At 38.4% G+C, this 72,089-nt stretch overlaps 2 protein-coding genes across 3 annotated transcripts; one reads left to right on the top strand and one right to left on the bottom strand.

Moving 5' to 3' along the window:
- Positions 1-18,263: 18,263 nt before the first annotated feature.
- On the top strand, positions 18,264-33,318 carry LOC141611790 (crossover junction endonuclease MUS81). Its single transcript, XM_074430422.1, has 16 exons — positions 18,264-18,621; positions 19,734-19,816; positions 19,933-20,011; positions 20,199-20,285; positions 20,464-20,598; positions 22,663-22,888; positions 24,489-24,696; positions 24,987-25,081; positions 25,963-26,105; positions 26,691-26,748; positions 27,955-28,113; positions 30,378-30,457; positions 31,381-31,618; positions 31,694-31,780; positions 32,381-32,510; positions 33,020-33,318. Exons 1-15 carry the CDS (start codon positions 18,425-18,427, stop codon positions 32,483-32,485), a joined length of 1,980 nt encoding a protein of 659 aa, XP_074286523.1. The 5' UTR covers positions 18,264-18,424; the 3' UTR covers positions 32,486-32,510; positions 33,020-33,318.
- An 84-nt stretch (positions 33,319-33,402) lies between these two features.
- On the bottom strand, positions 33,403-39,913 carry LOC141611791 (nucleotide pyrophosphatase/phosphodiesterase-like). Of its 2 annotated transcripts, XM_074430423.1 has the most exons (13): positions 39,363-39,913; positions 39,182-39,269; positions 36,180-36,452; positions 35,969-36,077; positions 35,735-35,849; positions 35,459-35,591; positions 35,095-35,282; positions 34,626-34,812; positions 34,423-34,490; positions 34,231-34,324; positions 33,935-34,123; positions 33,769-33,849; positions 33,403-33,690 (listed from the first exon to the last, which is right to left on the bottom strand). In XM_074430423.1, the coding sequence occupies exons 1-13, from the start codon at positions 39,761-39,763 to the stop codon at positions 33,637-33,639; spliced, it is 1,980 nt and encodes a 659-aa protein (XP_074286524.1). In that variant the 5' UTR covers positions 39,764-39,913; the 3' UTR covers positions 33,403-33,636. The 2 variants fall into 2 exon arrangements, with proteins under 2 accessions (XP_074286524.1, XP_074286526.1); XM_074430425.1 differs by lacking the exon at positions 36,180-36,452 and having other exon boundaries at positions 39,363-39,844.
- Between the last annotated feature and the right edge of the window lie 32,176 nt (positions 39,914-72,089).

Genomic DNA, 72,089 nt, shown 5'->3' with positions numbered 1-72,089 from the left:
GTGGCCAGGAAGTCCTTCTTCGTCCTCTCGGCCTCCTTCTTAGCAGCGGCAAGCTCAAGCGTAAGCCGTTCGAGCGTAGGGGCAGTTTGAGCCACGAGCTTTTCTTGCTCGATAAGATGAGTGCCGGCTAGTTCAGCCCACTTCACCAGCCTTTTTGCCAACCTTATGTCGTCCGCCCTGAGCTGAACGGAGGAAACCTTCTCGGATGAGGAGTCGGCGGCGACATTTTTATCGCCCGTCTGCACAGGCTGCTTCTCCAATTGCCGTTCGGTGAGAACAACAGCTGGCGACGGCTGATCTATAAAAAACCCAAACAAAGCATCCATGTCAACATTCATCGACATATCAGAAAGCCTGTCATCAGGAATGCCTAAAGAACCTGCTAAATCCGAGCCATGGGTTAGATCCGTACAGTCTTAGCCTTCTTGGACAGAGAGGGCCTACGACCCCTTCTCTTTCCCTACCTCGGTAACAGCAGCAGCAGGCGTTGTTTCCTTCCTCTTATTTGAAGGAGGAGGACCCTCCAGAACGGTGATGTCCTCGTCAACATTGACGACCACCTTATCCTGTTGGACTGCGGGGATTGGAGATTGAGTTGGAGTTGACGTCGTAGCCGCCGTAGACGTTGTTTTTGGTCTCCGGCGCGGCACGTTACCGCCAATCTCCGCTTGAGTCGCCCCCACATCCATTGCCTTCAACGCCGCTCCATGAGTTCGTGCGGGGCCGATCGAGATCACGCGGCGCGGCCTTAGGGTGCAGCTCAACAACTCTCCCGTCCCGGTCAAGTCCCAACTTGTTTAGGATGGAGACAGAGAGATCCCGCCAAATCGATCCGCAAGAAACAAAGTCAACAGCTTAAGCAAAAGTAAACCAAGGCTCAAATACAAAAGCATAAAAGCAAAGGAGGGCCTCATACCGACCCCACTCACCCCCGGCCGAGGGCCGGTGAGGCCGACGTGGCAAAGCGGCTCGTCTTGAAGGACGATATGCATCGGAGGCATCCATCCCTTCGCGTGTCATCCCTCTCGGCCTCGAATGCACTCATTGCCCGCACTTCGTCGTCCTTAAGATAGACCTTCTTGGCGTCCATCTTAATCTTATTACGGAGACATATCTTTCATGCTCCCCCGACTCTCACACCGCAAATTGACGCGGCGCCGGAAGGACCGGGCAAGGGATAGTCCTCCGGAACCTCGACGTATACCCACCGCCCCTTCCAGTCTTTACAGGATGTCAGCTTGGAAACGGTAACATAACCCGGCTCGGTCCGCACGCTGTACCACCCCGTGCCGCCTAGGGTAGACTGCCGAAGATGGTGGAGCCGGTGGAAAAGGTTCACCGTTTGGGCCTCCCCTTTAAAAAGACAAAACCATACGAAGCCAATAATCGTCCTAATGGCCAACGGATGCAGTTGTGCCACGGCGACATTCATGGCTTTGATTATGGCCGCGACGTGTTCATTAAGAGGAAAACGGAGCCCATACTCCGTGATGCCTAATATACACGCCGATCACACCTTCGGGAGGGCAACAGATCGCTCGATCACCCTCGGGGACAATAATTCTATACCCCCTGCCGAAGGAGTAATGGTCTTCAAAAAGTTCAGGCCCGGAGACACTAGCGAACTTGTTCGTCCAAACACGATCGGGTTTTATCGAGCAGGCTTCGCCGTGCCACAAGAAATGCGGCCTCTCTGCATTAGAATGGGTCTTTTCCTCATCATCATCATCAAAATCCTCCAAAAATTTCTCATCAATTTCAGGAGAAGGCGACAAGCGACCCCCGAACCCTACCGGGGTGACAACCAGTGGCTCCTACTCATCAGGATGCGGCGGTTCGCCCCCCGGGTTTAAAGTACTAGCCGTAGCGTCGGCAGCAGACATGGTGGCAACAAATACTTAACAAAATAAAAGTTGGGGAAGAATTTGTTTGTTTACCTTGAAAGAAAGTGTTACGCCGAGTAACGCTTCGAAAACTAGAGAGAGAAATTTCTTCGAAAACTAGAGAGAAATTTCTTCGAAAACTAGAGAGAGGAAATTTTTTTGAAGAAAAAGAAGTTTGCAGGTCAAAATGAGGGGCATAATGCTCTATTTATAGAGCAAAGCCCATTCAGTGGACCAATCAGAGCAAAGCCCATGAAGCGTCCACCAATCAGCACCAGGCCACGTGTCAAGCATGCAGCCACGGAATGTCAATCGACACACAGTGACAAATCTTCTTCGACACGCTCCTTGGTATCTACTTGCTAACGGCCAGCTGATCAACCAAGCTCGGTAGCACCGGCCGGAGGCAATCAAAAGCACACGCCACTCCCAACCTTGGTCTCGGCCAGCGCCATTTTCTTTTCCACATTCGATGTCCATTACACAACAATGTGGAGGGGGGATATGGTACGGCCTGAACAGAACCAAGCCGAGGAAGAAGTTCGACATGCGCAGAATACGCTCAACACGTATCGAAGGTCCATACCACGACATAGACTACGCTGGGGGCAAATTGATGGGGCATATTCTGCACCCGCTGACCGAGTCAACATATTGAGCAAGGTCAAAGCCAAAAGACAACAAGTCAAAGGAAAACGGCCTAACCGACAAGGCCTGCCGGCCTGTTACTTGGATCTCGGCTCGGCAACTAGCCGGCCGAGAGGCATATCCGTGTACTCACATCCAGTCCCCTCGGCATGGAGTCAACCAGGCCTGCCGGCCTGTCATGGGTCTCTCGGCCGAGGGCAAGATAGTCTTTCCACCTGCTACGCCACTTGGCCACTACGTGACAAAAGGTGAAAGTCTATAAATACTCCACTTCTCTCATTGAGAAAAGGATTGGAAATCATCTGAAATATCTCTTAATCTGGTATAAAACTCCCTTATCTCTCTACAATATACTTTGCCAAGTTAACACACAACTCATCTCTTTAAGTTTACTGACTTGAGCGTCGGAGTGAGTATGTTCGGCCCCAAGCCGAGCCCTCAGTTTGTTCATCTTTACAGGAAAGAGTGAAAGGAAGAGACGTACAACGACATCATTCTACAAGCTCAAGTGGTCATAATGCTACTTCGGAATTACACCCGGAACAACAGTAATACAAACTCTTTTAAGAGCTCTATCTGAAAATACTCAAGAGAATCAAAAGATTTAGGGTTATGACTTCTATTTATAATCATAAGATCACCCTGACTTATGGTAATCTTCCGATGTGGGACAATTCTAATATTTATACATAGTATATTCAGCACATTTACATTACTTTTCAATGTAGGACAAATAACATACTACATACACCATTTTTTTCGCACTTACTTTGACATCAATCCGATTTAATAATGAGAAAATACAATACAATCTACACTCTAATGATAGCATTTTTTTGTCACAATCTAATTATATAATTTTCATACGATACTTTTTTGTCAAATGAAATATAAAGTTTTTATATAAAATTATAAACATCACTTTTATATAATATAGAAAATGTATATATATATATGGGACAATTCTATTAGTTATACATAATATATTCACCACACCCACATTATTTTTCAATGTGGGACTTATAACATACTAAAAATTACATATCTTTTATATCAAAAAAATTTGGGTTAATACCTAAGTTTCAAGGATGCCTTCTATTTATATTTATATAATCACCCTACCGTATACTATTCTTTCGATGTGAGATACATAATTTAATTATTTAGACGTAGTATGTTCATCATGCCTACATTATTTTTCAATGTGAAAGATAAGTACATGTCTCTTCTTAAAAAGAAAAACCACTATTGTATACATATTATTTTTCTTTGAAGGTAAAATCACTTAGCTCGATCATTAGATAGAGATCTCTACATTGTATATATTGTTGGAGCTTGTGTCCTCCAGTTAGTGCGGATAACGTCATTGCACATACACTTGTACGGACAAGTGGGAGCTTGTTGGGGTTGATGTCCTTAACAGTTAGTGCAAGGACTTATAAACCTCTAAAAGGATCAAAGGGCATACTTTGGTATTATTATCAGTTGATCCACGTTTATCAATAACGGTTGGCTTGCTAGATAAGTTTGACGTTATTGTCATACAGATGGCGGTGATCAACTGGTCCCTAAAAGTCACACCTATAGGATACGTTCGAGAGATGTGACGGCATGAAAATGCTGTCATGTAGATGCCAAAACTGACTAACCAGTTAGTCCGAGTTATTTGACTAGTAATTAGTCAAATATGTGATGTTGAGATATTATATTTAATACGGATTAAATATCATGGGCTAAGGCGAATTAACCAGTTAATTCGTAAAATTAAATATAAGCGATTTATATTTAATTAAATGTATATTGAATATAATTATACAATACTGTTTTGTCGGACACGTATTAATAATTCACTAACCCGTATTATTAGCGATGCCTTAATTTCCGATAACCGATAACAGCTTTATAATCGACCACGTCATATACACTTAGCGAGTTATGAACCGGACCGCGAGTTTAAGTGAAGAGAAAATGAAAAGCCCATATGGGCTCCTCTCACTCGGTTGGCCGAGAATCACAAAGACAAAAAGGGGAGTTCTCTCCTCTTGTCTAACCTAATTCACTTGCTAAAATTATTAGGGTTTCGAGAACAGTGCCTCTCGAAATTCGGATCTCTCATCCAAAGAAAAACTCACATCGCTTCTCCCAATATTGCAAGGCAATCGGAGAACACTGTTCTAGCACAAGGGCATATCTCGGACAAGTCTTGGGTGCAACGATTAGGAGGAAATCTGCTTTGATTTACTTTCTTTACGCCGCAATTTAAAGGACCCGAGGTTGATTTCTTGTTCCTTATCGTTTCTTTATGTTTTTCGTTTTATGACGATATTCACATGTAAATTTTACGTTATAGTCCTACAATTTAAGGGGTAGTATACGGATATTAACCCACAAGTGGTATCAGAGCGAGGCCACGTAAATTTTTTCTATGTGTTTTTCATAAAACGATCTTGAAACGACTTTGCTTTTGTCTCGAAAACCGTGCCTAGTTTACACGGCAGAAATTTTTGAAACCGTGTCATGTATTACACGGTAATTTCATCTTTTTCGATTTGTTTTTTATGCATATTGTTGTTTTATGCAGAGATTATAACAATATGTCATGTTTTGTCAATTGTCAAATTTGTTTTAATGCATTTTTGATCGAATTTGCAATTGTTTTTGTCTCGAAATATGTTTTCACGAGGGTTTTGAATTTTCCAGAGACTTTTGCACTCGATCGACCAAGTTTTTAATCGATCGAGTGGCTTTTCTGTATAATTTTTGCTCGATCGAGTCCCTGCTGTACTCGATCGACCCTGTTCAAAAACCTTTTGCTCGATCGAGTCCCCTGTTGTACTCGATCGACCCTTTCAAAACCCCTCTCCGCTCGATCGAGTTGTCCTCGTACTCGATCGAGTAGATTTGTGATATAAGTTCTCGATCGACCTCCCGGTTTAGTCGATCGAGTACTCCCGATTAGCATACCCCTCGATCGACTTGCGTTGATCGATCGAGCCCTTTAGTTCCTCGATCGAGCACTTGTGTCCCTGGATCGAGGGATTTCGTCTTTAACAGCTTTGAAAATTTGTTTCTTTTGATTTAAATTTTCTTTTGGCTTCAATATGTACTTTATACGGATATAGTACACTCGCTTAATAGTGAATCGGTTCACTCACGTACCATATAGTTGTTTTAAAGCGTCTTTAAAATGACGGATTGTAATGGATTAAAATTAAATGATAGAAGCGATTTATCACATGAATTTTAATCATTAAAAGGTGGTTTGGATAAATTTAACATAATTACGGAATTATGTCACGAATGAATTTGTTTTTAGTTGATGCATTTTTATTTATCGTTAATTTATGAATGCCGTGAATGCCTTTTATTACGTATTTAATTTTACAAACGGTTGTAACTTAGTGTGGCCTTAGTAGAACGTGTTACCGTAATGATGGAACACGGTCTTGGTTGTATTTTGAGATCTTGTATCTCCGTTTTGGTTTTTCCACTTGTAATTACAGTTTTAATTAGAATGTAAATAGGTTTATATTTTGTAATTTTAATTGTAATTTTTGAGAAGACCAAAGATGGAGACCAGATGCTCACTCCCGCTACTTGGATCAAGATGGAACATCAAGACAAGCTTTTCGGGTCCAACGGTGGATTCCAAAGTTGTATTATGTTCTTATACTAGGATAGGCCACACTAGGAATTTTTTTTTTTACGTTTTTGCATTCCTTATTTATTTTTCGCAACGATAATATGCATCATATTCCGCCTAAAAACCAAACCACCTATTTATTGCATGAAAACTGACACATATAGAGGTCACGAGTTAGTTTTCATTGACATTCTCATGTCACACGTTTTAAAGCCATCATCCAAATAAATTCATTCACGACAGACGCTAGTTATTCGTTCACTTAAAATGAATTATAATTTAGTTGATGGGATCTTCCTCGTATAAACCAAAATTGAGAACGGTCTTTATAGGTCAAACTCCAATAAGTCCCTTCTTCGTCGGTAGGCATACTATGACCCCTTCTACGTCGGGTAAGTTGGAACCGATTGACCTATTTTATCTCAACACTATGGTCACTCGTACGATCCTGTGATCATGGTGGACTATAGATAGGATTTACAGAAATCTATCGACCGAGAGTTCTTACGGAAGAATTAGCTAAACAGTTGGCTTATCAATTTACAGAAATTGAGTCTTTAGATCACTTGTATCATTCTTGAGGGAGATCAATTATGCAAGTGCAAGAGTCTACATGTTTAAAATGAATTTTTAAAATAGACTTAAATCACCTCGATGAGTTGCTTATTTCGTTTTGTTTTTCTTTCTTTTTCAGTGTAGATCACGATTTTAAACTGCTAAACATCAAATGGCTGGTTCAAGTGATAACCCAATGCCAAGTGCCACATTGGACCGTGAGTCCTGGCTTAGGATCTTCATGAATCAGATGAATCAGTCTACTCGACTGAAGAATGATGGATCCAACTTCGCGGACTGGGAGGCGGCATTACGGAATGCCGCCACCGCTGACGACGGAAGCTCAAATTTTTGTTAGAGCCCCTCCCGGCAAACCCAGTCCCACGGCTTAGAGCTACCGAAATCGCCAAGTTTAACGATTTCTGTATGGAAGCGGGTGCGATTAAAAACGTACTCATTTTTGCAATGGAATCCAATTTGCAGAAGCGCTTCATAGCCCATGGTGCAAACAAGATTTTCACCACGCTCACTAAGGAATTCTCGAAAGCACCGAGAATCGTGACCTATGAGCATACCACTCGCTTCTTTGATGCGAGACTCCGAAAGGGCAACCGGTTAGCCCACACATTCTCAAAGATGATTGAGAATGTCGAGAAACTGGAGACCTTTAACTGTAACATCAGCGAGAATATTGTTATCGACCGTATTCTTCACTCACTCCACGATGGTTATTCGCAATTCAGAGCGAATTACTATATGAATGATTTGAAGAAAACTCCGCATGAACTGCACTCCCTTCTCGTACATGCACCGAGAAGGACATGAAGTTCATGGGAGTTCAAACAGGATGTTCTCGTTGTGTCAAACAAAGGGAAAGGTAAGGGCAAAGCTCCGGCAAACCTAACAGAGGGTAAGGCGAAGTTCAAGAAGTCGGGTTCGGGTAAGAGTGGTCCTGGTGAGTCGAGCAACTCATCGGGCATGACAAAGAGCAAGAGTGAAAACATGGAATGCCATCATTGCCACAAGACCGGGCATTGGAGACGCACATGTCCTGTTTATCATGAGGACTTAAAGGCAGGTCGTGTTAAACCCGTTGGTATGTCTTCTCTCTCTTCTACTTTTATTCATATGATTGAGATTAACCACGCAAGTTACGGAACTTGGGTACTTGATACTGGTTGTGGTTCTCATCTGTGTAATCATGTGCGGGGGCTCCGAAACATCGAACCCCTCGTAAAGGGTGAGGTGGACCTGCGTGTTGGGAATGGAGCAAGAGTAGCCGCCATCTCCAAGGGGACATATGTGATCCAACTTCCTAGCGGATTTGAGTTATCATTATATGATTGCTATTATGTACCCAGTCTTTCCAAAAACATTATTTCAGTTTCTGCGCTTGATAAACTTGGTTTTTCATTTGTAATAGAAAATAATACTTGCATTTTCTCATTACACGATATGATTTATGACAAGGCAGTCTCCATGAACGGAATTTATGTTTTAGATCAGACCAACGAAATATTACACGTAATGAATAAAAAGTTAAAGGTTGGTGACAAAGATCAAACGTATCTATGGCACTGCCGTATGGGACACATTAATGAGAAACGCGTAAAACACTCATCAAACATGGAGCTATCTCGGCCTTTGATTTTCAATCATTTGGCACGTGTGAATCATGTCTCATCGGTAAGATGACTCGGATTTCCTTCAAAGGTGTTGGAATGCGCGCTGCCGACCTATTAGGGCTCATACACACGGATGTATGTGGTCCTATGTCAATCACCGCACGAGAAGGCTATAGGTATTTCATCACTTTCACGGACGATTTGAGTAGATATGGCTATGTCTACTTAATGAAGCACAAAAGTGAATCCTTTGAGAAATTCAAGGAATACCAAAATAGGGTACAGAACCTATTGGGTAGAAAGATAAAAACACTGCGTTCGGATCGTGGTGGCGAGTATCTTTCTCACGAGTTTGATCAACACCTAAAGGACTCGTGGGATTGCCCTACGCTTAACTCCACCGAACACCTCGGTTGAATGGTGTGTCCGAACGGAGAAATCGAACACTACTTGATATGGTTCGATCCATGATGAGTCACACGATATTACCCGATTCATTATGGGGTTATGCTCTTATGTCACCGCTCTAATACTCAACCGAAGTCCGTCTAAAGCTCATGACAAGACTCCATATGAACTATGGAAGGGAACGGTCCCTAACTTGTCCTTTATACGGGTTTGGGGCTGCGAGGCTTATGTCAAGTGGAGACACGAGGATAAGCTCGGCCCGCGATCGGTCAAGACATACTTTATAGGTTATCCTAAAGGAACACTTGGTCATTACTTCTATTCGCCAACCGAACAACGCGTTTTTGTTGCGGCTAGTGCGACATTCTTAGAGAAGGAATTTCTCGAGAATGCAAAGAGTGATAGAACCTTCGACCTGTCGGAGATTCCAGAACCAAATACCGAGCAACTATTGGAGGAACCTATTCCTTCAATCCCTATTTTGCGTTAACATTCCCGAGGAACCTAGGAGGTCGGGAAGAGTCTCTATTCCCCCGGACAGATACATCGGTATGGTCGAGGAACATGACATAGATGACGTTCTACTCTTAACGAGTAGTGAACCCGCAACCTATAAAGGTGCCATGACAAGTTCTCGACTCAAAGCTATGGCTTGAGGCCATGCAATCCGAGATGGACTCCATGTATGAGAACAACGTCGTCGGGATCTTGTTGACTTACCTGCTAAGGTTCGTCCCCTTCAATGCAAATGGCTTTACAAGATAAAGCATTCTGTGGAAGGTCAAAAAGATATCTACAAAGCACGACTAGTTGCAAAAGGTTTCACCCAAGTGCCAGGTTTGCACTACGATGAGATTTTTGCACCCGTAGTCATGTTGCGTTCCATTCGGATTATCTTAGCGATCGCCGCTTTTCATGACTATGAAATTTGGCAAATGGATGTGAAAACCGCCTTCTTAAACGGCTTTTTGGAGGAAGAGTTGTACATGGTACAACCCGAAGGTTTCATCGATCCTAAACACCCTAAGAAAGTGTGCAAGCTTAAGCGTTCCATTTATGGACTTAAGCAAGCATCAAGGAGTTGGAATCATCGCTTCGACCAAGTGATAAAAGACAATGGATTTACTCGATCGGTCGAGGAACCATGTCTATATATCAAGTCGAGTGGGAGCAAGATTGTCTTCCTAATATTGTATGTTGACGACATACTCCTGATTGGGAATGACATACCTCTCTTATCTTCGGTGAAAGTATGGTTGAAAAACCATTTCCGGATGAAAGATCCGGGAGAGGCACAGAGAGAATTCTAGGTATCCGTATCTATCGAGATAGATCACGACGGATGTTATCTCTCGGTCAGAGTCTTACATAGACAAAGTCCTAGAGAGATTCAAAGATGACTAACTCCAAGAAGGGGTTCCTTCCTATGGCTCCAGGGGTGCATTTGAGCAAGTCTCGTGGCACCGAGAGACACGGAAGAGAAAGAGCGCATGACACGGATTCCTTATGCTTCGGCTATAGGATCAATCATGTATGCCATGATATGCACACGTCCGGACGTGGCATATGCATTGAGTATGACAAGTCGATTCCAACAAAGAACCAGGTGAACCACATTGGTTGGTCAAAGAACATTCTTAAGTACCTCCGGAGGACTAAAGATTGGGCATTGACTTATGGAGGCTCTCAAAAGCTATGCGCAACCTAATTCTGCAGATGCTAGCTTCCAAACGGATCGAGATGACTCGAAATCTCGATCTGGATTCGTTTTTACTCTTAATGGCGCTATGATCACCGAAGAGTTCGAAACAAATCACATAAAGAGATTCTACGACCGAGTCCGAGTACTATGCCGCGTCTGAAGCAACAAAGGAAGCGATATGGATGCGTCAATTCTTACATGGGCTCTCTGTAGTGCCTAGTTCGAATGACCCGATCACCATCTATTGCGACAATAGTGGTGCCATCTTCCAAGCTAAGGAGCCAAAGTCTAGCAACAAGTCTAGACATGTACAACGGAAAGCTCATCTAATCCGAGATTACGTGGAGCAAAAGGAAGTAGTGATAGAAAAGATTGCTACTGATGATAACATAGCAGATCCTCTCACTAAAGCATTACGACAAGATAAGCATGAAGGGCACGTAAATTCCATGGGAATCAAACGTGTTCCTGAGTTGTAGTACTCTTTTATGGATTAGATTCATTCTCTTTTGTACTCTATACGACATCATCGTTTTGATATTTTATATATATATATATATATATATTTTGTTTTTCATGTGGAATTGTACGACGATTTTGAACACCACAAAGTGAACTGAACAAACATCATATCTTGTTAGTCCTTAATTGCCCACATGAGCTGATAACTCTGGCAATTATTTTGTGACGTTGGTTGATGGTGGGTTCAACGAGCCATAAGTCAACCGGTTGACTGACCAATCACAGAGGCGAGTTATACGGATATCTCGTAGGACACCATTGTGACATCGACGTGGAGTCCTAAATGTTTTATAACATTCGTTGCCCGGTCGTGGATAGGACTTCCATGGTGATCCTAAGAGTCGATTCTTTGACTATCGACTGTCTCTTGAGACTAAGGCATTTTGGGTGACTTTGGTTTCTTTCTCACGGTCATCCGTAACAGGGGGCCAAGTAGATTTTTTCTGGGTCATTTCATGTTGTGCTTAGATCGGAAGGAGTCGAGTTGAAGGAAATATTCACCTTTATCGTGTACTCGATATTTCTCGGGGCCACTCGAGGAGTCAGAATCGAAATGCATGGCCATGCTCGGATACGGATTCGTTTTATCACTTAAGTTACTCTCTAGTCGGGGAAACCACTCTAGATACAGATCGATTGTAAAATACGACCTTTGCGGATCCGGATCTGCAAATTGTTTTACATTGAGTGGGAGAAATTTTAAATGAATATGAGAATCGGTTATCGCACATACACTTGTTCGGACAAGTGGGAGTTTGTTGGAGCTTGTGTCCTCCGGTTAGTGCGGATAACGTCATTGCACATACACTTGTACGGACAAGTGGGAGCTTGTTGGGGTTGATGTCCTTAACAATTAGTGCAAGGACTTATAAACCTCTAAAAGGATCAAAGGGCATACTTTGGTATTATTATCCGTTGATCCACGTTTATCAATAACGGTTGGCTTGCTAGATAAGTTTGACGTTATTGTCATACGGATGGCGGTGATCAACTGGTCCCTAAAAGTCACACCTATAGGATACGTTCGAGAGATGTGACGGCATGAAAATGCTTTGTCATGTAGATGCCAAAACCGACTAACCGATTAGTCCGAGTTATTTGACTAGTAATTAGTCAAATATGTGATGTTGAGATATTATATTTAATACGGATTAAATATCATGGGCTAAGGCGAATTAACCAGTTAATTCGTAAAATTAAATATAAGCGATTTATATTTAATTAAATGTATATTGAATATAATTATACAATACTTTTGTTTTGTCGGACACGTATTAATAATTCACTAACCCGTATTATTAGTCGATGCCTTAATTTCCGATAACCGATAACATTTATAATCGTACCACGTCATATACACTTAGCGAGTTATGGACCGGACCGCGAGTTTAAGTGAAGAGAAAATGAAAAGCCCATATGGGCTCCTCTCACTCGGTTGGCCGAGAATCACAAAGACAAAAAGGGGAGTTCTCTCCTCTTGTCTAACCTAATTCACTTGCTAAAATTATTAGGGTTTCGAGAACAAAGTGCCTCTCGAAATTCGGATCTCTCATCCAAAGAAAAACTCACATCGCTCTCCCAATATTGCAAGGCAATCGGAGAACATTGTTCTAGCACAAGGGCATATCTCGGACAAGTCTTGGGTGCAACGATTAGGAGGAAATCTGCTTTGATTTACTTCTTTACGCCGCAATTTAAAGGACCCGAGGTTGATTTCTTGTTCCTTATCGTTTCTTTATGTTTTTCGTTTTATGACGATATTCACATGTAAATTTTACGTTATAGTCCTACAATTTAAGGGGTAGTATACGGATATTAACCCACATATATAACGACTCATTAACGCTCTATTACTGCATTAAGAAAACAACCATTAGTAAAATCTTTAGCTTTGTACTGTGTCAAGAGACTAACATTAATAAAACCTTTAGTTTTTTATTTTTTTATTTTTCTTGTTCATGTTCTTAACTCTTTCCCGGGTAGTTCCCAACGATTTTCACTTTATTTTTTTATATCATATCGTAGATAATGATAGAAAATCCTAAGAGCTCTTTAAAAAAATATTTATGAGACTCAAAAATTTTTGGGTGATACATAAGTTCCAAATATGCCTCCTATTTATAATCATAGGATCACATCACCTTATATTAATCTTTCGATGTGGGACAATTCTACTATTTATATGTAGTATATTCACCACACCTACGTTATTTTCCAATGTGGGACAAAACATACTAAGAATTACACAATTTTACATATTAAAATTTTTTAATATGTGCAAATAATACGAAATCTATACTCTAATGATAGCATTTTTTTACCACGAAGCTAATTATATTATTTTAATAATTTTTTTAACGATACTTTTTTTGTCAAGTGAAATGTAAAAGTTTGATATAAAAATTGGAAATATCACTTGAATATAATTTAGGAAAAATATATATTATATTAATTAAAATATTCTCCACTTTATTTTTTAAGTCAAAAATTATTATTTATAATACTTTCCTAAATTAATTTTTGATGAAGTGGACGCTCTCAGATTGCTCGAAAAAACTCTCTTTTTTATATATATACTAGATTTAATGCCCGTGCGATGCACGGGCCTACTTGTAGTATTCTATCCGGTATAAAACTGAAAATGTTAAAGAGGGAGTATATCTAAAATCATTATTTAAAAGTTGAATCTGACTTAAAAGATAGAGAAAAAAAGTATGGAGTAAGAGGTTGGATGAGACTGTTGCTTTAGTTTTTACGTAACATTAATAATATATATACATTAACTCAAAACACGATCCGTAAATTTAAAAAAATGTAAAACGATGTCATTATTGAGCATATAACTTTTTCAGTACAATAGGTTTTTTCGTTAAGAACTCAATGACTAATTGACTATCTTATACGAAGTACACTTAACCTTATACTGTGTTCTTGAAATAGACGACCATATTATACACTCAACTTTCGTTAAGAAGTCAACGACTATCTTATACGAAGTACACTTAAGTGACTTAACCTTATACTATGTTCTTGAAATAGACGACCCTATTATACACAATTAGTAGACTATACCATCAGTTGTATAGTGTAAAATCCGCGCTCTTTACTAAAGTTTTCGAATTTTATTTTAAAGAATTTGAACTTTACTATAAAGTATCTGAACTCACCCCTTAAACATAAAAGATTAAACTTTAAGAAGCTCAGAAAAATTACACATAAATTCGGATAAAAATATAGTGATTATACAATGCTTAGTATACAACTGGAAGTATAGTATTATTTACCTATTACACACTCATCTTCAACCTCATATTGTTCCCTATATTTCAAACCAATCAAGTTGCACTATTAGTGCGTTTGACAGACTGTATAGTTTAGATATGAGAATATGATAAGGCAGAAGCAATAATCGATCACATTAAGCAAAACAAATACTCCTAAATATATCTCATTCGAAAGAATGATATAGATTGGTCCTACTCTAAAGGATCAATCTAGTTTTCTTAACTTAAAAAAAAAATCAATATCACAAAAACGTTCATCCTATGCCAAAAAAAAAGTCTAAAGTAGTTTTACTTCTTTGTTAGTTGGATATAGCGACTTTTTTATACAATAATGCTAAAAATATGTTGAAGTCGTTGGGGCTGTATAAAACAAAAACAAAAACTTTTATTATTATTATTATTATTATTATTATTATTATTATTATTATTATTATTATTATTATTTGAAGTTATAAGGCATATAAATATAACTATGAGGAAATATTATTAATCAATATTTTTACTCGATAGGTGATAGATATGTCTAAAGTAAAATTCTACATCTTTAAAGTTCCTAACTTATTTCTTCTCTTATCCACTTTAAGTACCAATGTAAACTCTAAAGACTAAATAGGCAAGGATTAATAATCATTCTTGTGTTCACTCCAATACAAACACCATTAAATTTATGCTACTTCATCTTTGATACTGTCACGTATACAACTAAGCTTTTTGGGAATTATCAGTTGTTCTACGTTTGCAAGGGCAAAAAAATTACATTATTACTTTCACTAAAAACCGAGTCTGACAAATCAAATAGTCTGAACTTCATTATTTGAATTATACTTGCATTCTACTCTTAAATCTAGCTCATATCATGTAGAAATTATAGTAACTTCGCATCGTCTAGTTAATTTTAAATCTGGTGCAATCCAATTAGAAAAAAAAAATTAATAAAAAGAACTAATAACTTCAACGTATAACTTACTGGTTAAGAGTAGTTACAATGGCTAATAGGTTACGGGTTCGAATTCCCTCAATTTTCTGACCTTTGATATTGTACTGTTCTTGTAACTCGTTTGATACTAAAAATAAAAATAAAAATAAAGCTAATAATTTCTACATGTATATGGAAAGTAGTAACTATTATCCTCGAGTTTACAAACCATACAATGTCTTCATGTCAGTATGCTTTGAAAATACTCCGTACTTTGTAGTTCCTCATAGACTATAGATACATCCTTCAAAAACGATAAAACAAAAACAAAACAAACTAATTAGAAAATATAAATCAATGATAATCAAGAACGTAACAATGCTATAATAAATCATACAAAATAAAATAAATCAATCAATTTACATATAATATACAAAAGTTGGAACAAAGATTGGTTTGAATTTGGGTGTATGCGTGCAACAATGATCAATGAGTATTTATAATCGATAGAGTTAGCTCTTGGTAATCGATATCAATTAGAACTCATACACAATCTTCTACGTAAAATACTATTGAGAAACCTATCCATCCTATACTCTACCACCGCAAATCACATCACAAAGTATATATTATATTAATGTAATTTCCTAATTTAGGCCTAGGTAGTTCGTAAAAGTTGGACTCTCTGTAATCGCTCGAAAAAAACTTCCTTTATTAATATAGATAGATTCTTAATATATACTCAACTCGATCATATTAAACTATTCGTATAAACTTACTCTAAATCTGACTCGTTTTGGCTTCTAATGCATGTTAAGATCAACTTCTTCATTTGACTCAAAATTCAAAATCTATGCTTAAAAATTTGATGTTCCATCCGTTTAATCTATATTTTTTTCGAGCATAAGTTTTCTTAATTTAAAATTCTCATCTTCTCATATTCGTATTAAAAAAACGTGTACTTATCACTCAATACATATTGTTCGTTCTCGAGCACAAGTGATTTTAACAACTAATATACAACTTGGCGTTATTAATCAAATCAAATTTAAAACAATGTATACTCTGTAAACTAAAACAAACCAACATTGAAAAAAAGACAATATATAGCATAGGTAAAAATATGTGTGAAAGAAATATTTTTTGCAAGTCTTTATCACAATAGTGTAGAATTGATGTGGAGATAAGGTAAAGAAATATATATTTATATTATTTGTTAAAATTTAAGCTTATAAGTTTAGGTAGTTTATAATAAGTGGACTTTCTAATATCGCTTGAAATCTCAACTTTCAATAAGAGCACTCAAAGTAGCTCGTGACGGTTGGACTCCATATAATTGTCCGAAATAATCATCGTTTGTATATATAATAATAATGATTTTCTTGAATATTACCTCACATGTATTAATCTATGACCATTTATGAATATTTATTATCCTTCACAAATATTAAAGGATAGGGAGTATATAGTATTCTCATTATTCATTGGAGTGGAGTGTGATAAAAGTCCTGATCGTAGCTAATAATTCCGATGTAAGCTAGCTTATCTCTGTCTCAATTATTTTTTGGCCTTTAATTAAAACATCTCTCACAGAGAATATAAAGACAAATAAATAATTAGGGCAAATAAAATAATAAGATAGCTAGTAAGATCAATCGGTAATAATTCTTATCTTACTACAAAATTACATGCACTATAAAACGTTATCTTATAGATAAAGAAGTCTTATTTAATTTTAAGTGTACTGTTTTGTAAAAGTTAGATTTTTCTAATATCGTTCAAAACCCCAACTTTTAATGTAAAAATCTCAAGTTGGTTTATGCCGGACGGTAAAAGTCTCGCTTCTCCACACATGCAGATTTAATAGTAAAAAACTAAGTAGGATCATCACGAGTCTTCTAAACTTATACTCCGTAAAAAGGTTTTCAATGGAGACTCTCCCCACATGTACCACCAACACCAAGTAATAAAAAGTTTAAAATTGAAACATTATAGAATTCCAAATCCACCAACGGCAAGAAGCTAGTTACCCAACTTCATAACATATTTTGGAATTAATTATTACATATTTTGGAATTAATTACTATGAAAGAGACTTTTAAGGAAAAGAAAATGAAGTCCACAGTCTTATTAAGGCCACCACAAAATTAAGCCTGACAAAACAAATATGAGGTCGAATTTAAAAAATCATCAGTTAATTGATATTATTAACGCTATGTTTAAAAATACCAGTTTATACCACTAAACATAAATGAAATAACATAACAGGATCATCATGTTATTAGATGTTCAAGTGACAAAAATTGTCACGTAGTTCTCCCATATATCTATAAAAAACGCACCTCTGAGATCGTTCTCGCAACTAATAATCACCAACCTAGATATGATTATCTGAATTCGTTAGTTTTCAAGTCTACTATTGTATGCGAGTTTTCAAAGTAGAATCATGCATGAATTCACATAGTATTAGTCCTCTGTATCTACAAACAAAACCAGATGGTACTTAATTAGAGAACGAAAATATAATTAAGAAGAAAAAGAACCAAAAACATACAACTATTTATATGTTTTGATAAACGATGAGGCATGAAGATTTATATAGGCACATGGAGGTTGTGTTTGCTTACGGTTGTTAATCTCATGATAGAATTTTAGTTTGTAAACAACTCAAATACGTATTTGTAATCAATTTCATATGGAACGTATGATACTAATAATACATTAAGAAGATGATGTATTAAATTATATCTTAATTAAAATTTAAATAATTTTAGGTAGTTCGTAAGAGTTGGACTCTCTGTAATCGCTCGAAAAAAGCTTCCTTTATTAATATAGATAGATGGATATATATATATATAGATTTGTCTAGATTTATGAATAAGACGGGTATAAGCGGAGCAAGGACATACGAGGTGGGGCGGGGTGGGTATGGGGCGGGTCTCATGTGATACCCACACCCGTCCCCCGACCTACGACGAATGACACTTTAGAAACCCATCCCCACCCCATGACCCATCATATCATTACCCGCACTTGCCCTAAGTAGGGCGGGTGTAGGGCGAGACCCGCCAAAACCCGCCCCACTAACATCCCTAATCATCATCACCCACATTTTTAAGAGTGGGCTAGTGTAAGTTACAAAATTTTCCCAGTACATGAAAGAGACGCAGAAAATTTGAAAGACAGAGAAGGAGAGGGAGTGGCGCGTGTTTCAAGAAAACCCTAATAGTGAAAGTTAATGGCGAGCGAGCAGAGAGCAGTTTGTCCCGAAAATGATGCATTGGTGGAGTACATGAAGAAATGGTGGAAAGATTTATCGGAGAAAAATGGCCAAAAATGTTCGCCTAATTTGGAATCCAATGTCAAGAAAGCTTTTACCAATGTTTGCCGCCATAAATCTCCCATTGCTTCTCCTAAAGACTTTTTAGCCATCAAGTTAGTTACTCACTCCTTTTTCTTCTCTTTTTTTTGTTCAATTGTCTTCAATTCAACTGGCTAATAAAGCAAAAATGGCTATTTAAAGTCGATGTGTTTCTTTCCTGCGTACATACTAGTATACGACCCCCTTACCCCAATATTTGGGGGAACATACGAGTAGGAATATGAATTGGGGTTTCCATGTCGTTTCAATTGCAATAGCTATTTACTGTATGGTACATTCTGCGATGTGAGGACTGATTATTAGGAAATGTTATATAAGGGAGTATCTTTTATCATAAGTTTTGATTCCGTACTTGTTAAGTTGTTAGTTGCTGATTTGCATTCTAAGCCAATGCGGATTGCTGACATTTGGTGGTATTTTGAGTCTATCAATATTCCTTAATGCTCAGCTGCTCACTGTTTTTATACTTTTAAACCTCAACAATGTCTTCGGCAACTACTCCATATATAACTATAGTACCGCTAACAATACTTCTCCATAGCCATTGTTAGATACCATTGGGATTGCACAGTTTTTCCCTACTATCAAATTACCGTCAGATGGGTTATCAGGAGTTGACCCTTTAATCTTGATGTAAAATGCGTAGAGGTATGTGCCTCCACATATGACTAACGCAAATAATAGAAAATGTGTTGCTCCATTGGAAAACACAGTTTCTTCTTGTCTTTTGAATTTATATCAAACTTTGATACGCTTGATGCCATGGATGTGCACATCTATTACTTTCCATCAGGGAGAAGCTGTTGATATTTGATAGTATAGGAATAAGTCTTTGTTTGCCGTTCTTAGGACTCCAGTGATTATTGAATACTAGGAATGAAGAGGAATTTTTAACACATAATGTAATAAACAACTACATTGTGATTATTTATTTTTATGTTGTTGATTGTTAGACTTTTATTCTTCACAGTAGGGATTAACTAATTAATTCACTTTTCTATAATCTATATTATCGTCCATCGTAGAGTATTGGGCTTGATTTACAAAGTCTAAAGTTATAATGTGGATCTGACCTCAAACTTCACCAGTCTGCATGCAAAGTTGAACCACTGCTTCGTTTCTTTTTTATCCTAATGGGTACTGATATGATTCAAAAATTTGGCAGAGGTGTTGGAAGATGGATGTTAAAAGAGATGCAAGAATTTTTCAAGAAAGATACTTCTGAAATAGATAGTTCACCAGTAAAAGGTATTTTCGCATTGGTATATATGTTTTTTAAAAGTTGGTTAAGACTCATATAAGGACGGTGTTGCTCTGAAGTCAATATTGTACAGGTTTGTAATGGTAAGTTTGATTGATTTTAGGTAAAAAAACTCGAGGTAGCAGAGCCTATTTACCGCAGAAAAATTCTGCTGCTTATGCATTATTGATTGCCTTATACAGGTATTGTCAATTTTTTTTCACTTGTATAGAGGTTCGACTTATGTTTCTAGATAGCGCTTTTTTTGTTGATGCATATTTACTTTAGAATTTACGGAGTAATATATTATGTATATAGTTTACTTAAAAAAATCGTTTTGGTGATTTTATTCTGGGGAGGACTTACTACTGGTGTTTGTTCCTTCACAAGGGGAGAAAAAAATGGAATTGAACATATGCGTAAGCAGGAGCTGATAGATGAAGCCGAAGCAAGTGGGCTATCACGGGCCCCAATTGGGTATGCTGATCTGTTTAACCGTTTCTATGTTTACCTCTTCTGTAGCGTATATTGTCGTTGTCATCTGCTTTCAACTTCCTATACTAATGCATTCCTGTGTATGCAAAGTATGGAAGCTTGTGAAATGGCTCCATTCAAATGTTAGTGTGTTACTATTGTTTTTTTTTCTTCTGTTTAGGCCTGAAAGGGGCAAAGGTAAACCAGGGCCACCAGGGCACATAGGAAGTTCTGCTAAGGAGTGGTATAGTGGGTGGAGTGCCATGGGAAAGTTAGTTGATAAGGGCCTGGTGGATAAGTCAAGTTGTCCAGCTAAGTACGACTCTATTCTTCTTCTCCTGGCGTAGATTCATTTTCTACTTACAGTCTTGTACAGAGCCTTTCTTTATCTCAAGTATGTTACCAGTCCTTATAAAACCATGACTTTCTGATAGTTTGCTTATCCTTGTTTTTTTGGCGGATTCTCGTTGTTGTGTTTATAATCTTGTATTTTCTGATTGTTACATTACATAGAATAATGAGAACATCTCAAAACATTTTTTTTTGGGAATTGGATTGAAATTTACAAAAATAAATGGCTCCATCTGATAGCTCATAAAAGTGGCTAGCTTTGAGCCGTTGTTTGTTTATTTTATTGTGGCCGTGGATGAGCTTTCTAGGATAGTCCAAGGGTGTTAAGTGGTGTTTTTAGTTATTGAAGGATGCTATCGAGTTGAAAGTAAATTTAGTATGCAGGAGTACACCAACAAACATTTTGCCCCAAAATTGCTTGGTTCAGCTAACATGAAACAGTTTAGTACGGTCAATGTGAGGTAAAACAATGAAAAAAGTGGTAAAAAAAGGAAAAAAAAAAGGAAATCATGGTGATAGTAAGACTAAATGGTTATAATGTTATATATAGTGTCAATATAAAACAAGAGAAAGGGATGGAATGAGCAATAAATGAAATTATGAAAGTAGTGGTATATCTAATTGTGGAAGAATGATTGGATTTAAAACTAATTACTGAAGATCATTTGGTTGGTCTTTTTCAAGTATTAGGAATGCGAATGTTTATGGTATACTAAGAATCTCACATCTTCATTTGGTTGGTCGTGTTCTTGTGTTTACAAAAGAGGATTTGTACCTATTCTCGTCCCTTACTCTGCACCTAGTAATTTCAAGCTTTACTTTCAGTGTCATTTACTTGTCAAGTATGAACTACTGTGCTTGTCAGCTGTACATTGTGCAGTCAAAGAGCTATAAATGCAAGATTGCTAAGGCAATAGCAATGGTGCAAAAGTAGGGAGTTTCATTCATACACGGAACTCTGTACTCATTGATTTACAAAATAAGTAGTTTCTTATATGAAATCAGTTTCTAAAGTAGAGAACCAGTTTTATCCATAAGAAACTTTTACCATTGGGGAGAAATAAGTTCATGTGTGATGATGTGGCAGTAAAACAAAAAAAGGTGGTATGGAATTTCTACCATTGCTCTTGGCCTAATGGTGGTAATTGTAATCTGAAGATTCTGAACAGGGTTCACAGCATGGTACATACAAACAGAATTCTGCATTCATTTCCCATTTTCCCCCGTATAGAGCACTGAGTTACCATAATTCACTTCTGACTCTGTGGATCAATGGGTTGCCGCACCGGCCTCAGATCTCGACCCGGGTGAGAAACCACCATCCTGTAACCGGCGTAGACATTCTGGACTTCGACTATGCCATTTGATTAATTTGATTCAAGTTTGTGCAGGATCTTTTTATTTGATGAAGCTAGTCTAAACAGTCAAACATCTGGCTGAGATAAAGCGAGGAGAACCTTGTATAGGTTGGGCAGAGCTTCTTTTATTGGGGACTAGGGCTTGATAGACAATGAAATAACATAGTCAACAATGAAATGACTAGAGATGACAGATAAAGCGAGTGAGACTTTTTTTGAGGTCTCCAGTATGAGAGACCTACTTACATACTGATGGATATATGAATTTGTTATCATTTTTGCCTAAATAAATAAGGATCTCGAATCTGTAATCATATGATCAATTTTCAACAGTTGGCGATTAGTCCCACTACAAATTTCGAGAAGTAATAAAATGCTGTGCTGTTTGGCAGAACTATTGACAATATGTTTATGATATATGATTTTTTATTTATTTGTGAAGAGAGAGGAATGGGTGAAGGTTATTCTTTATTTGTATCTGCGTTAGCCATCATATTGAGCATTATGCATTTATCATTTATGTGTTAATTTGGAACCTGAACTCATTTTTCTCATAGAATTGTAGATATTCTTTTTTGTGCAAAATTGCAAAAGATCCTTGTATTGGTTATATACTACTCCAAATCCAAATCGTAGTTTGTTGATCACATTTATATTTCCAAATTGTGAAGGTACAAGCTTTCCGATGAAGGTCGTCGAGTAGCAGTTGAGTGTTTGTCCAGATCCGGCATGATTGATTCCGGACAAAGTTCAGTCAGCAAAAATGGATGTTCAGATTCAGAAAAAGAGCTTACTGAGAATCTAACAATTGTCTCAGCTAATTCTCCCCAGAGGTTGACATCGACCACTGTTGATCAGAACACAAAGAACTCTATATCTGCAGAGTATTTTGAAAAGGCATTTTTCTCTACTAATTCTAATTCTGTTTTTTTCCTTCACATCTGTAACTCATGCTTCTTTCTGTAATTATATTATTTTGCATACATGATGTATATTTGCAAGAAACTAAGTGGGCTGTAGAAAAAGCAAGATAAATAGCTCCTTGAGGCTATAAAGCTTTGGTACTCAATAAATGGAAATTGTAGGAATGGTTGGTACTGTCATTGGTAAGGACTAAGGAGTAATCGCTGATGTTATGGAATTGTAGGAAGAGCAGCAAGATCCTCAATATTAACTTGTGATAGGTATGAATCTGTTGCTCTTTTGAGGGCCTATGGGCCCATTGCACTAAGCACGCCATGGTTTAACATATCTATTACTCAAGATTCATGGGATGTGGAGGAGGTGGTGAGATGGGTTCCTAGTGGTCAGATATTAGCAATTGATATTGCTCTCAATGCACAAGTAGGCGACAGTTGAGAATCAAAATTGGTTTGAGAAAAATCTGGAGGGTTCGATTTTGGAGGGAGGAATGTACCCTTGTGGTGCTCAATTTTCAAGGTAGGTGGTGGTGTTAAAGGAAGAGCAGACCACGAATATATTCTTAAATCAGGTGGTTGAAGAGAGAAAAGTTTTGGCTGAGTTGGGGAATGGCGAAAATGGGTATTTGGCCCTGTAGCATGGGACTTGGATGCATTCAGTCTAAAATCATGACCACTAAAGTATGTTATTCGTGGTCACTCTTAAGGCTTTTAGGCACATGCTTCTTTTATCTGACTGAAGCTACATTTTAAAAGTGTTTGAAGCACTATCCCTCTGGCATCTTTTTTTTTTTTTTTTTTGGGTTCAACGAAGCGCGCACTTAGTCGCATTACAATAGGGGGAGGGGGAATTGAACCTGAGACCTATTGTCCAGGATACCTCCGTCTTAATCACTAGACTAAGACATCTTCGGTATCCCTCTGGCATCTTTGAGTAAATGGAAAAGAGTCTCTTGCAGAAAAAGATTGCCCTATTCATTATAAACTCAGTAACGAATATAAGGTTGATCATTGATGCATATGCTGCTTGCTTATGTAGTAAACTAATCAAACCATTGAAAAGGATACACTGACGGTATATTTTAGTAATTTTACTATTTTGGACGCTGCTTTGGCGGTTCTCATTTTCTGAGCCTGATGTTGGTAGGACATAAAATGAAGTGTCGCTGGCATCTTCTATCTAATATGAATTTGTTTCTATTGCTTAGTCATTATTTGTATCTGTATCATATGCAAGCACATGATCTTTAAGTCTTTATGTGCCTTGTTTTGGAATTTAAGTGCTATACTCTGTACCTTTGATTTTTAAGATTTATAGACCAAGGATCTGAATTGTTAGTTTCCACATTGAGTAAATCTTGCTTGGTTTTCAATACTCTTAGACCATCAGAACTGTTTTTATGATTTGGGTGAGGAGAAGGTGTGGTTTTCTCCATATAGACTCTGGTCAATTGTTTTCAATTCATTTACTCAAATCTTGGTTCTTTGTGACCGAATAGTCCCCCAAACATAAATTGCAATGTTTTGGTGCCAGTTAAAGAGTTCATGTCATCATTCTCCTGTAATGCTACTTGTAGTTCACCCGATTGGGGTATTCGAGAAAACAAGTTCTACATGCCTGGACTGAAGTTTCTGTGTCTTCACCAAACCAAGATATGTCTACGCTTTGGCTCACAGTTTTATGCCGGCTGCGAGAAGATGAAGTCTATGGTGTTCAGCCTGTGCCACGAGCAATGGTAGGAAGCAGTTCTGGTGATGCTTCACTTAATAATAGGTTTACTGAAGGTAACTTTATTGATCAGTTAAGTGATTATGGATCTAGGACTATAGAGTTTCTAAGCTGAAAAGTTCAGAAAACAGATTGTCATTTACAGAGTATCACTATGTTTTCCATACATCAAAAAATTGTTTCACATTTTTGAGCGGGGCATTTGACCAAGTTCAACTAATTATGATTCTGGGTTTTTGCAGTTGCGGTGAATACTGTTACGCTACCTTTTTCTTTAGTGAAAAAGCGGATACAATTTATATTTCCGCATAAATATTTGGTTTTGACCCAGCTTCTGTCCTGGCAGGTCAACAAAATGTTACTCATGAACTGGATAAAATTGGTGACTGTTGTACCAATTCCTTCACCAATTCAGAAGCGAGTGCTGTTTCCTTGAGAAGTGTAAGCAATCCATGCTTCCTGGTTCCTATTCGAAGATTTCAATATGATTTCAGTCGTCAGTGTTATTTTGGTCGTTGCCTCTTAAATGCATCTGATGCCGCCTAATAAGGCGCCGCAATAGTTTTAAAACCATTACAAAGTTTTTGTAGTGCAGGCTTCACAGCATCGAAGCTGTTCCTATCAGCTTTAGATGTCATCATGTATTTCTTTGAATATTTTCTAAAGCTAATAAATATATTAAAGTTTTTATCTTTAACGTAAAAGCAATAAAGTGCGGCCGAGGGTGCGCACAAGTTTAAGCTCACCGAGGCAGTAGTCCAAAATGCCTCGCTGTGTCTTGTAGATACGGTGTAGTTAGCGAGATCTATGTTTTCTTTCCACTTCTTTCATTATGCCCTTTTTTTTGCCACATTATCCCTTTTTACATGTTAGCCACGTTTTAAATTCTTAGAAGGTATTGTTGAACAAAACTTGATTTGAAACTACAAATTTATTTGCAAAAAATTGATTTTGAAAATACAAATTTATTTACAAAAACATGTTAGCCAAAACACTTCGCTTTACCTTTTTGATGCCTTTGTCTTGCACATTGCGTTTTGTTGCTACGGGCTCTAATTGCTTCGTTGAGGTAGACTAATTTCACCATGTGATTGGTCGCTTCTGGGTTAGTGTTCACTTGTACACTCATTGATTTGATTCGGTGATTAGACTTATTCTTTGTCTTGTACTCTTGTTATACTCTTTCATTTTTATCCGTTGTTGAGCTGTGTAGTTTAAAGACTGGTAGGCCATGTACGTAGTGTCTTGTGCTGATAAAAATTTACCATATTACGTCTAATTTTTTTAACTTCATGAGCTTATCTATTATGTGGATGTCACAGGAAAATCAGATGCGCAACACCTTTCAATCTGGTTTTGGAGCCAGTCAAAACATTTTAAAAATGCCGCCACTTAAAACTCTGGAAAAATTTGAGGAAGCATATAAAGTTATCTTGGTATTGGATGATCGTGAACACTTTGTCAGGTTAGCTACAATCTCAAAATTATAAATGTGATTTCATGTAACCCAGAACAGCAAAAGAAGCTCACTCCCACTCTGGTCAAGTATGATACATTGTGCATACTCATCAGTGTGGCATGTATAGCTCTCCTCTTTCATACACTTGTGTCAAACTGGATTTGTTTGTATCTATGTCACACACTCACACATTCTTTTAGGTTCCGTGCCTTTCAATGTGATAGTTTCTTCTATGGTTAACTAGTGAATGATGGGATACTTATTGCGAGCAGTCATTTGGCTTGCTCGATTCTTTATGCTAAAAGTATCAGTCTGTTATTTCAATGGGTTATGCTGTAGTATGATATTTCCTTTTCTTACACTCTGATTCTTGTAAAGCTTCCGATCTGATTCATTCACTCTTCCTTCAAGCTGAAATAGGAGAGAGTTACCCAAATTTTACTTATCGTGTGTCCAAAATTTTATACAGGAAGTTTTTGGAGAATCAGAGTACTCCGTAGTTATTATATATCTGTTGTTTAATCTTTAGTACGTGAGTACTCTTACTTTTTTTTTTATTTCCCTTTCATCGATAATCCTTTTGTGTTTCAGGCCGAACTCGAGAAACATCATACAGAAGATTGGCAGAGAATTTAAAATTGAAATACAGGTCACTTAATGCATCCTGCTATTGCTCACTATTGGTACCCTACCATTCCTTGTTCATCTCCCTTATTCTGGCTATAAAAATTGACACAAAATGAAGTCAAATTGAGTATGAAACGACACTTTCTTATTCTTACTTTTTAAATGTTAAATGTGCTCTGGTTGGATATAGTGGAGCTAACCCCCCCCCCCCCCCCCCTCATTTCGTCTTCTTATGAAGGATAATCCAGGATGTATACATGGCTAGTGTTTCTTTTCCTTTCTGAACTAAGAATCAATTAAATCAATATTGATAAATAGAAAGGTTAGCCCGAAAGGATAGAGCCAGTGGCTAGAACTTCGGTGAAAATCCTAAGGGGTCTCATGTTTGAACCCCTCTAAGAGAAATATTGTGGCGGTTATTTATGGCCCGAGACTTGGGCGGGTTACGGTTGGGTCGGGTGGGTTAGGGTTCGATCAGTTCGGTTTCGGGTAAAATACGGGTCGCGTGTATTCCGGGTTTGGAAAATACGGGTTTGTACGGGTCGGGTTTATACGAGGTTTGGGTCGGATTAGGGTCAAAATACAGTCAGCTAAATGCCTTCTTACAAATCTTTATTTTCTTTTAATCTTTGTTGTAAATATATAATGATTCTTAATCTTTATTTTAGTTTTAGGTCACACATGCTTTGTTTTAAAGCATAGTTTTACCTTATTACTCAATGTTGACCTTATAAATCTAGTCACTTATTGTCATGTATGAGCAATTGATCAATATTTTGCATAGGAACGCGATATTGAATATATTAAATATTAAGCGCGTATTCTTACTAATCATCTTGGTAAACGACTAAACGTGTTACATGACTAAATCCTCTGTGGCCACTTATGCCAATCAGCCACCGAATAATGCTTAATTCCTTACTCACAAAGCCATATTCCATTGTGAAATGACTTTGCAAATATATCCTGGGCTTTGCATATTTTCATCCAGTACCAACAAACACCTTTCAGGCGATAATAGTCCTGCCACTCTTTTCTGTTTGTGCAATTGAAAAATAAATGGGAGTGTCTAGTTGGATTGCGGAACAATCTTTATGTGAATTTGTTGTGTGCCGTCATCGTAGTTGCTCTTTAGTTTGTTAACTGTTACAAAAATGTGCAATATGCCAACATATGAAGATGTTGTAGTGCATTTGAGGGGCTTTCATGACTTAAGACTTGTCACCAGGTGAGACGCTTACCAGTTGGAGATGGAATATGGATTGCACGTCACAAACAGCTTCATACTGAATACGTCCTTGATTTCATTGTCGAGAGAAAAAATGTGGATGACCTGCGTAGTTCAATAAGAGATAACCGCTACAGGGATCAGAAATTGAGGCTCCTGGTATTGTTCCTTTGTGCTTTAAACAAGTTTTAACTAGATTTCATGACTACGTAATTGCCATGACGTGCTTTCATACCTTCTTTAACATCATGAAGAGCAGACATAGTTTTTATGGACTTACTCCGTACTTTTTTCTGGGATCATGATGTTTCTCCATCCAATTTTTCCCTTCGCGAATTTGAAAGTTGCATTCTGTTAATTACTCTTTGGGTCTTTGGGATTGTTTCAATGGAGGGAGTTAGAGGAAGGGATACAATTTCTGTGGTTTGGTTAGCAAATAGCCTTTGAGGGAAATGGAGGTATGCATTTTCCCCTCGAAGACCAATCAAAATTCGTTTAACATATGATAAATTGAAAACTCTTTTTGCTCAATTTTCTTCCCCTTCTTTCCATCCCCTATTCCCCTCCCTTTTATTTCCCTTCTCAAATGCTATCCAAACACACCCTTTGTATACCGTGTCTTTTGCTGGGTTATTGGGGAAAACATGAGCATGCTTTACATTGTCGTCATTGAATATGGTTGTGAAGAAGGATTATTACCACTTTGGTGACCTTAGGGTTTGGGCTAATTTCACTTTGTTGCCTTAAGTTTTCACTAATTTCACTCTCAAGCCCTATGTTTTGAGCGATTTCCCACTTTGGTAACCTACATAATAGTTTCAACCATATGTTGTCTTAATAATAAATATTTTTGTTTTTTAGTTTCATTTTCTGGGCTTTTTCCCGCTTCTTGTAACCAAAAAAAATAATAATAAATATTTTTAAGCAAGATATATTAACTTCTGTACAAGCTTTACATGAAATTTAACATTACTACTTACTGTAATGATTAGGTTTGCATTTTATTTTGCTGAAAATCTGAGCATTAATTAAGACAAAATTAACCATAGTTTGTAACCCATTGATTGATGGCATAATCTAATTAGGTACATTAACAACATTAGTCTATTTAGATATTTTTGTGTGGCCAATTAGGCTTTATTAAATCATCAGCTTATTACAAATATTTATATAGGGGGTTAAGTTTCGGTAAGAACACTACATTCGGTAAGAACAATTTTAGAATGTACCTTTCATTGATTTGAAATGTTCATAACAATAGTTTTGAAATGTCCCTTTTTTTTTGTTTTTGTTTTTGTTTTTGTAGGACTCTCTCTCGTTCAACAAGTTCTTTACGTTTTTATTCTCTTGTGAGGAGTATTTCAATGAAACGTTAATAATTTTGTTGAATGGGATTGAGTAATTGTGACTGTTCCAAAGTGTACGTAAGATTCTTTTCCCTAGGTTCATTACAAAACCTTTTAAGGGGTGTTTGGTTCAAACACAAAAGGTACGAGGTATTGGTTTGGAATGAGCCAAACCCATACCAAGTGTTTGTTTGGCAAATTTGGGAGTTTCATACCCATACCTCAAACCCATGAGGTATGGGTTTCTCATACCCAAGGAGGGGAGTGGGTATGAGATTTGATATAATCATACTCCCTCCTATTCATTTTAACCTTCCCCTTTCAAAAGGGCACGCAAATTAAGGGTAGGATTATTTTATTGTAAAGTATTGTGGTGGTGTAAGGTAATTGGAGAGAGGGAAGGTATTATTGTGGGGTAAGATGATTAAAATAAGTATTGTTGTGGGGTAAGGTGATTAAAATAAGATAAAGTATGAGTATTGTGGGGTATTGTTGTGGGGTAAGGTGATTAAAATAAGTATAAAACTTTACTAAATAAGGAAAGGGGGAGAGTTATATGAATAGATGAAAAAGGAAAGGGGGAAGGTTAAAATGAATAGGAGGGAGTATAATACAGTAATTGATTTCTACCAAAACGTGGTGATCACCCAACTTTTAAGAGTTTTTGAACTATTGTTCAGTGATCCATTTTTTTTTTTGCTGTAACCTTTGTAAACTGTTGAGAATTTATATGTGCATTCCGTTCCATGGTATGAAAACGACTTTAGAGCTAAGTCAGTGAAGTTTTTATTGTTATCACAATCATAAGATCTCTTAAGGAATCTTTTGATAGCGTCTAGTTCTATTCCAAGATTGTTGATTTTCATTTTGCAGTCAAATAAACTTGCAAATTCATTTGAAGTAAATAGATCCTTGTTATTGAACTCAAATGCCATGTAAACCTCATTAGTGCTTTCTCAAATACGAACTGCTACCTTTGGTTTGAGCGCTGTTCATGGTCAGCTGCTCTTTTGTTTATGTAACTAGCTAACTGGCTTATGGTGTCTTAGTCTGATTAGACTGCAATGATCCTTTCAGAGAACTGGAATTAAAAAGATCATTTATGTGGTAGAAGGTGATGCAAATGCTTGTGAAGGAGCTGACAGCATAAAAACCGCGTAAGAATTTTCACTTTGAAATGTTTTTCATACCCTATAACATATTTATATATCATTCTTCCTAAGTGTCTTTCTTCCCTCAAAGCTTCCTATTTGTGAGTCATGGTACAAAATAACTGGCGCATCAGACGTTGCGGTTCATCACAACTTGTTTTCTGTCTCTCATATAAGTTGTATCGGCTATAATTATCGTTTAAATGTTGGCCACGTCGGCCAAATATTTGCTGCTTTTTTGGAACCCTTTATATATCGGAAAATATTGTTGTGGAAAGTTGAAAAGTCCTTTTCGTAACTGCTGATATTTAATATCGTGCTGTGGATGACACCTTGTAGTGTCTCGCCTTCCTCCGAATGCTCAGTTACAAGCTCATGTTTACACTATCTTAATTTGTATTTACTTAGTTATATTACAATACAAATCTCCATCAAAATGGTTATTTCCTTAGAGTTGTCCTCAATCTAGTGCGGTGAGGATAGGCTGGACGTAGTCTAAGCTGGATGAGCTGATGCTTGGAGATATATTATGTTGGAGGGGAAACTCCTCCATCTTAGTCACCGAGTAGCATATTGTCCAGGAAGACATTTGATTACTCCATGTCTTAGTTAGAAGAGGGGAATGCTATGAACTTGTGATTAAAGAAAAAAATAGGCAACTGATCTAACGATTCTGATAGAATTTTTAAAGACCAACTTGTTTGATTACACCATTGACCGGTGCCATTTGGTGGGAGTAATTCTTCATTTTACCATCAAAGGGTGATTTTGATTTTACCTAAAAATATTACTTCCTCCACACACCTATTTCACCCCATTTTAATAAAATACTCCTCACATATATTAGAGAAATGGGGTGAAAACTTATGTGCGGAGGGAGTAGGATTCTGAACTTGTCTAATACTTTTCTTTTCCTTCTGGCATTTCAGCTGTTTTACTACGGAGATCTTGGATGGGTTTGACGTACAAAGAACAAGTGGCTTAAGTGACACTCTTCATCGTTATGGTTTTCTCACACTGGCAATCGCTGACCAATATCAGCTGGATTCATCTTTAGCTAATTGTCATGCCGCTGTTCATTGCCTCGAGTACAACCAATTCATAAAGAAGTGTAATGAAGTTGATAAGATGACTGTTAGTGATCTCTTTGCCACCCAACTCATGCAGGTAGTCTGCCAGATTAATAATCATAACATGTCTCGGATTTCATTCCAGTAAATTAATTTATTTGGTTCAATACAGGTTCCTCAAGTTACTGAGGAAGTTGCTGTTGCTGTCTTGGATTGTTATCCGACGATTTACTCTCTGGCTTTAGCATATGCATCTTTGGTAAATCTCTAGATATGATCCTTATTGCCCTGGTTATATTTATGAACCTGTTTCTTCGATATCAAACAGATAGCATGTTATTCTATCATGATGACCGAGAATTTGTGCAATAATACCATCTACATTAGAAGTTTAGACTTTTGAGTAGTTGACATGGAATCGGCAGCTGGAGATTATTAGGACAACTAAAGCTGAATTTGAGCAAATGGAGCATGATGTTTCTTTCCTCCCATTTCCAATGGGCCAACGACTCATTATTTTTCAGCTTTAGAATTGGATGGAACAATAACTACTAGCTAAACCATACTTGTATTGTGAAGTAGCAAAGTGTGTATTTACAGCCGGATTTTTCGTAAGGGTCATCTGAAAACATCTTTTCAGCATTTTGACACAAGTAAGATCGCGTACATTTGGCCCTCCTATCCTCCAGTTGCAGGAGCCATTGAGGCATTGGGGGTAAAGGCACACATGATATATTAGCGAAGGCATGTTTGTTGTGTAATTGAAGTAGAGTAGACTTCAGGATGATGGTTGTGTTCGTAGTTTAATTGAGTAGAGTGAGTAGAGGTTAGCTCACTACCTTAACTGTGTTTTTGGAAGGATGATGATGTTCATGCTCAGGAAGAGTTGCTAATTAAGGAAAGTAATGGAGCAATCAATGCTGCTGCCAGCAGACATATCTTCCGCTTCATTTGGGCTACTTGACTCTTCCTTTTGGTGCTCAAGAGAGGTATATAAATTTTAAATTTTGTTGTACTGCAGTGTCTCAAAATAATTGCCGATATTGACCTATTTTTGCATCTTACAAATAGATGGTTCGACATTTTTTTTTATTAAGGAATGCTCCACAATATCTGGGCACGGTTGAGCAATGAGGTTGTGATGATGTCGCTAATTACTTGTATATGATTATTCTTGAAAATAATACGGAGTATAAAGTAATGTGGGATGGAACTGGAGGGCTGGAGGCTGAGGGAGGAGTGTTGTAAACTTGTAATAGTCTTGATGTGCCTCTGGTTTTACTCTACTACTTCTAACAAAGATGGTTTTGTACAACTTGCCTGCACTGTAATTCTACTAGCATAGTTTAATACTCCTAATGTGTGCTGATTTTTGAGCTCAAAGTGCTGTAGAGACCGAGTGTAGAGACCGCACCTTACAAAAGTCAGGATACTACTTTTTTTTTCGCTAGGAACAAGGATAAAGTTATTTATATCTCTCTGTACCCGCAAAATTCAGGTGCTTTTAGCAATGGGGCTAATAATGATATTGACGGGATGAGTAACCTTGAAGATAACCAAATGAAGGACAAGATCCGGAGGCAGTGAGAAGTCAGAAATCATATATTGAGACTAAAACTGCAATGTTGAAGACTGAAAATGTCCGCTAGCGTAATTATATGGTGTTTTTTGCAAGAAATACGATCTGATTTTACTGTTAATTTTATGAAGAAAAAATGTCTATTACAACTTGCCTACATCGTAATTCAATTAGAATAGTACTCTGTATAATACATTATCTAATAGAACTTTTTTCGACGGAACATGTTGAAAAACAATAATCTTGACACCGACACGCTGCTCATACTACATGTAAGTTGTCACAAGCACATTCACATCATTGCGTAAAAATAACATTTTCACATACATAACTCTTGCTAATCAGTATCTCTTTGATGAAGTATATGTACAATCAATCTTTGTGCTACATTAACATTTTTTTTTGTATAATTAAAATTCCCCCTTACCTCCCTGTAAAAATGCTTTAATCCTAATGACTATATATACTTGGCAATCTAGGTAGGTATCCAGCCAAAATGCTGCTGAAATTGGCTAATCTTCCATCCTTTTTCACCTCTACTTCATCAAACGAAACGAATCTTCAACTTGTCTTGTATTTGAGTTCACAAACTGCATATGAAAAACCAACATTAACTTTAAGCTACTCTCGCGAAGATGTATATGTTGCTGTAAGATTGCAAAACTAACCTCTAACTTTAGTTCTTTCTTTGTTGCTTGTATTCTTGTGTATCCAAACTTTGAGATCCTTGATAGACTCCAGTCATGTACCTGCCCAATGTAGAAGAAGATCAGTTACTTGCCCTTATGTTGTAGACGATGATCATAATCTCATTTCCAATACATGTGTGCTTACATTGTCTGAGAATGGATCCAATGTAAACCCTGCCATTCCTATAACAGCTTGAACTGGAGCAGTATAGTTTGAGTTATTGTAAGTATCGATACCATTCTGATCTTTAATTGGCATGGCCTTGCATTTCCCTTTATATATCGCACAAGTTCTCTCGTAGTTGTGAACATGCCCAAACAAGGCTAAATCAACCTAAAATTGGCAGTCACAACCAACAGGACGAGTTATAGCAAGTATAAGGATGATATACATATATATTAATACTAAAGAAGAGGACATTAGTAATAACTAACAAGTACCTTGTTTTGAAGTAGCAATGGCTCTACATAATTCACGAATAACGGATCAATATTCAACAAAGCCGCTTTGAGAGAGGTGTACATTGGCCTATGCCTGCAATAACCCAAGAGATAATTGCATTAGAAGTAACTCTATTGCTCTGAAATATTCCGTCAATATATGTTGGGTACTAATCTAAAATATTGACCTACCCCGTAAAAATGAGCCAAGGAGTTGTTGCCCTATTTACCGAAGCCATGTCTGATTTCATCCACTTATACTGCACAAAAGCAAACGTATGAACTAGGCTATCTCCGTATTTACCGAGTATGTTTGTTTTCCTTGGTAAGACAAACACAAGAGCAAAAAAGATGAAGTAGGCAATAGACAAGGGTTATGTATCCATACGCCATACCTGTTCTGAATTAGGGTTCCAGTCATGCTCAGTAGAAATAACAGTGAAGTGTACAGGGCCTTGCTCTATGGAGTACCAAGGCTTATCCTTGGCTGACGTAGGCATTTGGAAATAGGTCTCATAAGGAACGCCACATTCTCCACCAGAGTCCGGTGTTATATATACTGATCCTGAATCAATGTAGTCCCTATTCATCATCACCGTGAACAAATATTCAATATGCTGTAAATCAAGAAACGAAAAAAAATGCATTGTCCCTTAATTTCACATTCATCTTCTCATGCATCCATTGTCCCTTAATTTTCTAAACTTGTGCAAGATTTTATAATAGTAATAATGTTAATGTTAATGTTTATACTTGTATATTTATTTCATGGTCTATGTTTCTCGGAATGTGAAATGTGAAGATTAATGTTAAACCAAATCATTATTGTTTTGGTCTAAAAGTAGGCGTTAAGATAAGAAAAACCTTTCATGGTTGCCAATGGCTGTCATATAAGAGAGTCGAGAAGCAAAAGGAGTGATTTGATGAAGAAAATAGTCCCATTCAACTAGGAAACCAGTAGCATAGCTTATATCACCAATGTGAAAAACGGAGTCCACGTTCCCTGATGCTACTTCCTCTGTTAATGCGGCTGCTACAGAGATTGATCCTGGCTAATCAATGCCATCACAATTTTAATTTAATTATGAACTGAATGTTTAACCAAAATTTCCACTTTGTATTAGTGCATTGCTCTAAAAACAAGTGTACCTAAGATATTAGAATGAAAAGCATGCATGACACCAAGAAAGTGACTTAGAAGTGCATTCATAGTGTTGGTAATAATCACCTGAATATAATGCTCAACTGTACCATCCTGGGGAGCTTTACCCATGTCACCAAATGCTAAAAACCTTAACTCGTCTGATCCACTGGATGGCGGTGTCCGGAATTGGATGTTATCACTCCACCCAACTGAATCACTGCACAATGAAAGCATAAACAACATTATTGTCTCAGTAAGGCTCCTCCTATAAATGTCGAAAATTGCATGTCTGGATTGATATTTGACAACCATTAGATGTCGAATGAATCATTTTGTTATTTGGATGAAAGATAAAATTACCTTCCTAGTTTGTATGAAAAAATGGTTGAAGGAGTAAGGCCAGTCATAACAGCTGAATGGATAAAACCTGGATTGTGCCATCCAAAATCCTGCGCAGGGCTTTTTACCTCATTACCTATATATATATATATGTGTACATGCACCCAAACATGACATTATTATCTGTATCCAAAATTAGAGAATAGATGAATAATTCTAAGTTTCATAATACATTGTGTAAAATTCAAGTCCTACCACACATATGAGCTTGTGTGAAAGTTGTGACAGATGAAGTCTTGGATTTGCTGTTACCATACTGTACTTGTTGAGGTTCAATACTTCCACTCACCCATGTTACTCTCATCTGCACATTTAGAAAATACGATATTCTTATATATATTTGGCAATTAGCAGCAGTACTCAATTTAGTACGTATAGTCGTATAGTAATAGTAATGTATATGTACCGCAGTAGCAGTGGAGTCGACACTTGATAAATGTGGATAAAGAGGGTTATTAGGAGTTGCAAATGGAAGTGGGTGATCAGTCCTCTTCAAAATGCAAGGAGTGTCAAAACCGTTGGCAAAAAGCACAAATTCGATGTCTGTGCGAATGTTGATCACATGAAATGTCAATGACGCACTGCAAGTATTAATTAAGCAACCTCCGTTGTCTGCCTTCTCTTTGCATTCACTGTTTTTGCATGCTAAATAATCTCCATCACTTTTTAAATATGCAGCCTACGATTGGGAGGACAAGTATAACAGTTAGAAATTCATTATATATATAGTAAATTCATCACTTGATTTTTTACTGCACAAATTCTAGAATACAACGGTCTTTTGCTTTTCTAGAAAAAACCATTCATTTATTGTTGTCAACATAACAATGATTTTATATAAAGAATAAGAATTACTTATCTTATGCTTCACGGCCTCACCTAAATAGGAATAGGCTGCAGCTGCATTGCCTTATTATTTTAAGTTGGTGGTGGTTAGATAATTGATAATGATTGAGCGATTTTTTAGGAGTTGCATGTACTTGGAATGTGACAGACAGACAGACAACGTTGTTGGCAATCTGTGGATGAAGAATAAATATGCCAGACTATAAACATCGTGGGAACGAACCAAGAATATAGACTTTAATTGTTCGCTGCAAATTCAAGTGGGGAAGACTTCAGCTTTTTAAAGGGAGTAACACTGTTACTGTGACTACTCCACACAGCTTTTGTTTCTAAGGTTAGGTCAGAGCAGTGACGGATTTAGGGAAACTAGTAGGGGCGCTGGAGATACTTCTTTCGTACCATTATTTAACTTATAATTAAACTATAGATTATTCTAATGTATGCCCCAAGAAAAATGTCTTAATATGGAAATCAAAATATGTTCTTATATCATCTTACACTAATCTAAATGTGAAAAAATGTGTTTTTTTTGTCCTCATACATAAAGTTGACTTTTAAAATCAATCTTAGTCAAACAAGAACACTTGTTAAGAGTTTAGAAGGCACAAGTGATTGCTAAGAATATAATGATTGAAGTATTGAACATCTGAACCATTAGTCCCTTATCTATAAAACATAGGACGATTGAGTGGAAGCTAAGCAATCCTAGATAACATCAAACAATGCATACAGTTTAGTTTTTCTTTTACATCACGCAACTATTTCGACGACCACCCTTTTATTAGCAACACCCACGTACACACATTTTTGTAATAAAAAATCAAAAACAAATAACTACGTACTCATCATCTCTTGAAAGCAATTCATCTCTAACGGTTCTACTCCTCTGACCTCTCTTGATTCAATTACGTCCATCTCCCATTTTTAATTTCTTTTCATGGCCACACATTACTACATTCAAAGAGATATTATCGAAAAAGAAATGGCTTGAATTACTATACTAATATCATCAAAATTAATGTAAGAAATATTGGACAAACGTAGTTTCTTTACAAGTTAAAAATATGAAAAATCGTTATCTTCTTATTTTTTTTTTTTTTTTTTTTGACAAAGATTATTGCTGAGTAGTGCTCCAAAATTAACGTGTTTAGTGAGTAGTTAGCGGATAATAAACAAGTTAGTACGGAGTATATATATATATATATATATATATATATATATATATATATATATATATATATATATATATATATATAACTGGGTTGAAATGCTGTGGATGCGCCACGTGTCAACCCAGCCTTAAATACACGTATTAATTACAACTGAATTAAATACAAACATAATAAATATTGTATAAATCTCAGCAAAGTATTAATTATTGTTTAATAAATTTTATTATAAAATTATATTAAATAATTTAGGTGATTTGATTCTAAATTTACAAAAAAATTATTTTGATAAAAAATCTAAAATGTAAATAATTACGTTCATTGTGAAAAATGCTTTCAATTGAGTATAATTTTCATTTTATTTATTGAAATATTTATTTTGATATGCAGAGATGATTAAAGTGATTGTCTCACAACGTTTTACATTTACATAAAAAAACATTTTGAGAAAGTTATAAAACTTAGACTATTAAACCCATTAAGAAAAAAATATTTGGAAGAGTCATTGTATATATTAAAAACACAACTTTAAAAAAAACTACTAAGAGATAAGTTTTTATAGTCTGAGAAAGGAAAAAATTATATTGGACAAATTGAATAACATGAGATTTTGATAGGTTTCAATAGTGTGATAACGAGTACATGTACGAGTGTGTATGTACATAGTGATCGCAAGTGCATTTGAATAATCAAAACAAAATTAATGATTATTAAGTAATATAGTATTATAAATGACATGAAAAATTAGAAAACGCGTTACTTTTATTTTAATATCTTTAATTAAATATGTATAAGTCAAATATAAAATATTGATTATGACTAACCAAATACTCCGTATTACTTTTTTTTAAATATTTTATATGTTATCTTTTAAATACTTTGAAGTTAAAACATTAAAAAATAATATTTGAGAAAGTTCAACCTATTATATTTACAGGTAATAAACTCTTAAACATCATTATATATAATTGTTTAAAAAACAAAAGGTGTAAATTTTTCATAGATATGTTCGACACATATCACATGCAAGACACAATCAAAACATTTGAATAAATTGAGTTTGAACTCTATATGTTTGATAGATAAATATCACATGTTATACTCAACCCCCCGGGCCCATGCATTCCCGCACCACCACATGGACCACGTAATTAAGCCACCCCCTTCAGGGGCTGCAGTGGCCAAGTGATCATCGCCCCAACTGGTAGAACCTGAGACCTCTCAACTCCTGCATTTCTGCAAGCTTCAAGTCTTAACCCAGCTACCACTAGACTAACACCACTTGATTTCTTAGCACTACTTGGGTAAACAGTTTTTTATACAAGAATATTTGGTAGAGAAAAGGGTTAGAATTATATAGTTCAATGAAAAATAGAAAATGTAGGTAAGTTACCTTAACCGGGTAATGGCAAAGGAGAGGCAAACTGCTAAAATCTCCCGTCTCTTTGTAAAGGAGAGTGTTGAGAAGACAGTTCTTCACACTGAATCATACATGAGTACAAATATTAATCTACTAGTCTGAGTACTAGAAGGAAGAGATATACTAAATAGAGAAGGTACTTAATTAGTAATACCTTGAATGAGAAGGAGAGATCATGGCAACCCAATGCTTCTCGGACGGTTGCAATACACCCGAGACGGTGACGATCACATTCTGGTCATCAAGGAGGGAAGAACCCACATTGGTAGTAATCTTAAGATAAGGATTAACATTTAAAGGACATTCAATCAACTTCCTTCTATTTAGCATCCTAAAATGAGGAATTTCATGCCCATTTTCATGTAAATCTTGAGCTCTAAAATGCACATTTCTAAGAGATGCTGCTGTTGTTGGTACTGCATATGACAAGTTTGATGAGGAAATAAAAGAGATTAATACGACAAGAAGAATAATGGGTATCATCTTGGATCCTTGTTGTTCCAACTTACTCGGAGTTTTTGACTTGGATATTTGTTTATGCATCATAGTAACCATTTTCTTGTTATTTGGTTTACAAGGTTTTGCAAATAGTTGGTCCAAATATGGATATTTTATATAGACATGTAACTCTCCACACCTTGCTTGCAAGGTTTATGTAGTAGGGTCCCGATACAAGAGTTTACTTTTAATTTGAATTTTGCAGGCATGTGATTTGCAAAAGGTCGGCCAATTAAATACGGAGTATATTCCTAGCTTCTTTATACACCAAATTATTGTATAATTCTTCCAATAATGGACTACCTTCATCAATTGCAAATTTGCAATTATGTTATATAACTACTTGATTTTTTAACAATAATGATTTAAACTATTTTAAGAGAGTAATTATTCTCGAGCTAATTTGATCAAAATACTAAATCCTACTAATTTTATACTCCCTCCAATCCAATCCAAACTACGAGAAAAAGGAACATACATCGGATGTAAACCTCAGATTTTACTTGTTTTTGAGCATGTGTATTTTTTTTGAGCTTATTATCTCAAACTTGATTTGTTTTTGAGCATATATGTATTTTTTCTGAGCTTATTAAAGTTTATAAGTTAGATTTTAATTTTTTTTTTTCCGTCAAAACTCACATTTAACTAAGTTTGTATGTAATGTTTTTGAGTTTTATTGTAAATTTTGAGCTTAATGTTTTAGTGAATAAACTCAGAAATTTTATAGTAAAACTCATAATTTTTAAAACAAAACTCAAAAACTTTATTATAATGCTCAGAAACTATAAAACTGGTGGTAGTACATCGGATGTATAATCCATTTACTGTCCAAACTACCCATTCACTTTTTAAAGTCAACTTTGTTAAATATTGACCTCAATTATACAAAGCCAAATTTTAAATTTTTTTACCTAAAATTTACATATTTACGTTTGTTACAAAAAGAGGTTTCGGAAAATTATAATTTCGACCAAAAAACATAATATATAAATGAAGAAAAACGTAGTCAAAGTGTCGTCTCGTAGACCGTAAAAAGTCAAATGGGTAGTTTGGATTGGATAAGAGGTAGTACTATTTTCTACCTCGTATTTACACGGTTTCCTATAAGTGTTGGATTTAAGAAATTGGGTATTGCTTTTTCACATACGCCTTTTCCTCTTTCACTTACATAGTTTACAATGTTACCCTTCTCATTTCTTTCTTACTTTACCCAATCAATTTTTTTTTCTCCCTTTCATAATCCCCCCTTCACCATTAAATCACCACTATCCATCTCCATTAACCACCACACACCTCCATTAACCACCACCTCGCCGGAAACCCATTACTCCAGCCGACCCCACACCTGCCGGACCTCGGCCAGCCACCCCATGTGACTGTCGGCACTTCCCTCCCCCTCCCCCGCAGTTCCCCTCCCCTGTAGTCCCCTTCTCTGCTCCGACCACCTATCCCAGCTCCGACCACTCCCCCTCCCCGCACTACCCCTCCCCCGCAGTCCACCGGAAACCCATTATTATTATTATTATTATTATTATTATTATTATTATTATTATATTATTATTATTATTGTAAATAGTGTTGTAAGTAAATGCTTGCATTATTAGTGTTTTAAATAAATGTCGTGATACTATTGATTTGCAGTTGTAGTATAATATCAAGTGTTGTTGTGAGAATTTAATTTACAGTTTGAGCTTGCCATTAAATTCGTTCACAGAGTACTTTGTTTCACTTAAATGACTCATGCTACACTTAATGTCGTCTAAGCGACATTGTTGGGTTCCTTTGATTGATGATAACATGCCCATTTGATGTGTGCTCTCTTAGTTTACCTTTTCAGGATTTATGGTTAAATCAAGCTTGGATTAAGAAGTGTTGAGTTGTTGATCATCCAATTGTATTGAGTCTTAGGCGTCATCTAATGTACAAGTTAGAAAGTAAAGTATTTTAGAGTAATAGAAACAGTCAAGACCATCACACTTTCACAAGTAACAACGACACAGACGGTTGCCTCAATTCGTAACACTTGAACACTTTCTTATCTTTCAAAAGCCATTTACGTGTCTTATATTTTGAAAGATAACTTTCAGATTTTTACAAGGATTTGGCTCTCTAGAAAAAATGGTTTGAATAATTATCATTTCAAAATATTTCCTCTTTGTGCAAATTTGACCCTTTGGTCTTTCATAAAACAAGAAATGCTTTTTGCCATTTTTGTGAAAACTTGTCATCATGTGACTTGTTTTCCCTTATTTGTTTTCTGAATTGCATGATCTCTTTTGGATAATTTCAAACACTCTTTCTCTCTTTTGCCTTTTGAATAAGAACCTTCTTTGGTGCAAGTTTGGGAAGTTGTTGAGACTCATCACATGTGATGGTCTTTGACCCTCAAAACCCTAACAACTCCCTTGCTCATCCTCTCTATAAAAGGCGTGCCTCTTCCTCTCATTTCTTTAAGACATTTATGAGATTTAATCTAAGTTTGCAAATTGTTTTTCAAAGCTTAAAAAACCGAGTCATAACTTTGCAAAGCTTTTAAAAGTCTTCAAGTGTTACAGTCATGACTACTGTTACTTTAATATACTAGACTCTCTCACTTATGAATTGTCGATCTTGTAAAGTTGTCCACCTCAATTCTTTTTAAGAATAAGTTAGTGGTAGCTTGATCCTTATAACATTATTAGTGTGTGTGTAGAGTTTAGGACGGAGTAGTCTTCAACTCTTTGGCAACCGGAGTAGGTTGCGAGTTGGCTTGTTCTAGAACGGAGTAGTTCTTGAACTTGTGTCACAACCGGAGTAGGTTGTTGTCTTTTTATTGTACGGGTTTTTAGTAGTCGGAGTAGATCACTCAAATAAATCAATAAAAAGTAGATTGGACGTAGGTACTTGAGTTCTTGCCGAACCAATTCAAAAATCTCGTGTTTGATCTTCTTTGTTTTATTCCGCTGCTCTTTATTTTGTTTGCTTTGCTTTGCTTAACTTTCGAAGTAACAGTTCCTCATACTGTCACATTTGGTCTGCAGTTTTTACTCCATAAACTGAGACAAATAGCTACAGTCAGAACAGTTGTTACTTTCATACTTCAGCAAACACTCATTTTAATACTCGTCTAATCTTGCAATATTATTCGAAGTATTCTCTCATCTCTCTCGTTCTTACAACTCACTTTAAATTAATAAAGTTGAAGTTATAATTTTTTAAATAGTACCTAATTCACCCCCTCCCCCTCTTAGGTACTTGAATCCATAAACTCAACAATTGGTATCAGAGCCTCGTGCTCTTGATCGAGGCTAATCGCCTTAGAGTTTGATTCGTGGGTAATGGATTCCGAGAAACACTCCAAGATCCCGGTCTTTATCGGTTCGAATTTTGGATGGTGGAAACTCAAAATGGAACATTACATCAAAAGCATAGACTATCAATGTTGGAACATCATCCAAAATGGACCTCTTGTTATTGAGGAAACCAATATCTTAAACGGTTTCACCAAAACAAAAGAGGAAAGAAATTACAATGAAAATGACTTCAAACTTGCCGAAAAGAATTCCAAAGCAATGTCGATTCTTCAACGTTGTGTTGGTGAGGGGGAAGTTAGTCGAATCTCTAGATGTCCTAGGGAAAAATTTATTTGGGATTCCCTTGTACTTGCCTATGAAGGGACGTCCCAAGTAAGAAAACACCGTGTTGACCTTCTCATGCAACAATATGAGATGTTTAGGATGTCAAAGGACGAGTCAATAAATAGTTTCTCTTCACATTTTTCTTGTATTATTAATGAGCTTAAAAGTCTAGGAAGGAATTTCGAGTCCGAGGACATCATTCGAAAAATCCTTCGTAGTCTAACCTCTAAGTGGCAACCCAAGGTCACCGCCATAGAGGAAGCTAAAGACTTGTCAACCCTATCTCTTCATGAACTAATGGGATCACTAATGGCTCACGAGTTTAATCTCGACAAGCATTCTAGTGAGTCCTCAAAGGGAAAGAGTCTCGCCCTCACATCCTCTCCAAGTGATGGAGAAGATGAGGAGGAAGACGAGTTTGCTATGTTCACAAGGAATCTAGCCGGGTTAGTCAATGGTCATGGAAACAAAAGGTTCACTAATAATTACTCAAAAAAACGCTTTCCTAAGAAACGACCTAACTCCACCGTGGGATGCTTTAAATGTGGTGATAAAACTCACCAAATTAAAGAATGTCCCAAGTGGGATGATATCAAATCAAAAGAAAGAAGAGAAAATGTTAAAAAGGACTATAAACATATAGTCATGAGTGCTATTTGGGGAATGTCCGACTCCGAGGAAGATGAGGAACACATCGAGGAGGAACTAGAGGCTAAAATGTGTCTTGCAAATCATATTAAAGAAAAAGTCTCAAAAACCTCAAAAATCGAACACTTAAGATGCCTCATGGCTAATCCCGATGATTCCGAATCCGATTCCGACAATGAGGTAAATCATCTAAAGGCCAAGGCTAGAACTTACTCCAAAGAGAAAGTATGTAAGCTTCTTGACCAACTTTTTGATAAGTGTCGGTTTCAAAATGATAAGCTTGAGGTAATACAAAATGAGATTGAGGAAATTGCTCAAGAGAACTTAATCTTAAAAATGAACTAAAAGCAACAGACAGCGTCAGTGTCACCTCTGAGGCTTATGATGAAGTTAAAAGAGTCAACAAGTTAAACAAACATTTGACTAAAGAACTAAAGCGTCTTAGGATGATCCCCACGGACGTCTCTGACCTTGAAAATGTCAACACTACCTTGGTGATGCAAGTTTCCTCACTAACCAAGGAACGTGATGATCTTTTGAAAGACAAAGATGCTCTCGAAAATGAAGTCTATGACCTTGTGGTTGAGATTGTAGACCTAAGAGAAACAGTCTCTTGGACTGTTGCTTCTGACAAACACTTAGACAAGTCCAAAGAAAAAATTGAATGCTTGGTCAATGAAAACAAATGTCTAAAAGATGAGGTAGCGTGTCTTAAGAAAGAAATAAAGGTTCTTCATGAAAGGCTTACCTTTCTTCAAAAGGGTATGCCCGAATGTAGCACTTCTAGATCTACTCCTCATCATAGATCCGATGAATTCGTTGATTTAAGCAAACGTCTTGATGAGATGACACTCAAGTATGAAGAGTCCAAAGAAAAGGTCGGATATCTCGTGTCTAAACTCAACAACCACACCCATGACTTCATAGTTGAGAAAAGGTTGTCTTTAGAAAGTGTAAACAATGATGAACTCAAGAGGGAAAAAGAAAAGAATTTGCATCTCCTCTCAAGAGTCAATGACTTGACCAATGAACTTGTAAAAACCAAAAACATCACTGAAAAATGGGAAGGAAGTCAAACCGTGTTAAACTTTCTCACAAGTCAAACCGAGAGATGTAACAAAGTTGCTGGTTTGGGCTTCAAATGGAACAGTCAGACTGACTGTTGCATCTAGAGGCCTAAAACTGATTTTAGAAGAAGGAAATACGTGGGTCTTCCCGAGTACATTATTTGCAACTATTGTGGTAAGAACGGTCATGTTTTCAATGGTTGTAGAAAAAGATTTGAGGACATTAACAAGAACATCAAAGTAATAAATCAAATATGAATTAGGAAAGACACCGTAAGATATGTTGATCACAAAAGGGGACCCAAGTTTGTTTGGGTTCCTAAACTCAAAATCTAATCTTGTGTAGGACTTGGCGAGGGGTGGCCGCCATTGGTACTTGGATAGTGGATGCTCTCGTCACATGACGGGTGATAGAAGCCAATTTCTCTCACTTAAAGCATACAATGGTGGCACGGTAAGGTTTGGTGACAACAAGAAAGGTGAAGTAATTGGCATTGGAAAGGTTGGTAAGTCACCATTACTTTGTGTCGACAACGTGCGGCTTGTCAAAGGTTTGAAGAATAATCTCCTTAGTATTTCTCAACTTTGTGATAAGGGTAATATTGTAGAATTTAGTGCTAATATGTGTCGAATAATTGATGCAACTACTAATGAACTAATACTCGAAGGAAGACGTGTCAAAGACGTGTACTTAACTAATTTGAACACTCTATCCGGTCACACCATGTCTTGCATGAGTGTAATGAACAATGATCCTTGGTTATGGCATAAAAGGTTTGGTCATGTTAGTACTAAAACTCTTAATACCCTTAAAAGACTCGACTTAGTTGAAGGTATTCCTAACATGAAGTTTGATTTTGATAAAGTATGTGATGAATGTGCTAGAGGCAAGCATGTTAGAAGTTCCTTTAAATCCAAAAGAATTGTGAGTACATCTCAACCTTTACAACTTCTACATATCGACTTGTGTGGACCAATGAGAACTAGAAGTAGAGGTGGTAGTCGTTATGTGTGTGTCATTGTTGATGATTACTCTAGGTTTGTTTGGGCACTCTTCTTAAGCTCTAAGGATGAGGCATTTGATGAGTTTCTAATTTGGTTAAGAAAGATTCAAAACAAACTTGATTTAAAACTTATTTCAATAAGAACCGATTACGGAACCGAATTCGAAAACTCATCATTTGGTGCTTATTGTGATGACAATGGTGTAGACCATAACTTCTCGGCTCCTAGAACCCCACAACAAAATGGTGTGGTTGAAAGGATGAATAGGACCCTTGAAGGTATGGCTAGAACAATGTTATTATGTAGTAAGTTGCCTAAGAACTTTTGGGCCGAAGCGGTAAATACCGCTTGCTACATTCATAATCGTGTCATGATAAGGAGTATATTGAATAAAACTCCCTATGAATTGCTACGTGGAAGAAAACCCAATATTTCATATTTTAGATGTTTTGGAAGCAAATGTTTTGTTCATAACAATGGTAAAAACAACTTGGGTAAGTTCGATCCACGTAGTGATGAAGGAGTATTTATTGGCTACTCCGATCATAGCAAGGCCTATAAAGTTTACAATAAACGAACCATGTTGATTGAAGAAAGCATCCATGTCATTTTTGATGAATCTAGTGTGCTTGGACAGGTACAAAACGTGGAAGATGATGATGATGATGACGATGAGTTTGAGATTGGTCTTGTTCGAAAGGACTTCGTGTTCGAGGATGAAGAAGCTCCCAACGCTGACTCGCAACAGACACATGGACTGTCACCTTCAAAGGAAATCAGCAGCTCAGGGGGAACACGTAGCACACCTGCTACTGTTTCCTCTCTGGAAGCAACAGAACCAACGACTGTTGCCTCCACCTCCAGAACTGAATCAATCCAAAACAGTGATGATGAAGATCACTCCAAGCAAAAAGAAACAGTCACTGTGACTGATGCTGCTGAGGGGGAACAAGAAACCGTTGTTCCAAAGAAGTGGAAACATCAAAGCTCTCATCCACTCTCTAATCTCACAAGTGATCTCAACTCGGGAATTCGAACAAGATCCTCCCTCAACAATCTCGCTCATCTCAACGAATATTGTGCCCACAATGCCTTTCTTTCTCAAATTTAACCCTCAAATGTAACAGTCGCTCTGACTGATGTAGACTGGTTGCTTGCCATGCAAGAAGAACTCAACCAATTCAAGAGAAACGAGGTATGGCACTTAGTCCCTAGACCGCCTAATCGTACCGTCATTGGTACTAGATGGGTCTTTCGCAATAAGCTTGATGACTCGGGAGAAATTGTAAGGAACAAGGCTAGGCTAGTGGTGCAAGGTTATAACCAACAAGAGGGTATTGACTACGATGAAACCTATGCATCGGTAGCTAGACTTGAGGCCATACGATTACTTATAGCTTTTGCGGCTCACAAAGGCATTAAACTCTTCCAAATGGATGTTAAAACTGCTTTCTTAAATGGATATTTGGAAGAAGATGTCTTTGTAGAGCAACCACCGGGTTTTGAGAACAATGATTTGCCTAACCATGTTTTCACATTAGACAAAGCTCTTTATGGTTTAAAACAAGAACCTTGGTGTTGGTATGATAGATTGTCTAAATTTCTTATTGAAAATGGTTTTAAAAGAGGCTCCGTTGACAAAACATTGTTCTTAAAGTCACAGTCAGACGAACTGTTGGTTGTACAAGTATATGTTGATGACATTATATTTGGTGCAACAAATGAACTCCTTTACTTATATTTTTTGGAACTAATGAAATCGGAGTTTGAAATGAGCATGATGGGTGAGCTAGGATTTTTCCTTGGGCTCTAAATTAAACAATCAAAGGATGGAATCATGATTCATCAACAAAAGTACATTAAGGAAATGCTTAAGAAATTTGGGATGACAAATGGTAGGTCACACGATACACCTATGGTAGCCGGGTCCAAATTGGACAAAGATGAACTCGGTAAGAATGTTAGTGAAAAGGTGTATAGAGGTATGATAGGCTCACTTCTCTACTTGACTGCAAGTCGTCCCGACATTCTCTTTAGCGTTTGTTTATGTGCTAGGTTCCAAGCAAATCCGAAAGAATCACATTTTAAAGCCGTCAAACGAATTCTTCGGTATTTGATTGGAACACAAAATCTCTACTTATGGTATCCCTTACATTGTCCTTTTGATCTCATAGGCTTTTCGGATGCGGACTATGCGGGTTGCACGGTCGATAGAAAGAGCACCTCCGGAATTGCAACATTCTTGGGTCCTTGCTTGATTTCTTGGGGCTCAAAGAAACAAAACACGATTGCTCTTTCAACGGCCGAAAGTGAGTACGTTAGTGCCGCACATTGTTGTTCTCAATTACTTTGGGTAAGACAACAACTCTTGGATTTTGGTAAAATTTCTGACTCCGTTCCCATAATGTGTGATAATACGAGTGCAATAAATATTTTCAAAAATCCCATTCAACACTATAAAACCAAACATATTGATATTCGTCATCATTTCATTCGTGATCATGTGGAGAAAGGACATGTTAGACTTATCTTTTGCAAAACCGAAAATCAAATTGCCGACATTTTCACTAAGCCACTTGCAAGAGAACATTTTGAGAAATTTAGACTAGAAATTGGGTTAATTAATTGCTTGTGATTTTTGGTGTGAGTTTTGCTAATTTCCTTAATTGATTAAACTAAATTGGACATATGTTCTTAAGTGTTCTAAGTGAATTCATATCATTTTTAGACCAAAAATTGACACCATATTTGTGAGTCGATAATCACTCAACCTCATATCTAAATTTACGTTTATATTATGCTACCTTGCGTTTTATTTCGAGTGATCAAATTAATTATTTGGGCCAACTACCCCACTCACCTCATTTATTGTTTGGGCCACCTATCTCCCTTAATCCCGTCCAAATCCCTACAACCCACAAACCTTTCACCTCCCAAACTCTCTCCATCTCACCTACCCCTTTAACTCTCCTTTTACCCACCATGGTCAAAACGTCCTTCAATACCACAATACCCATCAAAACCGTGAAAATGACTACCCCATCCGTCACATCTGACCCACCACCTACCTCTTAAACCATGCTATCTCAAAAAGATTCCTATGCCTTTCCTCGACAACAGAACCTATCCACAACTCCATCACCTACACCTAACCCAGAACCACCAAACCCTCACCCAACACCTCTTGTCACTATTCCACCAACCACGGTCCCATATGACGACGTTCCAATCTCCACCATGGTTGGGCGTCGAACCCGAGGAGGTCGCAAAAAGAATACAGCGGTCCCCAGCTCCTCCGTCGAAACTGTGAATGTGGATATTGATGAAAGTGAAGAAACTCCGGTTAGTACAACTGAGAATCCGTCTATGTCTGCCGATCCCACTCCGACTCCGTCAAAGAAAATAAATAAAAGAAAGGATAAAGCTTCTTCATCGCAATTACCCCTATTTCCGAAAGTGTCGAACAAAGTGACATTGAAACCCCCACAATCAATCATCCTGTTGAACCGTCTCTTGAACCCCCTTCCAAAAAATCAAAACCTTCAAAGAAAAAATTGGTATACCTCTCTCCTTCTAATTCCGTATCCCTGATTTCCAAATGGGATATGGCTAGTGTTTGGCAACAACTCGAAAACCTGGATCTCCCTACTTCTATCTACAAAAATTGTGAAAAATTGATGAACCCCAAAGCCATTCACTCCCCTCGAGTTTATCATCAGTCTTGGTACGAATCTCCTGCTTTTCATCCCGTCCGAGATATGATTGCTGCTCAAGGTTGGGAAAACCTTCTGGAAATTCGTGAACTCGTGTTTGTAAGTGAAGTGGTTCAGTTTTTCGCGATTGTGCATGTGAACAAGTCCGGTGATTTCCTCACGGCTAAGGTAAATGGTAAACCCCTTAAACTCCTTCAATCTGATTTTGCCAATGCTCTAAAAATTCCACCCAGAGGTTATGACAATCTCCCAGCCGAGTCTTGGGTTCCCTTACCATATGCATCTCCTTTATCAGTCGCAAAAGTCGTGTTTTCCAAAGCTGTAACTTGTGAACCCGTAAGTAACACCACTATACCCCCTTCTCTTCGCCTTATTTTCAACATTATGTGTCGCTCCATTTACCCTTCGAGTGATCGGGGCAAATTATCCATAGCTCAACAATGCCTCATTTATCACATAGCCACTCAAAAAAAGGTCAACCTAATTGGGCTAATGTTCAAACGCTTTGCCCTCATCTCGGCTAAACTCCGAAAACCCTCAAAAAGTGTCCTTCATCTTCCCTATGGTATGTGGTTGTCGGTGGTGCTTAAGGCACAAGGAGTCCTTATTAGCTCGAGTGTGGGATATTTGGATATGTGTGACACGATGAGTGATGGGCAAATGGGAAAAATGTTGATTAAGGTTGAAAATGAAGAACTTATTTCGGTGAAAATCAAAACGGATCCGGAGGGTGGGTCCACTAGTCATGTTGGTACGGGTAGTTTGAGTGAAGTGTTTCAAGCTATTGCGGATTTGAGTGCTTGGGTGAAGCAAGATGCGCTTCAAAAATATGCGGCTATCTCGGCTCTTGCCTCCACCGTGGACTTAATTCGTGGAGAAGTGGATATCATTTCCACTCTTGTCTCAACCAAGGAGCACGGTGACGATGGTGTAGCTGACCTGTTGGACGAGGATCCCTTGGGTGAAGAGTCGGATGGTGACCAAGCCTCCTCCCCGTAATCAAACTCCCCTTCCTATATTATCCTTGCTTTTGTCCCACCTTGTTGCGCCCTTTTCAAAACTGTTTTTCACTCTTAATATTTTGCTTGGTGGTGTATGTTAAACTACTTTTAGCCATGGTGAACTATGGTTAGACTTTGTTAAACCGTATGTTTGTGTTGACCTTGTTATCTTGTCACGTTTATAAGTGTCTTTTTGTGTTTTCTTATGTGTGTTTAATCTTGAATGCTTTTGACATCCATGCCCTTTTTGATGATGTCAAGAGGGGGAAAAGGTAAACTCATGCTCTTAATCTCTTTGCACATTGGTTAACTCATAACTAGGCCTAACCTTCACAACTTTTACTCTTGTTTTGGGGCAATGTAAACTTGTCATGGTAAGTATGATCTAAGTTCTTGCTCCTTAAGGTAATATAGTCCCTTCTCTCATATGATCTTGCTTGATTAAAATCTTTAAATAAGGTGTTTACATTGCTTACATTCGTTTTAGGGCTTGTCATCATCAAAGGGGGGATTTGTTGGGTTCCTTTGATTGATGATAACATGCCCATTTGATGTATGCTCTCTTAGTTTACCTTTTCAGGATTTATGGTTAAATCAAGCTTGGATTAAGAAGTGTTGAGTTGTTGATCATCCAATTGTATTGAGTCCTAGGCGTCATCTAATGTACAAGTTAGAAAGTAAAGTATTTTAGAGTAATAGAAACAGTCAAGACCACGGTTACTTTCACAAGTAACAGCAGCCTGGACTGTTGCCTCAATTCGTAACACTTGAACACTTTCTTATCTTTCAAAAGCCATTTACGTGTCTTATATTTTGAAAGATAACTTTCGGATTTTTACAAGGATTTGGCTCTCTAGAAAAAGTGGTTTGAATAATTATCATTTCAAAATATTTCCTCTTTGTGCAAATTTGACCCTTTGGTCTTTCATAAAACAAGAAATGCTTTTTGCCATTTTTGTGAAAACTTGTCATCCTGTGACTTGTTTTCCCTTATTTGTTTTCTGAATTGAATGATCTCTTTTGGATAATTTCAAACACTCTTTCTCTCTTTTGCCTTTTGAATAAGAACCTTCTTTGGTGCAAGTTTGGGAAGTTGTTGAGACTCATCACATGTGATGGTCTTTGACCCTCAAACCCTAACAACTCCCTTGCTCATCCTCTCTATAAAAGGCGTGCCTCTTCCTCTCATTTCTTTAAGACTTTTCTGAGATTTAATGTAAGTTTGCAAATTGTTTTTCAAAGCTTAAAAAACCGAGTCATAACTTTGCAAAGCTTTTAAAAGTCTTCAAGTGTTACAATCATGGCTACTGTTACTTTAATATACTAGACTCTCTCACTTATGAATTGTTGATCTTGTAAAGTTGTCCACCTCAATTCTTTTTAAGAATAAGTTAGTGGTAGCTTGATCCTTATAACATTATTAGTGTGTGTGTAGAGTTTAGGACGGAGTAGTCTTCAACTCTTTGGCAACCGGAGTAGGTTGCGAGTTGGCTTGTTCTAGAACGGAGTAGTTCTTGAACTTGTGTCACAACCGGAGTAGGTTGTTGTCTTTTTATTGTACGGGTTTTTAGTAGTCGGAGTAGATCACTAAAATAAATCAATAAAAAGTAGATTGGACGTAGGCACTTGAGTTCTTGCCGAACCAATTCAAAAATCTCGTGTTTGATCTTCTTTGTTTTATTCCGCTGCTCTTTATTTTGTTTGCTTTGCTTTGCTTAACTTTCGAAGTAACAGTTCCTCATACTGTCACATTTGGTCTGCAGTTTGTACTCCATAAACTGAGACAAATAGCTACAGTCAGAACAGTTGTTACTTTCATACTTCAGCAAACACTCATTTTAATACTCGTCTAATCTTGCAATATTATTCGAAGTATTCTCTCATCTCTCTCGTTCTTACAACTCACTTTAAATTAATAAAGTTGAAGTTATAATTTTTTAAATAGTACCTAGTTCACCCCCTCCCCCTCTTAGGTACTTGAATCCATAAACTCAACAGACATAACTCCACTGCTCCGACCACCGTCGTCTACCATGCCCCTGCCCCGAACACCATAGTCCATCAAACATAATTGAAGAACTTTTAATATGTTTATAAACCCTAATTTTAAGACAAAATAATTAATAAACAATAAAATTTTTTTTAATAATTGCTAAACAAATTAGTATTACTTCATTAATTGAATAATTTGAAGAATTGTAATCCATTGTTCAAGTTTTAGAAGAATTAGGTTTTAATTTTAGGGAAAATGGTATATAAAAAACCTAATTTGTTTAGATTTAGGAAAAGGGTAGAGGATGAAAACTTTATGAAAAAAATTATGTGAAAGAGTAAAAGACGTATGTGAAAGAGCAAACAATAAAAGAAAAAGTGTACCCTTTAATTTAGAGAGAATAATATTGAGACGACATGTCATGGTCACATAATTAGAATAAAAACAATAATATTTAGAACGATGATAATTAATTTGAGATAAATTAAAAAGAAAATAGATATATGGTCAATAGATTAAGCTAAGATGGGAAAGTAATGAAGTACGTAGAAAATAAATATTGAGTAAATTGACGAGTTGAACATTATTGATAACAATGATTACTTAATATACTCTTTTTAGAATTGTTTATGGGTCGTCCCGTCCATTGAAACCGACCCATTCCGCCCGCCAAATAAGCGGGTACGAACAAGACATTTTTAGAAAATTACAAAGGCCCAGCCCACTAACTCGTCCCAAACCCAATAACCCGCTTGTACGTGGGCAAAAAATTAAAGGTGAGCCCGGCTCATGTCCAGCCCAAGCCCGCATTTGGTCAAATCTACTTTTTTTGAGTCGGTCATTTGTTGTCCTATTTATTTTGGGGTGTATCAGCCAATTGTTGTTCTGTTTATTTCAGGAATGCATTTGATGAGTAATTTGGTCTTTTGGTCCAATTGTCATTTAATAATCGGTCCCTCCTCTTTCCTTAGTCTTTGTGCCAAAATCAAAGGCCAATAATTGACCGGGACGGATGGAGTAACAATTCTCTATCTACTAAAAGAATAGAAATTCTCACATTTTCCATCCAAAAATCATCTTTTAAATAAGGAAGGTAACTACAATTATGTGTATTCACTAAAAAAGGAAACCAATAATTACATTTTTATGTCATTAAATTAATATCTTTTAATTAAAATTAATCTTTTTATCAAATTATATTATTTTCACCTAACTTTAGACTATAATCTCTTAATTAAAATATAAATAAAATTTATATAAAACTATAAATTGCTAACTCTTTTATTGATACTATTATTTGAGAATGACTTGATAATACTACACATAAAACAAACTGTAAATTAATATGAATAGTTTCGTAACAAAAAACATTGAGAGAATTAAAAAATTGAAATCATTTGCTTTGTGGGTAAAAAATATATTGTTTAAAATAAATTTCAGCACATTACCCAATATTCTTGATTAATTGTCCATAAAGTAAAATACAATAACGAGAAATATGGACAACTAATGAAATATCACTATTTTATCTATATATATCGTGCACTTATTACACGGTTTCTAAACTAGTTATAATTACAAGAGATAATAACTAGAAACTCAATCTAACTAGAATATGTCCCATGATAGAGATATATTTGACATAATATGTATATAGAACTATAAATAAAATAATTTCAAAAGATAATCATATTTTATTACGAGACAATTTTAATATTATCCTATTATCAGTATTATGAACAATTATATTTGGTTCCCTCTCCATTAATGGGATTTCTAAAATCCCATGAATTGAGTTTTTTGAGTCTTGTTTGGTTACCCAAAATAATGTAAGATAGGGGAGTTTACAATTCCAAGGGAGTTTTCAACTCCTACATGATGTAGGAGTTTGATTACCCATCCCCTCCTAGGTAATTGTAAACTCCAACATCCATTTTTCTCCAAATTTACTCATCCACCCTTACAAATTAGGTATTGCTTTTATTATGGAGGGTATATTAGTAATTAGAAATCAAAATCGGGTGAATTGACATAGTTCAAACAAACAGTACATGTGAGTTTAATTCATGGAAAAAACAAACTCCCCGAAAACAACCAAACATGTTTTTATCAATTCATGTAAATTGTATATTGGAGTTGTATTCCAATAAGTTGCAAATTACACATGAATTCAACTCCTACATTAACTTTGGCCAAAAAAGAAAAGGGATGAGATAACAATGTTATCTGACTTTGGTCCAATTTTGATAGTATGAAAATAGGAATATTTCGTGGAAGGATATGAGATTATGGTAATGTGGAGTGGAGTGGAGCAAGAGGGAACACGCATTCATTTGTGATCTAGCTTTGGTCCAGCTCTGATAGTATGAACACTAGATACGAAAACCAAGTTTTGTTTTTGAAATGGGCACACATCATCAATACATTGAGGGAAAGTGTACATCAAGAGCTACTTTGGAAACACATTACTGCTTTATTAAGGATTGTTATGGAAGTATATTCCATATATTTTCAGGATATTCTTATTGTTTACAAAAAGTGTAGAAAAATAATAACAATAAGACGATATTTTATTTCATAACAATAATCCAAATTATGTCTCTCCTTCTCATATTAATCCATACTACATTTTAACTGATAAAAATCTGGACTATCGCATCATTTATCTCACAATACACCGGGTAACCTGCTACCTATTGAGCAAGTCACATTAAAAAAAAAAAAAATTCCGACACATATCCATCTCCCTCCTTCCTCCACCTCCATTAATAATTAACCATCAATCCACCATTTTAATTGCTATCAATCCCTTATCATCAACGCCAACCACAGTTTCTGTAATACCCGCCCTTTTAGAGACCCGTTGACCAGCGTTGACCGACCTTGGGAGCAGTAATAGTCCTTAGAAGTGCGTACCAAGGTTATCCTGTGTTTTGAGTTATGGGTGGTACTCGATAGAGTAGAGGCTACTCGATCGAGTAGCTTGGATACTCGATCGAGTAGGGGCCACTCGATCGAGTACGTTAGTTACTCGATCGAGTAGCGTCTTTTCAGCGAGGGTTTATAATCGTCTTTTGTTAAAACCGAAAATAATTTCCGCCTCATTTCTTCAGATCTTTAGGTCGCCTCCTTCCCTTCCCTTCACCATATACCTTCCATGGGAGCCTTTGAAGGTCCTTGTGCCTTAGGAGTGCATAGCTTGAGTCGGGTAACGGTCCTTTGCCAGGTTTCCTCATGTAGGTATGTCGTCATCATCACCCGTATCTTTGTCTTTGCAGTTAGGGTTAGCTTGGTAGTGATAGATGTTTGTATTGTGTATATAGGTGTTGCTTGATTGCTGGGTATTGCGTGTATGGGCATGGAATCGTTGCAGTCGCTTAAAGGTAGGTTCGCCTACCCAGTTTCTGTGGATGGTCTAGTGTGTCGGTTGTTGTGTCGTGGTTGTTGTGTTGTTGTTGTTGTGTTTGTGTGGCAGAGTATATGCGGTAATCGGTTGGTGTATATAGTTTGTTGGTTATTGTTGTATTGCAGCTGTCTGTGATTGGTTGTTTCTGGTTCTCGAGGTGCGTCCTCGGCTGAGTGGAGTCACTTACGGGAGTGGCTTCACGCCCTAGTTTCGCCCTCCGTGGAACCCGCCACGGGAGGGGATGTGCACATTATTGGGACAGGGTTATCGCTCGGTATGATGAGCGAGGCTTAGGTGGGAACGGCTGCGGTCCCCCACTGGCAGGGCTGGTTCAGTGGACAGTCGGTGACAGAGATTTATTGGTGTGGGTATGATTGTGTGTGGCTGGTTGTGTTTTGTTTTCTCTTGACGGTTGATGTTGGTTATTGTTGTATCTTGTCTCAGTACTAACCTTATGTGGTTGTCTTGTTTGTTTATGTGTCGCCGTGATCCCTTATGGTGAGCAGTCAGTCTTAGTTGGTGTTGATATGGTTGATGGCTGGAGTCCTGGCGGGGGTGAGTCGTCCCGAGTTCCGATAGAGTTAGTGTGTAGCTGACGAGTTGTAACTTTATTTTGTTGGTTGGTTGTAACACTTGTAATATAATTATAAATGTTCTGTTATTGACCTTTGATGATTACTTACCTCGGGCAACCGAGATGGTAGTGCCCTTATATGCTAAGGAAGGTCTGGTTAAGGCTCCTCAGTATATGGGGGTGTTACAAAGTGGTATCAGAGAGACGATTTTGGAACCTGTAACAAATGAACCTAATGAACGTAGTGAGTCTAATAAAATGAACCTGGTTTATGTGTAATGGGAGCCCCAGCTGATGCTAGATTTTGGGTGAGTAGGCGCCCTCATTTCAAAATTTGGCCCCATTGTGCTTAAGCCAGTCACTGGGTATGGGAATGTGGAGTCCGTAAGTATGTGCTTAACGTGTATGGTGATTAGGTGAGAGTTGTTTGTGGTTGAGTCTTTGTTGAAGTTAGTATTGGTACAATGGCTACGTTAGAGTCGTGTGTGGTGAATTTGTGATGGAGTTAAGGAGCGTATGTGGTGATAATGAGAAACGTAGAAGGTTCTATGTGTTAGAATTGTGTGAAAAGGGTAGAGATGTGTACTGTGATATGATATGTGGTAATGTTGGTGTTTGCTTCAGGATGTTAGTGATGGTGATCCTATACGAGCTTATAAGTCTTACAGTAGCCATAATAATGATAGCTAAAGAAGTGTTGAGTTATAATATGAGAATTATCAAAATAGTAGTGGGTATATGCAATGTTTAATGGTTAAAAGTTTCCGCTGTGTGGTGATTAATTTGTGTAGAATAATTTGTTTATGTTGAAGCTCGAACATGTTAGTAATGCACTTGGATGGCGTATGGAAAATTTATCGTTAAATATGTGTTTTGATTAACGTGAGTATAAGTTTGCTAGCACTGTGGTAAGACGAGTTTAGACTTGATATAATGACATAATTGCATATATGGATGACTGAATAGCAGGTGAACCATGTTGTGTGAAGTTCGTTGTAGTGTAATGTGATATAAATCTTATTTGATAGGACCATATGATATATTTGAGTAGTAATGGTAAAATATGAGTAAGTACGATAACCAGTGACGATTTCCGAACTTGGTTTGGAATCGACACCTGATATTGTTTTGCAGGAATCTTCAGTTAATTTTGTAATTCTGACCGTGTACTCAACCATACTTGACCGAGTGCGAGTGCTTACTAGACCGAGTAGACCTCGCTCGATCTAGTTAGGAAGCTATGACGTCGAGATATAGGAATTTTCTGCGGATACTCGATGAAATAGCACCTACTCGATCGAGTAGAGGGCACTCGATCGAGTACCCTAGGCACTCGATCGAGTAGGCTACAATACAGTGGCTTCCACGGGTTTCATAAAACCCTTATTTTTCCTCATTCTTCTCATTCTATCTTCCTATTTCGAAACCCTAACCTCCTAAACCTCTTAAAAACTCTTATATCTTAATTTGGGTAGTTTTCTTTGCTTTGATTCGTTCTTTCACTTCCTATTTGGTAAAGGTATGAATTTCTTTCCTAATTTCATGTTTTCATCACTTAGAATCTATTGGAATGGTAGAATAATCTGAAATTTCGATTCATATGGACGAAAAATTGCTTGTAATTGTTGTAATATGATCCACATGCTTCCCTTTCATGATTGTTGATGATTATTGTGCTAAATATAGAATATAAATTGCAAATTTGGGGACGAATTTTTTAGGGTTTGTGAAATCAAATTGATTTTTGGGTCTCTTTTACATGGTTGAGTGATGAAATTGAGTAGTATATGTTGCCTATATCATGTGGGAAGATGAATTTTGTGATTTTCACCTTAAAAATTTGCCTTAAAACTCCGTCTTAAAAGTGCAACAAATTAAAATTCGTTTTCTATAGTTGAGATTTTGTGTTGAATATGAATGAATGTGTAAGAGTTAAACCTTTGATATAGTAGTAGTAATGTTAATTCTTGCTAAAATATGTCAAATTGTTACAGCTGTAGAGACCGTCTGACTATTTAATTGAGAAGTTTGCTCATAATGTTGAATGTCGGTGATGGTGTGTACTTAGTTGCCCTTCTATGAGCATACATGAATGTGTGGACAGCGGGGGGGCCACGGGGGCGCTTGGGAGGAAGAGAACAAGCGTTTGCATTTTTGTTGGAGTCGCCACCAATTTTTATGGGAAATTGGAACTGTTCGAATACCTCGTGTCATGTCAAGACACAAAGTAAAGACATGAACACTACGCAATCGTTACCCTTAGCATTCTATGTCTAGAATGACTCTCGTGGATGCCAATGAACACGGGTGTTCACAGAGATCTGGAGTAAGGGGTGAGGGTATGTATTAGGAAGCTCTTTTGATCGAACACCTAATCCCGCCCGCCTCGATAGCGGCCTCTACTAATGATTAGGGACATCATTTATACTCGATATATCGTCGATTATATGCATGCAATGCAACATCCAAGTTTTAATCCTAACATGTGAAGAATTAGACTAAGTCGGTTGACAATTAGTTTAGCATACAATTGGGTCAAAGTAGGATTTAATGCTCGATTACATGTGAAAACATACAAATGATACAAGAAATAATGATAAATACAATAAAAGAAAATTACAATAATGAAAATTACAATAATTACAATAGATTAGGCGATTTATGTCGAAAATACCTTTAAAACGGATAATTTGAGAAAAAGAATAAATCAAAAGAACAAACCAGAAGGCGATAATACGATAATAGTCAATTATACGTAAGCTAAATAACTAAGTCAAGCAACAACGGAGTTCAGAGACAGAAATCAACCTGGAACAGGCGCAGCAGACCTGCGTCCCTTGGAATAGGCGCAGCAGTTGCTGCGTCTGTTCCAAGGGTGAGTTCTGGCTGTGAAGCCGGAACTGCAAATCGTTAATATTAATTGGTGAATTTAAATGATTAATTACGATATTTACTCAGATGAAAGTGATTAACAGGTTATTTACATATGATTAAGGGTCATAAAACAATAAACATGGATAAGACGGAATTAAGACGGAATATTTACATGAAAGAATGATTGATAATGACATGAGTGAATGAAATAAACTAAACAAGATGAATTGACGACAAATTAATGACGAACATGCATAATAGACAGATGGAAATATATCAAAGGGTCGAATTCCAGAAACTCAATATGAACAAATCGAATTCCTATAACCCGGGTTGAATTTAATGACGAAAACCCGCAAATATGAGATTATAAGGGATTTAAGTCGGATTTATGATGAATAAAACGTGTTAAAGATGATAATTAATATACATGTGAGATTATTAGACTATTGTATCAAAGAATTGACGAAAACAAATGAAAAAGAACGAAATACAGAGGACGAAGGAAGAAGAAAGGAAGCAGGAACTGCGGCAACCTCACGAAGAGGCGCATCAGGAACTGCGCTCCTTCGAAGAGGCGCAGCAGTTGCTGCGTCCTTTCTCGACGGTCTGTCTTCTGGAAATCCGTAAAAAGGGTTTTAAAGCACGGTTTTAGAAATCGGTTTTAATTTGTATTTTCAACATAAACCTTACAATATGATTATACAAAAAGTAAATAAACAATAAAAGAGAGATTATACACCCTCTGACTTACATGTTTGACGAAACGAGAAGGACTAAGATATCGATTACTGATGCTCGACGCGAATGTAAAGAAAGTGCCCTCGTAAGAGGAAAACGATTAGATTAATTATGTTGATTGATGTGGAGTTGGTCAAATTGGTCGGTCATGCAAACGAGGCTGGTACTCAGAAGGATCCGAGCTTACGTGGTCGAATGTTCAAGCACGTAGACGCCAAAAAGTAAGAACAAAGGTCTAGAATTCAAAGGGAGAAGAGAAGGGCGGACACTCGCGTGAGAAATATGAGGAGCGAAGGCTCCTATTTATACTAATCACGTGAAGGATTTAGGGTTTCAGAGACTCTTTGGAAGTGAATCTCGGAAAGATATGAAAAAGATACGAAAATTACGCAGAGATGGACCTGGGAAGAGGCGCAGCAGCCACTGCGTCTCTTGGAAGAGGCGCAACACCTGCTGCGTCTGTTCCCAAGTGATTTCCTCCTGCGGAAGAAAGATTTCCGTGTTTAAGTTATGGTAGGACGGAATAATTTGGTTTTCCTTAATATTTTATGTGAATATTACGGGAAATTGCTTACCAAAGGATAAAGATTGTGAAATATTTGTAAAATATGGACTAGTAATATCCGGAATATTCTGGAACATTCTGACTCGGGATTTAACGGTTATCAGAAAATGAAGACGGTTTTAGGCCCAGACTCCAAATGTACTCTAATTACTGTCAAAACGACCGTATCGGCACGTAGATGACAACTAAGAGGTAGATATTAATATTTGAGTAATCACTTGATGATAAAATTACGAACTGTCACAAATCGTTCTGCGTAGCAAACATGCGGCCCAATCATCACCGGGTGGTTTGCGAGAGGTGCAGAAATGAGGTATCTACAGAGCCCCCACTTTGACTAAGGCTTGGACAAGGCGAAAGTCAAAGTATAGCCATCAGATCAATCGAAGATTACAACCTGACGACTATGGCGACGCGAGGCGGCTCAAGGGGTCTGAGCCAAGGACCTGTCGTCGGGAACATTTTAGAGTCTGTCGACTATCGGGGAGGGTCGTTTAAAGTCCATTAGACTACGTAAGGAGGCTCGCCAGCCATAAGAAGAAACCATACCTAAAACTCCTTCTCGAGATGCTTCCGGAGGTGCATGGGAGCTATCGAGCTAAGGTCAAGCGTGGGAGCTAAATAAGGTGAGTAGTAGGACACAGGCGGGAACTGCCGAGAGGAGACTGCTTGGGTAGTCTTTGAGAAATAATTGCGAATAGCAGGACACAGGCGGGAACTGCTGAGAGAAGACTGCTTGGGTAGTCTTCGAGAAATAATTGCGAGTAGCAGGACACAGGCGGGAACTGCTGAGAGGAAACAATGTTGATCTCCATGTCTTGAGAGGGAAAGTATATCCGCGTACTCTCGTTATAACGAAGGCGTGTCGAAACACCTGTGAAGGAATAAATGTTCGTTGCGACAAGCAAAGGTCTTGGAAGCAATAAATAATATGCGACAGTCTGCTGCTGGCTTGGAAAACGCGGGCCGGAACGAAAGAAAATCGTCAAACGGACCAAAAGGATAAAATAGCATCGGGGAAGAGGCGCACCGAAGATGGGCCCACAAATAACGAACTCATAACGAATTTTTAAAAATTCGTATGGAGGGAACACAAGGAAGAGGCGCAGCAAGAGCTGCGTCTCTTGGAAGAGGCGCAACGCCTGCTGCGTCTATTCCCCAAAGTGGATTTCCTGCGTAAAAACGCGATAATCAGAAGGGGTTGTGTTCATTATTTCGAAATATAATTCACACATTTCTCTCTCAAATCTTCACCATTTATGCCAAGGTTTGATCCAAAAGCTTGCTTTAATCATGACTAATCGAGGTATGTGTCTCATTCTTGCATTAATCTTCGGTATTCGTCCAATTTTGGATCGAAAAAATTAGGGTTTATGACCCAATTGATCGAAATTTGGGGCTTTTCCCCCAAATGCATTTGCCTCGTGAAATTGACTTTAGAAATGGATAATTGGTAGTATAAGGAACACAACCATGTATTTGCCTTGAATTTTCGTTGAGTTTTGAGCCTTTGAGTGAAATTTGAGACGGTTTCACAGCTAAACCGTAAATTGCTTCGAAAATAGCCTTATGATTGCCCATTTGCGATGAAACTTGATATTTGGGATCCTTGGATGATGGGTAAACTTCCTACCATCTCGGAATTTTGGTTTGTGATAGCTTTTTTAGGACACTTTTCTAGGGCATAACCGCCGTTATAACGAAATGCTGCCGAAATTCGACTCGAACCCAAAACTAGGCTTCAAATTAGGCTTGACTTGACCTAAATTACCACATGAGTGATCGAGTTTGTGAGAATACGGCCAAAGATGACGAGAAAAGAGCGATTTCAGGGCTTCCGAAGGCTCGAAAATCCCTTAACCAAGGCTTGTCGTCACGTGACGCGGCCTGAATCTGCTTTAATGTTGTAGGTGACGAGGCTTCTACTTCTGGGAGGACTCCCATGGAGATAGACGTTGCTGCTGTCGAGGAGGCTTTAGAGCAGGCCTTCACCGCCGCGGTGATGGCTGCTGGGGACGAGGTCCATGAGGAGGAGGCTGTCGAGGAGGAGGAGGCTCCGAGACGGGCCAACGTTGGACGAGGAGGTCGTCAGCTGAGAGGATCTCATGTGTGGGCTGAGACCTGGGAGAGTAGGCACTTGCTGTGGGCTGCAAAGGGTCACCTGTCCTACAGGACGGTGAAGAGTTTGGTAAATAGGAATTCACTACTCATCACCCATCTTCTTTCATTCACTTGTTCATATCTCTCCCCATTTTTCATTCAAAACTAAAGATAACTTTTGTTTCAAATCATAATAGGAGGCCGGGAACATCAGGTCATTCTCGGGCTACACGACAGCGATGGAGCACTATGAGCGGCTGTCGGCGGAGGAGCGCGCCATGATCGAGCGCGGAGCGTTCGGTTCTTTGGTGCAGGCCTGGAGGGGTATCGCGAAGAGGAAGCTGCGGGCTAACCTTAGCCTGGTTCGCGCTTTCTCGGACCGATTCTGGGATACGACTTCCACGTTTCACATGCCTTTTGGTGAGGTGGGAGTCACTCTGGAGGACTACGACATGATTTCGGTCCGCCGTGTGGGGACGAGAGGCCGTGGAGTGGCCGGAGACTGCCATGAGGGTGGACGCGGCCAAGGCTAGGGGGTTGATCGACTGGAACTTGTCGCCGACGGCTGTCACAGTGCCGGGTTTGGTGCCCAGCTCCTACGTTCGAGACTACTTTGCGGGAAAGATCCCGGCGCTGGTGACGATTAACGGGAGGGAGACGGCTCCTCCTCCCCGTGTCACCGGTGGCGAGGGCTCGTTTGTGGCTCGTGGTTTCTGTCTTCGATTTACCTCGAGACAATGGCGAGAGGTCACGATGAAGCTTCTTCCCTTCCTTTCTCGACCCGAGCTCCCGAGGGCGTTGGGACTGGGTCACTGCTGGTTTTGCGGTCCTCATCCACTTCATGAGGGCCATGGTTCGTCCGGAGTTGATGGAGAAGGGGACTTCTCCCCGGCGCCGTCGGACCGGACTACTTGTTGGAGGTATGAACCTTCATTTAGATCAAAATCAATTCCTTAAATTACGAAAGATCGTCATTGACTATCTTGCCGCGAGCGTGGGTGTACTCCTACCTTCCGGGCCTCGCGCCCAAGAGGACGGAGCCGGTGGAGAAGGCCTATCCCGTGGTGAGGGATTGGGTGATGTGCGGGACGAAGAGCAAGCGTTCTTCTCACGGTGTCTCACCGGCGGGACGTGAACGCTCTTCGCCTAGACAAATGTAAGCATCTCACTTATATTCATTTGCTTCTATATTGCTTTTAAATTGATCATAAGAATGATTCCTTTGTTTATCTTGTCCTAGTGGGTGCCCAGGCCTTGGGCGGAGTACGCTGACGTGCCTTCTTTTATGGCTGAGGTCCTTCGACCTAGGAGCTCGAGCCGGCTGCTGTTGAGGACGTCGATGGGTCCTGTGTGGTACTTGGGCGAGCGCTTGGCTCGTCAGTGCTCTCGGGACGTGTTGACGGTTCCCATCGACCCTCCTAGGACGATGTTCAGGGAGCCTTCTGAGGCAGAGAGGGAGGCGGACTTGGCTGGCGCTAGTGGTGACGCCCTCCTTCTTCCTGGCGAGGACTACTCGGTGTTCCTCTACGGGAGGCTGGCGTACTGGACGGTAGTGGTGAGCATTTTTTTTTCTTTACTTGATTTTTTTTAGAACTATGATGAAAGATCATCGGTTAATGAGAAACATTTGGTTTTGCAGGAGGTTGAGGCGGCGGGTATCGATCCCCCATAGTACCCCGAGACCCTCGAGTACACTGACGCGACCGGGAGGACGACGATCTCCGAGCTGCGTGACTTTGACGTGGCTGTGACGGATGCTGGCCTGGACGATTGGCAGCATCTGATTCGGAGGGTGAGCCTCTAATTTTGTGTGATTTTTGTGTAAGAACATATTTGGTTGAGTTTGTTCAATTATTGAGAACTTCTTTTTGAAAATGCAGGTCGCGCCGTCTCGGTTCGTGGCGTTATGGAGGGTGGCCAACCGGCTGCGAGCTACTACCGTCGAGGCCGTCAGGTATGAACCTTGTGACTGTTCTATTTTTGAATTTTGATTTTTCGATTTTTCTTGAACGATTGACATGAGCCAATTTTGTTGTTTACAGGGTGACCGCGAGCTGGAGCGAGAGTTGACCCAGTCTCGGGAGGAGACAGCTCGCTTGTTGAGGGAGCTTGAGGTTCGAGACGCCGAGATTGCTGCTCTTGCGGCAAGGGTTGCAGAGCTGGAGGGCGACCGACAGTAGTTTTGTTTTAGTTTTTTTTGTTTGTTGGCCGTATTTTGCACAGTTGTACATTTTGGACCTTCATTTTGAACATTCTGGACTTTGTTTGGGGCTCGAGCCCCCAGTTTGTTGTACCTTTCCCTTTTTGGTTGTATATACGATGGCCTGAGTGCCTTTGCTGCTGGGTTGCGTTGCTTGTGCTTACAGGTTAGCTTTGAACAGGTTTGGTAGATGACGGTTTATGCTGTCATGCCGCCGAAATTTACATAAAAATCACGCAAAACATACATTTGTATATACACGTGGCTTTAATTAGCGCAAAACGAAAGACTCAAAAAAATGCAAAAAATTGCAAAAATTTGCCGGAAATGACCGGACGGTAGGGAGGGTTACCCCCTAAAAAAAAAGAAAAAAACAGAAATCTATAAGTTAGAAGAAATGAAATAAATGAAATAAATGTAAATCGAAATGAGAATTATTAAAAAATGAAAATTATTTCTTAAAACGAAAATGAAAATTATTTCCTAAAATGAAAATGAAAATTATTTCCTAAAATGAAAATGTGCAAGTGTGGTAAAATGACAAAAATGTCGGTGTCGCCTCGAAATGCGTGCCCGCGGGATTAGGAAACCTGAAACATGGTAATTTTCGCGTATTTACCAAAACAATAACCCGTAGGAATAGGATATTATTCGTCATGGAATTAGGAAAGATCCAACGCGTAAAATCACGGAAGTTGAGCTGAGGAAGAGGCGCAACATGAGCTGCGTCCCTTTGAAGAGGCGCAGACGTCGCGCCCGTTCCCAAGCTGTTGTTCGCGATTTTTGGAAACAGAAATTAGTATAAATAGAAACGTCGATGGAGCTTTTATTCACACAATTCTTCCGTCTCTTCTTCGTCTTATTACATAAAATTCTCAAAATAAATTCTTCATCATGAATACTTTGGAGACTCGCTTGAAGGAATGGACCAACGAATTTTCGAACATGGAGAATATGATATGGGTGCCTATAATCTTGGGTCGTTGTTGAGTTTAAAACTCATCAAGGTTGTCAAACCGTTCTTGGATGCTTGTCTTGACTATTGGGACCCGAATTACCATGTTTTTGCGTTTCCTGGAGGCGATATTTGCCAATTTCCTGAAGAAATTGCCGCTATTGGTGGGTGGGACCCTGAACACGTGCCTGCCATTCCTTCTACTTCGCAAGAGTACAAGAGCAAATTTAGAGATTTGCTTGGGTTGACTAGACTTGAGGTGGACCGTTTGGTGACTTCGAAAGGAGTGCGAATGTTGGACTTCATTGACCGATTTATCAACAGGGCCGACCCCACCGTTTCTTATGTTTCTAGGCGGAGGGCATTTGGTTTTTGCTTGCTGCATGTGTATGTCTTCCAAGGGCATGTTGATGAAGACTTGAGAGGTGACCCCCGTCTTCTGGGCCTTGTTGAGCAAATGGAGCTACGTAGGAGCCCAGCTTGTTTATGCTTAGGAGAGATCCTGTTGGGCTTGGATAATAGGAAAGCCAATCGTGACCTACCATATTTGGGAAGTCCCGTCATTCTGCAGGCAAAAGACATTTCTTTCTCTCTTTTTTTTTTCGTCTTTTTTTTTTTCGTTTTTTTTTTATGTCTAATACCCGCTTTTGGTAGGTTTGGCTTATGGAACGGCTCCGATTGATCGAGCCCCCAGCTCATGTTCCTTCCCATCATGCTCGTTCCATTGCAATGAGGACTAGGCTTTACATGGTGGATTTCACCCGAGTCTGCAATTATTGGGAGAACAAACTGAAGAGCGATGATGGTCCCTTGATTAGGTGGATTGTGCCGTGGTGGCATCTCAAATCTGTCACTGGAGTATCTTCTTTGGATCCTACTCGGTCCGTGCGCATTCCTGGCTTGGAGTTTATGGTGTGCATCTTCCCGAGAGGCCGATGAGACAGTGGGACCAAATGACAATCCCGAAGCTTGATCTTGTCTCGCAGACTCTTGGCGCTTACTACGAAAGCCAAGAGAGTGGGCCATTAAATAGGCTCAACGAAATGTATGGTTCTTGAACTCTTCTGCAAATGCCTTGTGGGTGTCGGATTCTTATCTGCGATGGAGGAAAGCTACTACTCCGGAAGAGCGCGAGAGATTGAGGAAACGCGAGCCCGTTGACTACAAGGTGCGCGAGGTAGAGAAAGAAAAAGAGAAGCATTTGACTGAGGGAGAGGAAGAAGCCGGGTTTCGAGTCGTTCATCCTTCGAAGAAACCGAAGACCTCTCCTGTCGTAGAGATGGTGATTGGCAAGAATGGAAGGTCTAGGCCTCGAGAAAGACCTTTGGTGATTAGGTCCGAAGTGGTGCAAGAGCGTCCGGCTCGAGGTCGTGACAAGAAATATGACAAGAATGACAAGGGCAAAGGGAAGATGGAGGAATAGCCCGAGTCTTTATTTATTATTTGTTATTATTATTATTATTTTATTGTTGTAATAAAAAATGTGGGGTTTTTAGAATCCTAACATATTCTCTTTTTATTATGTAGCGTACTATTATTATTAGAAAATGAAATAAAAAAGGTTAAATGGTTATGAAACCGTTGTGATTTTCTATTTATTATCCTTGTCGAATTTCCAAATGCAATGCAAATGTCCTTCTATTTACATTTTAAATATAATGGGTTGTATCCTGTGAAGGATTGCCTACGTATTCACTTAAAAAAATGAAATCAAACCCTTGCGCGTAGTTCGAGTAAATGTAAAAGAATAATTGTTCTAAGCAAGAGCTTGTAATGAACTTAGAAAATAAGCATGAGCTTTTTGCTTACTCTGAAGGTGCAAATTTAGTTTATTTGATGACAAGAGGATGACGAATTTGTCAAAATGCAAGAGCACAGTGACATTAGCTTGTTTCAGCTTGGCCAGGGGCCGTTTATTTAGTGTCACAAGAGCGACACGTGGGGTTACGCGAGGCGCGTTTTTGTTCCTATTCTAGGCATAATACCGCTTTAGTTGGTCAAGGTTTGTTGGGTTTGAAAACTCATTCCCGTCTAGGTCTGTGATTCTAACCGCACCCCCTGGAAGTATGGATTTGACTAGAAATGGTCCGGCCCAATTAGGTTTGAATTTTCCCCGTGGGTCAACAGATAGAAGAGCTCTAACCGATTTAAGTACTAAGTCTCCTTCCTTGATGTTCCTTAGCCTAACCCTTTTGTTGAAAGCTCGTTTGATACGTGCTTGATATGTTTGGACATTATGCAAGGCGCGTAGCCTACGTTCATCCAGGAGGATGAGTTCTTCATATCTATCCCTCTTCCAATCGGCTTCTGGGATTTGACTTTCGAGTAGGATACGCAAGGATGGTATCTCTAGCTCGACTGGTTGTACGGCTTCCATGCCGTAAGTCAAATAGAAAGGAGTAGCCCCAGTGGGCATCCTAACAGATGTACGATACCCCCATAAAGCAAAGGGTATCTTACTTGGCCAATCTCGATAGTTGTCAATCATTTTCTTGAGAATCGTGACAACATTCTTGTTTGCCGCCTCTACCGTGCCGTTAGTCTGTGGTCTATAGGGCGAGGAGTGGTGCTGCCTAATTTTATACTTGGCTAGCAATTTGTCGGTCTCAGCTTGGAAATGTGATCCATTATCACTAATGATCTCATGTGGGCAACCGTATCGACAGATGATGTTGTTTTGTATGAACTTTGCTACATTTTTAGCCGTGAGACTGGTGTAGGAAGCTGCTTCTACCCATTTTATGAAATAGTCGATTGCCACTAAGATGAAACAGTGACCTCCTGTTCCGGCTGGGGTTATCTTCCCGATTATGTCAATTCCCCAAGCAGAAAATGGCCAAGGATATGTCATTGTATAGAGCAATGAAGGAGGGACATGTTGTACATTCCTGAAGATTTGACAATTGTGGCAATGTCTTACGTATTTGATGCAATCGAATTCCATTGTTGTCCAATAATACCCCAAACGTGTGATTTTCTTTGCCATCATGGGCCCACTCATGTGAGGACCGCATTCTCCATCGTGGACTTCTTCCATCACCTTTCGCGCCTGTGAATGATCAAGGCAACGTAGGATTACGCCAAGAGGTGTTCTTTTGTATAACTCTCCTTGCATGAGAACGTATTGGGAAGCTAGTAGGCGTATAGCACGTTGTCCCCTTTTGTCCATATCGGGTGGATAGGTACCGTTGAGCTTAAAATTCAGGGTTGCTTGGAACCAGGGTTCCTGCGCGACCTCCTCTTCATCGGTGATTTGGTGGACATAAGCCGGCTCTGACCGTCGTTCGATGCGCAAAGGCATTTCCACCATGTGATCTGGCATATTAATCAAAGACGCAAGTTTCGCAAGAGCGTCTGCGAATTGATTTTCTTCCCGAGGTAGGTGTAGATACGTCACATGATCAAAGAATTGGGCAACTTGGTCTATTCTGGCTTGATAAGGTGCTAGGCTTTCGCTTCGAATTTTCCAAGATCCCGTAACTTGGTTGATGATCAAGGATGAATCTCCATGTACTCGGAGGTTTTTAATGCCTAAGCTCACTGCCACTTGTAGTCCAATGAGACAAGCTTCGTATTCTGCAGCATTATTTGTCACCTTGAAGTCGAGTTTGACAACAATTGGTGTATGCTCGCCTTCAGGAGAAATGAGCAATACTCCTATTCCAAATCCTCTTAAGTTTGATGCTCCATCAAAATAAAGGTCCCAGGAGTCTACGTCAGTTTGGAGTATATCCTCGTCTGGAAATGACCAAGTGTCCATTGTTTGTGCGTCATTGATGGGATTTTCTGCGAAGAATTCGGCAACGGCGCGCCCTCTTATTACTTTCAGAGGCACGTATTTGAGGTCAAATTCTGAGAGCATCAAAGTCCATCTTGCTAGGCGTCCATTGAGGACGGGCTTCTCGAAGAGGTATTTGACTGGATCCATGTTGGAGTATATTTTGACGGAGTAGCTAAGCATGTAATGGCGTAGCTTCTTCGTTGCCCACACAAGAGCGAGGCATGTCTTTTCGAGCATCATGTCATGTAAGAGTGTAGTTGCGGTGCGTTGATATGTAGCTCCGGCGTTGATCAATCCGAATGGCATGACCGTATAGCAATAGGTTCCCCATTGAGTGACAAAGGCGGTTTTATGCATGTCTTCTATGGCCATCTTAATTTGATTATAACCTGCATACCCATCCATGAAGGATAATAATGCGTGGTCTGCAGTATTGTCCACTAATACGTCGATGTGTGGTAGAGGGAAGTCATCTTTAGGACTTGCTTTGTTTAAGTCCCTAAAATCAACACAAACACAGATTCTCCCGTCCTTTTTGGGTACGGGTACTATGTTGGCTACCCAGTCAGAATACTCGGAAACTTTGATGAAACCGGCTTTGAATTGCTTGTCAACTTCTTCCTTAATCTTGAGAGCCCATTCTGTTCTCATTCGTCGAAGCTTCTGTTTTACAGGTTTGAAACCTGGCTTAATCGGGATTCTATGTTCGGCGATATCCCTGTCGATCCCTGGCATGTCTTTGTAGGACCAAGTGAAAAAGTCTTTGAATTCGTTTAGGAGGTCTATGAAATCGGCCCTTTCGGTAGAGCTCAAGGTAGTCCCTATCCTAAGTTCTTGAGGTTCTAGTTCGGTTCCTACATTGATGGGTTCGGTGTCTTCTATTACTGGTCCCCCTTCCCCTTCTTGTAGTATTTCTTTGGCTACGTAGGGAGGTATTTCGATCGAGTCTGGGTCTTGGTCATCCTCAGTATCATCGTAAACAGAATTGCACTCAAGATAACACAAAGAGTAAGCAGAACCTGATTTATTCATATTAAAGTTTGAGTAAAGTTGAAACAAAGAAGCCAACTGATCCATGGTCAGTGGCGGCAAAGGGACAGTGGTTGGGACATTTCCCGAACTATTGTGACTACTCGAGGCTAAGCTAGGAGAAACAAAGGGAGTGGGGATGACGACAGGAGGAGACTCTCTAATGACTTCTCTAGACTCCGACTCTGACTCTGACTCCGACTCCGACTCCGACTCGAACTCATCGTCTTCTGGTTCTCCTTTGAACATCTCTCCTTCTCCAGTGGTGAGCTTGAAGAGTCTTCCTTGATTGTTAGTCCATTTGATTGATTTTTTCCATCCTTTCTGCTGACTTGCGTTGGTTTCTGTGATTAACGCGGTGGGGTTGAAACTATCATCTTGAAGTATCATGGTAATGATCTCATCCTGAGCGGCCCTAATAAATCGATCTTCTCCAAACAATAGGCTAACAGCTTGTTCGTCTAAGCAAGGTGCTTGACGAGTTTTGACGGTAGGAACCGTTTCTGGAGGGATGAAGTAGCAATCGTGAAAGATCTCGATTCCGGCTAGCTTCCTCTCGAGATAATGCAAAGGCTCGGGAAATCCGTGAAACAGTTCTAGACTTCCTTCCTTAACAAAGTATCCTTTTAGGGTAGGGAGATAGGGTCGCATTTGGACTCCTATATGCTTACGGTTTTGGACTTGAGCGAGCATTTCGAGAACCTCTTCTTTGGTGGGTTTGTATCCTAGTCCAAGTGGTATCCTTTTTGAGTTGCCTTCCTTGTATGGTACAAAGGTGTTTCTTCGGGTAGGGTTCAAAGGCATTCCAGGGAAGTATCCCTGGGTTTTGAGCATGTGGTTGACCACCAAGTTGGAATAGGGATCATAGTATAAGGGTGCCAATTCGCTTTCTATGACACTTATGCTTTGGAAGCCCCCAAGTTCGTATACGGGATCTGCAAGGACTTTATTGTTTGACTGCTTTTCGATTAATGCCTTGATGGGTGACGAAGTGATCGTCACTACTTTGCCATTTAGTGGGATCTTGATCTTTTGATGGAGGGTGATGTTACCGCTTTGGAAGCGTGAATCCAAGGTCTTCCTAGAAGTATGTTGAAAGAAGCTTCGATGTCCA

This window comes from Silene latifolia, chromosome 11 (assembly GCF_048544455.1).
Source record: "Silene latifolia isolate original U9 population chromosome 11, ASM4854445v1, whole genome shotgun sequence".
Lineage (NCBI taxonomy): Eukaryota > Viridiplantae > Streptophyta > Magnoliopsida > Caryophyllales > Caryophyllaceae > Silene > Silene latifolia.
Note: the sequence above shows the minus strand (reverse complement) of the source record. Positions and strands in the feature narration are given on the sequence as shown.

Excerpts from the sequence above, each read along its gene's own strand:
- LOC141611790 (XM_074430422.1), top strand. The coding sequence starts at position 18,425 with ATGGCGAGCGAGCAGAGAGCAGTTTGTCCCGAAAATGATGCATTGGTG. Across the intron at positions 20,599-22,662 it reads AAGTCAAGTTGTCCAGCTAA|GTACAAGCTTTCCGATGAAG; the intron begins GTACGACTCTAT and ends CAAATTGTGAAG. Across the intron at positions 24,697-24,986 it reads TAATAATAGGTTTACTGAAG|GTCAACAAAATGTTACTCAT; the intron begins GTAACTTTATTG and ends CTGTCCTGGCAG.
- LOC141611791 (XM_074430423.1), bottom strand. The coding sequence starts at position 39,763 with ATGGTTACTATGATGCATAAACAAATATCCAAGTCAAAAACTCCGAGT. Across the intron at positions 34,325-34,422 it reads CCTTGGCTCATTTTTACGGG|GCATAGGCCAATGTACACCT; the intron begins GTAGGTCAATAT and ends GGGTTATTGCAG. Across the intron at positions 33,850-33,934 it reads TGGATCCATTCTCAGACAAT|GTACATGACTGGAGTCTATC; the intron begins GTAAGCACACAT and ends TACATTGGGCAG.